This window comes from Haliotis cracherodii, unplaced genomic scaffold (assembly GCF_022045235.1).
Source record: "Haliotis cracherodii isolate W230 unplaced genomic scaffold, xgHalCrac1.p SCAF_12, whole genome shotgun sequence".
NCBI classification, from domain to species: Eukaryota; Metazoa; Mollusca; class Gastropoda; order Lepetellida; family Haliotidae; genus Haliotis; species Haliotis cracherodii.
The window spans coordinates 42,994,549-43,057,582 of NW_027266267.1; the positions used below are offsets into that span (position 1 = coordinate 42,994,549).

The 63,034-nt window shown below is 40.8% G+C and overlaps 2 protein-coding genes and 2 pseudogenes across 2 annotated transcripts in view; 3 read left to right on the plus strand and 1 right to left on the minus strand.

The window, feature by feature from the left end:
- LOC139458431 (uncharacterized) overlaps positions 1 to 782 on the plus strand; it is a 1,299-nt pseudogene extending 517 nt beyond the window's left edge.
- Positions 1 to 7,387, minus strand: part of LOC139458430 (sialic acid-binding Ig-like lectin 12) — a 14,849-nt gene extending 7,462 nt beyond the window's left edge. Inside the window, exons 1-5 of the mRNA XM_071239872.1 lie at positions 7,345 to 7,387; positions 6,855 to 7,208; positions 5,633 to 5,932; positions 2,075 to 2,341; positions 1,326 to 1,439 (exon numbers count right to left, since the gene is read on the minus strand). Of these exons, the coding sequence (XP_071095973.1) occupies positions 1,326 to 1,439; positions 2,075 to 2,341; positions 5,633 to 5,932; positions 6,855 to 7,208; positions 7,345 to 7,387 (1,078 nt within the window). The remainder of the gene's footprint in view (positions 1 to 1,325; positions 1,440 to 2,074; positions 2,342 to 5,632; positions 5,933 to 6,854; positions 7,209 to 7,344) is intronic.
- Positions 7,388 to 21,453: 14,066 nt separating this feature from the next.
- On the plus strand, positions 21,454 to 51,938 carry LOC139458010 (cell adhesion molecule CEACAM8-like; annotated as a pseudogene).
- LOC139458011 (uncharacterized) lies at positions 43,371 to 47,370 on the plus strand. The gene is made up of 4 exons (XM_071239328.1): positions 43,371 to 43,563; positions 43,799 to 43,927; positions 45,342 to 45,520; positions 47,296 to 47,370. Exons 1-4 carry the CDS (start codon positions 43,371 to 43,373, stop codon positions 47,368 to 47,370), a joined length of 576 nt encoding a protein of 191 aa, XP_071095429.1.
- Positions 51,939 to 63,034: the final 11,096 nt, after the last annotated feature.

Below are 63,034 nucleotides of genomic sequence, written 5' to 3' on the forward strand. Positions count from 1 at the left end.
TGGGGCTGCAAAGGTAGTCAAATTGTCGAAACTTTTCATACTAAGTTTTGTAAATTTGTTTTAGGAGTTGGTAAATATGTATCAAGTACGGCAATATTAGCTGAATGTGGAAGAAATGGTATGCATGTGGATTATCATATGAAGTGTGTTAAATACTTGTGTAAACTGATTAGAATGAATGATGAAAGATATCCCCGACAGTGTTATTTGTTAATGAAGAAGCTGGATGAATGTGGTAGAATTATTTGGGCAACTCATGTTAAATATTTACTCGACATATATGGATTTGGTAATGTGTGGTACGAACAGAATATTGGTGATGTTAAGTGTTTCTTGCAGCTGTTTAGACAGATTGCAACAAACAGAGTATACAGATGAAAATTTATGAGTCTCGTAAATTAAGGTATTATTCACACGTCAAGATATTATTGGATATGGAATATTATGTTACAGCTGTCAGAAATAGAGACCATAGACGTATGATGTGCCTGTTGCGATTAAGTGAATTGCCTATACGGAGTAATCTGGGCAGAAGAGAGGATATTGATTCTTCACAACGCTTTTGTCGGCTATGTAACAATGGTTGTATTGAGGACGAAGTCCATTTTGTGTTTGTCTGCCCGTTTTACGCAACATTAAGACAAAAGTATATTCCTGTAAGATTCTATAACAATCCATGTATTAAGACTTTTAGTAATCTCTTAAATAGCAAAAATGACTGTATACTCAGAAATGTAGCTATGTATGTGAAGGAAGCCCTATTATTACGTACCAAGTCGTAATATTATACCCTTAAGATTGTTTGCAATGTAAATTGTCTCAATTGTATATTACTATATATAACTGAAATAAACACACGTATAATGTGAGCAACGGCCAACAATGCCTGGTGCAAACAACCAGTTGATGTATTCATTAAGAAGATAAACCTAGAGTGTTGGATATAGAGCTTTCGAATGTAGATTTGAAACTTGTAACATATATTCGAAACCGAACTCTATAACTCTTTACACTCTCTAAATATTTGTTTTTAACGTGTTTCTCATGAAATATACTGCCACATTTACTAGTCATAATGTAGAAACCGCAACACGTTATTTAGCAACGTTAATGAAGTGAGATCCATATTTAAAATTGTCAAACGGGCGGGTTTTCCCCAAAAGTGCTTCTGACTATTTTGTTCGCGGTAATCTGGTCTTCATTGCCTAAAGTGGATCCAGTACTGCTGGGGGCCAATCAGAATGCAGGATTCTAAAATATTATAGTAGAATATTTAATGTGACTCTCACGTTGTACTTATTCACACTCACACCACACAGTATTACCTTCACGTGTCTGTTTTCTACGAAAAAGAAATATGACGACCACAGCGGTGACGACGATCAGCACAGAACAGACAGCAGCCACAAGGACGGTCGAAGCGACGCCAACTACAGTAGCTGGAACATTCAAAATGCAATACTTGCAGTTTATTATGTTTCTAATCTTATTTTCTTTGGAGAGATAACTTGTAGGATTGTGTTCGTTTGTTTGTTTGTTTGTTTGTTTGTTTGTTGTGTGTGTGTGTGTGTGTGTGTGTGTGTGTGTGTGTGTGTGTGTGTGTGTGTGTGTGTGTGTGTGTGTGTATGTGTGTGTGTGTGTGTGTGTGTATGTGTGTGTGTGTGTGTGTGTGTGTGTGTGTGTTCGGCACTTGATCTATATTGTTAAATGAAAGGGAGTGGGTGGTACAATGACAATGGCTGATCCTCGGAATATATCATACCAGAGCTATTCTGCATCTGCACATGTTTTGACAGGTGTGGTGTTCTTTCTTGTTGTGTTATCGGTATCCTTATACTGAATAAGCTATGTTTCAAACGAAATAAGGTTGAATATTTATGTGTCACATGGTAATTTAAATAATGCATTAATAACATACTCGATTCAATAATTACTCTGAAATTTCGCAACAACAGCGATTACGGCAGCTGAGATGACTGAACATGTTATCAATCATGATTTGTTTATCCAAATGAATGCTTGCATGCCACTGATTCTGTTACTAAAGTCTATCCTAATGTTGTTTGTGTCTTACAGGAAACTTCCAGCGTCAGGTTCCGTGATGTACTTCCATGCGTGTTGTTGACATGACAGATGTACTGTCCAGACACAGATCTGTCTACAGCTGGTATATACAATACAGCCTCCCTCTGTCCCGTGATCACCCTCTGTCTGGATGTGTGCCACCAGGTCACAGTGCAGGCGGGGTTACAGTCAGCAGAACATATCACTGTGAGAGGGTCACCTTCTACTACCTTTAGCCTGTCACTTGCACCGTTAAACTGTATCTGGTCAGGTCCATCTGAAATGTTTGATGTACTATGGTCAGTAGTTCCACACTGTATCACCAGCTAACAACGGAAAATGCTACTAAACGTGATGGCGGTTCATACTGATCCTGAATACTGTGATGTACGCGTACAGTTTGGTTTTGTAACATATGTGTTAATAGCGAATTAAACGTGCGGTTTGTTTCTGACATGTGTGTGACTACTGGAAATACACATGTGACATGGGTCAATGTCGTACAAGAGGGGGGGGGGGGGGGGGGGGGGTAGGCTGGTTGAAGGAGGAATGAATGAGTGAGAGTGAGTGAGTGAGTTGGGTATAACAACGCTTTTAACATTATTCCAGTAATATCACGGTGTGTCGGCTTTATGTGGTAGGAAAGCCCGAAGTGATGTAGGTCTCAGACGTTTGCCACTTCGGTGAAACCCACAACGATGGGAGCGACACTACCTTTAGTAACCTCACGTACTGGAAAATTTAATAAATAACAAAAGCATTGTTTAGGATTCTAATGTTTCCGATATATAACATATGGAATAAGCAGTCACTTTAATTTGTAAATGTGGTGAACTTCAGCAAAATTGTCGCAAATCTTACGAGTTATCGGAACAGTTTCGTATGTTGAATTAGGTAGTAAATAAACAATAGATTTCTGTCTTTAATACAGATCTTTGTTAAGTTGATTTTGAATGAACAGAAACGCTTTGCCATTTGAAAGAATCTCAAGAATCACATTGACGTGATGTCACATCATCAGAATATAGTCAATATTACCTGTTTAAATGATTTATCATCTCTGTTGGATTAGAGAAAGTTGAAATGAATGAAAATGAAATTGGTTATTACAGGAGTTATCCAAATAAATGTTACAAATTCTGTCTATCACCAGCAATGTTGTAGGAGTCTTACACAACAATTCCAGCGTCAGGATCCGTGATGTACTTCCATGCGTGTTGCTGACGTGACACGTGTACTGTCCAGACACAGATCTGTCTACAGCTGGTATATACAACACAGCTTGACCCGTGATCACCCCCTGTCTGGACGTGTCCCACCAGGTCACAGTGCAGGCGGGGTTACAGTCAGCAGAACATCTCACTGTGAGAGGTTTCCCTTCTTCTGCCTTTAGCCTGCCACTAGCGCCGTTAAACTGTATCTGGTCAGGTCCATCTGGAATGATTGATGTACTATGGCCAGTAGTTCCACACTGTATCACCAGCTAACAACGGGAAATGCTACTGCACGCGACAGCGGATCCTTCTGATCCTAAATAATGTGATGTACGCGTACAGTTTGAGTGAGTGAGTGAGTGAGTGAGTTGGGTATAACAACGCCTTTAACAGTATTCCAGTTATATCACGGTGTGTCGGCTTTACGTGGTAGGAAAGCCCGAAGTGATGCAGGTCTCAGACGTTTACCACTTCGGTGAAACCCACGAGCACGGGTATGATGCTGACAAACATAGAGACATAATCGAACCAACAATCAATGGTTTCTGGCGTGCTCAAGGGACGCAACTCTACACAGCAAATGGCGGTGCCTTAGACGACTGGGCTTCTGGGAGGAGCGATGAAAAGGAGAGGTACAGTGAAGGGTTGAGAAAGAGGAAACGCTGTAATTTCCACGATCAATTAAGGTCAGTGTTTCTAGTTAAGGGAATACCCGATCATAAAATATTGAGGTTATACACACTTTGCATGATGATTTCAATAGTGACCTTGACCTTGACAGTCAACTCATCTTATTACAGTGTGATCACTTCTAAATATTTAGGGTTGCTCAAGAGTATGCTGGTGCAGGACGTGGGTGACAGACAAAATTGGATAGTCAACATATTACACATGTTTTCGTTGTAACATGTGCAATGACAAGATCTTACTTCATGTTTAAGACGGGTGGAGTGGTAGCCTAGTGGTTTAAGCGTTCGCTCGTCACGTCGAAGACCCGGGTTCGATTCCCACATGGGTACAATGTGTGAAGCTCATTTCTGGTGTCCACCGCCGTGAAATTGCTGGAATATTGCTAAAAGTGGCGTAAAACCATATTCACTGACTCATGTTTAAGTCGGGTCCTCTGAAGTGTTGTAAAGAATATATCCAACTTTTTCTGAAGAGAGGAGATTGGCACTAAGATTTACCTAAATCGAAAAATGTACTGCTGCGGTGGACATTTGAATTTGTCGAGCCTCCAAGTAGAAAGTAGATGAAGAACCTGGTATGTGAACATGAAATTAATATGTTCAATAAATTTGGAGTAGAATAAGTGTCATTGCTAACAGACGGACCGACCTGTGGACAAGGGACGTCGGACGAGGCCCATTTTATAATTTCACACTGACAAAAATGGGATCGTTCATTGGTGATTAGCAACAGTGCATATGGCGTACATATTTAATGGTACCTGCAAGGAATTCTTCCAGGTAGAATGTACTCTAGCGGAAAGTATTCTTAGACAAGGAATGCAGAAAGCACGTATTGCAGTGTAATGGGAAATATGAACCAGTGCTACCCTTCTATCATATTCATGGTCCATAAATGATACAATCAGGAACCTGAGATATCGTTCTTATCATTATACCACCACGTGTTAAACAGACAGATAAAAGCAATATCGACATATCTGTTTTAGTGCCAAGGTAAACATTTGAAGCCAATGTTGGTCGGTAAATGACCACTACTCAGCAATGTTTGTTCAAAATATATGGTATATGGTATATTTTTAGTTGATAGTGGGTCTCATACGTTCCGGTTTTCGCAAAATTATAAATTTTGAACTTTGTTTTCACCTTTGTGTTTTACCAAGCTCATACATTCTCAAAACATGCACATTTGACTCTGTAACCTTCTCTAAAATTGCCAGACTGGGGAATATGAACTTAAGCATCCATGCGTCTTCTTATGATGTAATCATATGCCGTTCAAACTATATAGTTTAGCATCAGGTGTTGATCCCCTGTATTTATACTGAGTGTTAAGTGTCTGTCTTTGTTCATGATAATAACTCTGGACAACATATCCAGGTGAGCTACAGTGCTGTGACACTATTGTTATAGTGATCATGCATGTTCGGTATGTCCTCTGAAACTAGGCCCATGAAGCTGAAACTTTGGCTATGATGTCTTTTATTCTGATCCGACCCGCCAACATACTTTCATAAATAATAATTCACAGTATGAAGGCTCTTTGTACACAATACATATTACTTCAGCTAATACAGTTCTTACAAAACTGTCACTCACGACCACAGTTGAAAAGATGAGGTATATTTTCGTCTTATACCCTAAATAACGTACGTTCTTACTCACAGTGAACCTCCAGTACATGTCCGTGACTCCAGTCAGACTTTAGCCCCTCCTCCACAGCCTGGCAGGTGTAGATGTCTCTGGGGTTCTCTCTGCTGATGTGGGTTATTGTCATGACATGTCCATCTGTGTGAGACCGGTCACCAGATTCTAGCAGCGCTCTGTTCCTCCTCCAGGTGTAGGTCATGTTCAGTGGGGGGTGGTCCGCGGGCAGACTCATGGAGAAGGAGGAGCATGTCAGGGTGACATTCTCACCTGATACAGCTGAGGCAGGTCCTGTGACGTCAGGTGTGGTCGGCTTCCCTATTAAAATATTATTACCTCAACGTGTTAAACCACAGTACTAGGATCATAACACAAGTGTCAATAAACAAGGCTTTACTGTGTTGTGTTGATATTTTCATTACGGTAGCATTCGATACCCATTGTCATTATTTACCTGTTGAGTATATTATGAATATTTCAAAATTAAACCATGGCCATAATATTGCGTCGTTTCATATATCAAGTACATAGAGTAAATGAGTGAGTATGGTTTTACGTCGTTTTTAGGAATATTCAAGCAATATCACCGCGAGGGACACGAGAAACGGTCTTCACATATTGTAGCCTTGTGGAGAATCGAACCCGGGTCTTCAGCGTGACGAGCGAAAGCTTTAACAACTATGCTACCCCACCTCACCAAGTAAATGGAAATCGAAATTAACAATGTTTTATCATGATGTATTGGACATGATATTACGCCATCTCTATTTATCTTATAACCAACGGCCGTTTGAGTGCATTTCCCCAGATCATGTCAGTATTTCAATCGTTATATCTCAAATTGAAATATCAAGTTCCAATTCACCTTTCTGTTGAGGGAATCAGTATGTTTTTCAGTTCTTATCTTCAATATGTTGTTCCGTAAACTTTATCTTGGAGGCCATGGCAGCTTTTTTTTAAATCTTACAATTCCAAATGGCACAATGATAATGACACAACGGCACAAATGATAAATGTGACGTCCATGATATCGCCATGCAAAACACCTAAACACTCCTGACCTAGTGTGTATGAAACATTAAAAAGTAACATCCCACTCCTATCTTTATACTCCAAACGGTTTTACTTCCTTCACAACTGAAGCGTCTGCTACCTATGATTACTTTCTGACATTGCTTATTCATTACGGTGCACTTTCATCTCTTGAAATATTATTGTGTGAGTCCCATATAATACTTACGTAATACAACGAGGATCTGTCTACATCCAGGTACTATCTTCTTTCTGTTTCCTTGACAGTAGTAAGTACCAGCGTCCTGTACAGTAACATTGTAGATGGTAAACCTCAGCTGTCCGGTCTGTGATGGTGAGTCCTGCCCTATGTATCTGATCCTGGTCGTGTAGCCGGTGTGACTGGTGTTGCGTACTTCTACTCGGTGTGACTTAGGCACGACCACTAACAGTACTTCATTTACCGAACCATTCACCCATACGTTATATAGGTAGCTGACATTAGCTGGGTTCATGGTCATGTCAACATCGTAGCCAGCACGTGTGACAGTGTAGGGGTAGTCAGCTGTCACGGAGGCAAGAGCTGCACACAAAACAAATAAACACCATACACCATTATGTTTGTTAACAGTAGATAGAAATATTAATGTTGCGAATTATTAAAGCAAAATAGGATTTAAGCACAGCTCAATATAATATATACGAAGACAGATACATACCACACTCAAATAGTCCTCCGGCCACAACGTAAAACAGAAGCATAGTCGCCGCTGTGTTGAGTTAATACTGACAGATAGCGATTGTGATTTGTTTGTAAGGGGTAACAAAATTCAGTTTCGCTCGATAATATTTCCGTATGAAAGTGTGTCATTTCCCGTTGTTGTGGAAATATAGACGTACCCGTGTGGACCAGAGTAAGAATGAACAAGTTTCCCCATCTATCTATTGGTTGTTTTGAGAGAGTCATGTGACTAGCTGGCACTGTGCGGATCGTTGCTCGTGCTTTAAGTCATTGCATGGTTTGCCTTGTCCAGAGACGATTATTTAATGGCAGCCCTGAGGTAGCTGGAGAATTGCTGATTGTGGCATTAAAAACACAAACAAAAGCGTGCAGAGCACCATTATCTGATTTGAAATAGGGAACCTTTGGTGTGTGAGCGGTGACCGAAAGTGTTATTAATACCATAGTGTAATTACCTGCTGACAGCATCAATAGAACTTATGGTATAGACCTTCGTCCTTCGTCATACGCCCTTTCGATTGCTGGCACAGGGTGATTCTGTATAACATGTGCTATACAAACGCAATATATGGTACGGATCTCTGCCTACAACGCAACACATTGTAATGGAACATAAAAAAAACCAATTGAATGCCTTCGAAATGGTCAGGAAATGTTAATAACAATATCCGCCGAACAGAATGTTCTGTTCTAGGGGATACTTCTTAAATTCTTCTATTCACGACACAACTCCGTCTATGGGATTTATTGAGGTACTGTCACAACAGAGGTGCAGCTCTGGCTCACAGTTTCAGACTGCCCAGATCGCGCTGGTTCACAATGATATGTTTATCTCTTTAACAGAACTGACATTCCAGACCATGGTCCTATAAAACGTTATATAGCAAGACCGATTATACCTCGTCTGTAGCCCCCATGTGCCAGCATTTATGTTCTAGCCAGTGCAAAAGTGTGCCCAGGGTGTTTGGTTGAGGGGGAGGGTGTATGAATGCCACTGAGTATTGTTTCCTATTAATATACAGCCCGACCTGCAAATCTTGCCCTGATATGCCCCCGTTCATTTTCCAACAACTTCAGAAAGTGACGTTTACAAAGTATAAACTTTTATCATACACTTCAGTGTGAAAGATTGATTTTTCTGAAGTTGCAACTGTGCCGCAACCATTGTCATACAAGAGCTACCTCCTCGCAAAATAGGGGGCACGGGTAGGTCAGACGATTAACGCGCTGCGATTCGCTGTCCAGAGTTGCGTCCCTTGGGCACACCAGAAACCTATGATTGCGGGTTCGAATCCCGGTTCGCCCCGATTATGTTTCTAGGTTTGTCAGCACCATACCCGTGCTCGTGGGTTTCACCGAAGTGGTAAACGTCATAGACCTGTACCACTTCGGGCTTTCCTCCCACATAAGCTGACACGTCGTGTTATAACTGGAATATTGTTAAAAGCGGCGTTAAACCCAACTCACTCACTCACTCACTCCTCGCAAAATGTCTCCTTTTATCTTAAGTATATCTCCTGTACACAAACTGTTGTCTTCTTGTTTACGTTTGTTCCGCATTGACAATGCAAAATAATGTCAGATGGTTATTAATGGAGTTAATATCGCTTCTTGCCGTTTGCTAAGCACTTGATAATTGTTGGTTATAAACTCTGTAATTTTCTCATTTTAATCGTCAATCGAGACTGTTCGTCTTTTTTGTTACTTGATCAACGTGTTTTCTTTCGCTTACAACAGCTTTCAAGAATAACTTTTTAAAGTTGATTTTGTATATAATCATATTCATGTGTATGATAAAGATTTAAAGTGACCTGGTACTTTTTAAGATTTTGCAAACTCAGAACTACTTTTTAGGTCGCAATTACAAGGGGTAGTGAAACATCCCTGCGTGTAAGGTAGGGTTCATTTCCGTTTCAAGGCTTCATATTTGTAATAAAAAACAACAACATTTTCTTGCAGTCAACTACACAAAAAGTATATGATAAATAGGACATTCCACATGTCCTGTGAAATATCATGTTTCTCTCATCTCGTGACGAGGGAAAAGAAATATCTCCTTGTCCCCCGTCACTCAATGAGAGAAACATAATATTTCACGAGACACCTGAGATATCTTCTAGATATATTGGAATGCAGTGACACACTAGCGGATATATGCTTCACACGTCCGCCCGCAAAGTAGTTCCAATTCCATAAATTAAAAAACCCCACCTCATTTTTAATCAACTAGAGTTACTTTTATTAATTTAACATCAGAAATTACTTTTGTTTTCACCCTACCTTCACCTCAAAGAAGTTACCAAACATGGACAACATACGTTGACACATGACATCACAACCGGTGATCAACTTTTACAAAAGGGTCCGTGTGTCAAATGACATCACAATGCGTGATTGTACGTGCGGACTTTCGTTGATTCAGGGATCGTACATACATAGATGTACCATGTAAGTAGTCAGATATATAATGACAATCTGGGTATTGATATTTTTTATGTTTTTCTTCGTAACCAAGAAAAATAGTCACAAAAGCCGATAAAAAGCGCTGTCGTTGTGCGTGATTTCGCGTCAGTCATTTTTTAGACAGAAAATTTGACAACTTCAATTGAATTTACCAAATCAATGTAATGTATCTATTTTCTTAATCCCTAATTCTTGCTACGGTACTCTTCCCATGCATATTCTGAAAATAATGAGTCATTGTATGCAACGACTATATGAATGGATTTCTAAAAATAGAGAATGCTACACAGTGTAACATCTGAATTTTGCACAAATCAAGTACAAGGCGTCAAAATGACCGAAGTTGTTCATGAACCTGTGGCTACATCATTGATCAATTGGCCGATCATTGAAATGTGATCATAAAGATGTGAGAATAGATACTGAGGTAAATTCATAGGTCGCTATCGACTGTCACTGTCAATCTAGACACGGATTGAGTCGATAGTACATTTTTGTCGTTTTGTTCAGTGGGTTGGGTCGTAGCGAAGATTTTCAAAGACAATGTCTCTGGCGTTTTTCAATGTATGCTAAAACGCATTAAGGGTCTAAATGATCAGAAACAATGGTTATGTATGTATTCGTGCGAGGGAATTCCGAGGGGTTTCCCCATGAATGTGGAAGTAGTCCGTTAGTGTTTACGTCATTTCAAGAAAACAGTCTCGTGAAAAACGCATGAACGTCAAATTGTGTTCATATACCTACGAACGTCAATTTCGCGGCCATGTGACCGACCTCTCGTCCAATGAAAAAGCCGTATATCGTGTATACTTCACATTAATAAAATATCCATGGATGAACACGGATACTCCTTGTCAGAGAGGGACAGAACAAGGGGTGGGGCACTTTCAGGCGAACAGTTTAGGTGCCCGACAAACACCAATAGGAGTGTGTTGATTTTATGTGTGTTTAGACTCAACATGAGGACAAAAATGAACATGAGTACCATAATGATTATTTCCAGTTTAACATACTCTTGAATACGAGCAAGTATGGACGGGGTAGAGTTGGCTGTAGTGCCAGGTGTGGAGGGAGTCCAAACTAATATGTCCAGCGTTGTTGATACGGTCACCGCGGCAATACCTCGGGCTAGTAGTTGGACCCGCACGAGGCCCACTCTACGATTAAGGGTAAATAATAAAAATTCAAATAGAATCATTATTCCCAACTTGGCCATGTTTAGATAAGTGCACAGGGTTTTTAGTCCAACCGAATGTATCGGACTCTTCGCTCAGGAATTTATAAACAACGGCTCAGAGGGATCAGTATGTTTAATCTGGTCTTTGCTTGCACCACCATGTGTATAAGACTGACCCTAAGGTTTTTAAAAGTAGCATTTGCCGAACGGAGAGATTCGGTTCTGTATTAAACCGGTGCCTGTGCTAACAATGTAGGGGTGGTGTTTTGGATTTGGCCTGCATCGAAGAAATGACGAAAGAAAACAATATTTACCGGATAATCAATATGAGGGGCATCGTTGTGGATACCGCAATCGTTAAGACGTGGGGGAATGGTTTTATTGCTAGCATGTAGTGAGCATGAACAACACATAGGGACAAGACACAGACAACATGGTTCGTGAACCTTTACCTTCCTTGCACATCCGTAAGTGATATCAGGTACATTTTGTAAAACAACTTTACCTGACCTGAGTTCAAACATATCCGCTTTAGTGCCATTTAGTAGGAAATGAAAGTTACATAAGTCGTGTACCAGGTCGATGTCGTTAAGGAATAAGGGAAATGTACAAGTCCGTAATCCAAAAGTGGAGTTTAGCAAGGACGTCACCTTCCAAAACACAGACTGAGAAACACTGGGTTCGAAGTAAAAACATAACAAATTATTCATTTGATACCCAAAATGGTTAACTATAATGCATTTGGTAATGCAATGGATTCAGTACACATCATGAATCTGCCGTAACTGCAGACTATTTTAAGATAAAGCTCAAATATCAACAACAATATTTTAAAGACAAAAATTCCGATCTTAAGAACATATATCAACCGATCAATCATTTTACAGTGCGGATCAACCGTGGACACGTACTTTGTGGAAAAGGGAAGGTGTACAATTTAACATAAAACATATTAACAGTGGGGTAGCCTAGTGGCTAAAGCCTTCTTTAGTGACGCCGAAGACCCGGGTTCGATTCCCCATTTCTGGTGTCCCCCGCCGTGATATTGCTGGAATATTGCTACTAGCGCAGTAAAATCATTCCCACTCTCTCACTCACTAATTAACATGAAAACTGATCACCAATCATGTTTAGCATGCAAAACACACACACACACACACACACACACACACACACGCATGCACACGACACCACCAACCATCGCACACACACACTCACATACACACATACCATACGCACGCACACTCAGACACACACACTCACGCACACACACAGTAACACACACACACTCACTCACTCATTCTCTCTCTCACACACTCACACACACACACACACACACACACTCCGCCCCCACACATGAGAGTAACGTGTGGACTGACAATGACACGCATTATCCAGGTCACTTTCACATACCTGTCTACATTAGTCAGGTCGACAAGGATTGATTGATACCTAGGTGTTGTTTTGATCCAGAATCCCCATCGTGATCAACCAATAAAGAAGAAATACCGAAATTCGTCAAAAGTTACGGAAACCACACACGTATTTAAAATACAAACATGTCAACAATGGGCGGTTGACGATGGTCCGCTGTACGTTGTGATAATCAGGACCGCCTATAACGCCATTGCGCCATGCTGGATCACCGAGGCTGTGCAGTGTGTATTATGGGCTTTTCGTTTTTGTAAGTATTGTAATAGTTTGTACAATATACAGCTAAATACTGTTTACACCACAAGGTGTTTTACCAACAAGTTGACTGATACAGCTTCTACAAGCAAACCTATGTTAGATCAGATGTACTTAACATGTGGTGTACTGTTTTTGTTTGGGCGTGGTATGTTAAGTGTCAATAGAAAATGGTACGTTTTTTTTCGCAAATTTGGTTTTGAGAACAAAAAGACACTTATGAAGAAAAGTCATCTTACGTAATGAAAAGAAGATTTCCAGGCTGGAGAACATTAAAAACCGACCTGATTGCAGCATTCATTTCCATTTATTTCATAATGCAGACCAAACGCAGAAACGTACTAAGTGCAAAAGGGAAGGGGTGCAATATAACATAGAACACATTAAGCTGAAAAATCACCACCAAGTCATTTTGTTATTTCCATTTACGTGCACATGTTTAGAATGCGTATCACCGTACACACCGCACATCCCCTAATCCACACACATGAGAGTAATCCAGGTCACTTTCACAGCCCTGCACACATTAGTCGGGTTGATACCAAGGTGTTGTTTTGAACCAGAATCCCCAAATGGTTTTAAACCAAAACAGGAGAAATACCTAAATTCCTGTAATCGATTTCTTTTTGCAGATGTACGCTCACTTAAGAATGATCTACAAAATGGATACCGTGGATTATACTGGCGCAAATGTACGGCTAATGAAGGGAAGACAGCATTTGCCAAGTAGGTACTTCAAGTAAATGATAGTAAAATATTTTTAAACATAGTGACAGAGGCAGCACCTTGAAAAAGTATACAATCATGAATTGCAGCATGTGGCACACAGAATAACATTTAACCTGTTTAATTTTCACACAGGTTGGATGCATAATAAATAGAAACTTCGGTTACCTATTAAGCTCACCTACACATATTCATCTCAGTATCCACTTGACAATGAAGCTGAAACTTAAAGTTCCTGCCCCCACTACCGATAACACCTGAATTTGTTCAGGGTGTTGGCCATTACTTAGTCATTCTTTGCTCAAAATGTAATGAAGGTTGGCAGATGTGTAGGCAATAGTGGGTCTCAAAACATTATGTTCCGTTTTTGCGACATTTTCAGTTTTGACCTTGATCAGAACTTTGAACCTCAACCATGCTGAAACGCATGACCCTTACTCGGTCATTGTTGTACAAAATGTAAATTAAACGAAATTTGGCATTTAGTTTGTTGTGTTGTATTGCCACATTCTGAAACTGTCTATCTTTAATATATGCTGTTTACTATATCTACTGAGAAAAAAAAACACTTCAGCAACGAGATGGCTTTAATTGTCACCCCAAATAATTTCTAAGGCCCTTAAAGGATGACACTTGAGGATTAAGAAACGATATGACTCCCAAAGTAGAACTTAAGTACTCTATCATTCATCTACTCAAATGCGTGATCGTATTTACCAATATCTTCATCAACGGTCATATGTGCCTTCAAAGTCAAATCTTAAAATAGCAGTTTTCAATCAACATCTTCGCCATTAATCATTTCGTATATATATTAAACGTTTCGACTGTTTCTCACATTTTCATTTGTATTACATATGTGTTTCCTTGTTAAAGGGGAATAAATTAAATCCTATGAGACATCAATACCAAACAATGTGAAAGTTCTTTACAATATTAGTGATTTCTAATATATTTTGATTTGCAGATTGGAAGCTGATCATACCACTGTTGCTGCTTACCTCATACACAGCGTGCGACATTAGCACTCCTTCGTCAGTTCCAGGTGTGAAACATTTTGTAGCTGCATTTTGGAAACTAATGTATTTTCACTGTTTATCACAAAGACAATATATTTGTGACAGTTTCGACTGTTATTATGGGTTTATGTTCAAATTCCACCCTCCTTCCTAAAAACTAAAAAAACATGAGTCGAAACGGTATAAGACAGACAACTGCGATATTCGTTAATTTAAGCCCAAAAGACATAATAATATTCCTTTCGATACTATACAAAGAGTTGAAACATGTATTAAAGTAATTACCTTATCACCGATTTAATATACTCGAATCCTTATTGAACTCTCATTATATGATATTGTGTTGCGGACAGTTCAGTCCATTTACCATATTTACAAACAGGTCAAGATGGCTAATGCTTAAGTGAAGACAATACAACACATTAGTAATTTTCATACTTTAGATTAATAAAATGGTGTACTGTAATATTACAATTTGTAAAGTGGACGTATAACTGTAGAGGCGGTTGAATTTGCTCAGGTCATTCATACTTTGTGATGGTACACAACATCTATGTCAGCTTAGCTAGATTTAGACACGATTCCAAATGATAGCTTTATTTAAAAGAGAATATCAGGTAGACTGCAGTAGTTGGATCCCCAAACCAGGAGTTTATAGTATTTACGTTTATCGCATTTACGGAAGTTCACGTATCAAAAACGTTCCACGCATGCATTCTTTGTGATTTACAATCGAAGCGAGAGGATTTTACGGGCGCTATTTTGTTGCCAAACGCTGTCGTCATATAATTATATCAGTTTGAAAAACTGGGAGTAAGAATAAGAAAAACGAACAACGAGGGGATTAAGGGGTGTGGAACCCTCCTTTTTCAATACAATTGACCAGTGAACACTGCTGTAATTATTATGGACCATGGACACTGACGTCAAACGCGACAGAAAGCATGCTCGATCTTGCATTTTAACATGGTCATTCTATGTAAATTTAAACCGTTTATATCGCTAAACTCTTCAGGTGGCAAATCGACAAGATTACAGTTGTTCATGTTCCAACTCTTTCGCTTCTGTGAAATGAATCACCGTCCAATGCTATAGTACCGTCATCGGCTGCTGACTGTGACCTTTTAAAACAATCTGAAGCAATACAGTTGGTGCGTTTGGTTCTCACTGCTACGTCTTGACTCCATTGCCACATTTAGTTCGTTGGTTTGTTTGTTGTTAACGCCGCACTCAGCAATATTCCAGCTATATGACGGCGGTCTGTAAAAAATCGAGTCTGGACCAGAAAATCAAGTGATTGACATCATGAGCATCGATCCGCGCAATTGGGATCACTGACATACATCAACCAAGTCAGCGAGCCTGACCACCCGATCCCGTTAGTCGCCTCTTACGACAAGGATAGTCACCTTTTTACAGCAAGCATGGGTTGCTGAAGACCTATTCTACCCCGGATCTTCACGGATCAATTATCACAATGAGACAGGGCTCTATAGTAGTAGATCCTTTATATGGAAAGTCACATGACCTTACGGGACGTCAGTTGTTTTCTAACACCAAAACGACAAACATAAGTATAGGCGAACACGAGCACAGTTTTAATCGTAAAACACTTAGCTGCTGATGGCAGCCTAATCATTACGGAAACCGCCGAAATGGGGACCAAAATACTGCAGTCGTCCCAAGAATATATGTAGATATGACTTTGTAAGACATTGCCCTGGGGTATAAAGATAATGTATACCATAGTCACGACAGCTACCACTGACGTGTCCACTTTTCCATAACTATAGTGCTTTAACAATTATGTTCAACTTTGCTTTATTAACACATTGACGGGTGGGTTTGTGTAAATGGATTATATATATTAAAAATAGGACAGTGTTAAGTAAAACATATTTAACCGGATTTAATTGCTATAATTATTATAAACTGACGTCCAAAAGAAACTTTACCAGAGTTTGAAATCACTCTTGCTCAAAAACAACAAAACATACATGCATGAAGTAAAGTGTATTGAGAAGATCAATATATCAACATAATCAACACTGAAAATGACAATCATACCGCGACCGAGAATGACGTCAGATCTCCCCAAAGTTGGGTGTGGTACAAAACTCGAGCTTTCAGAATCATGGACAATGGGCAGAGTACATAAACAATCGCTCACGTTTAATAACAAGTCATTAGTAGCGTGTGTGACCACCAAATGCCTCAATACACGCAAATCTCTTCGACGCACAGAAAAAGTCAGTCGTCTGATGAGGTCACGTGAGATTTGACGCCATTCTTATTGGAGGGCCAAGATCAGTTCTTGCCGGTTGGCTGGAGAGTGTGGTCGTTGTCGAACACGACGATCCATCAAGGCCCAGAGGTGTTCTATGGGGGACATGTCGGGTGAGCGTGCAGGCCACGGCAGGTCGTTGACGTTGTTGGCTGCGAGGAAGTTAGTGACAATTCTGGCTGTATGGGCTCTAGCGTTGTCATGCTGATAAATGACACCACATGGCTGCTGGGACAACTGGACGAAGAATGTTAACCATGCACCACTGAGCTGTCAAGTTTCCGTCAACGATGACCAGCGGTGTCCTCTCCTGCCCACAGATCCCTCCCCACACCATGACACTCCCTCCACCATATGGTACGACCTCCTGCACGCAACACGCCGCCGTTCGTTCACCCCTTCGGCGGTAAACACGTTGTCTTCCATCAGCCCTAAACATACAGAATCGACTTTCGTCAGTGAAGACAACCCTCTGCCAGTCACGTCGTTGGCAACGTCGTACAGTCCGGGCCCATCTCAATCGCAGAGGACGATATTGCGCTGTCAATAGCTGTCATCTGTATGGTCTAAAAGCCCTGATTCCATGAGCCCTGAGTCTCTTGGCCACTGTCTGTCAACTAACTCTGTGACCTTAGGCATTTGTCGCCAATGACGTCACTGTCAGGAAGCGATTTCGGAAGTGCAAGGTACGCAAGTACGGGTCATCATATAGGGTCACCCTGGACCTGCCTGTTCTTGGCCTGTCAGCGTTCCGACCTGTCTGTCTGTAACGTTCGTGCAATATGGGCGTGGGTGGCTCCCATCTGTATCATACCCAAGGCTCGTTCACGTTGTTCGACTGTGAGTCGTGGCATTTCTTTTGTGTTTTTTTGTCACTGTGGATGTCTGACTTGCCGTTGCAATCGTTTTATACCCTTACCCGCACGTGCATTTGCAGTTGTCCGTGGTGCACGTGTTTTTCACTTTTTTGCGTGTTATCTCGCAAACATGTAACAGACAATTAACATTTTCTGCATACACTATTGTTGTATTAAGGTTATGTGTTTTAGATAGACTCCATCGAAAAACAATTTATACTTTGTCTGAAATTTATATTTTCAGTTGGTAAAGTTTCTTTTGGACGTCAGTTTAATATAATAAAGTACCAGATGCTTGAAAAAAAAAGATTACTCAGAGTATATGATGGATGGTACAGCTTATATGATACACGCAAAGATATATAACATTCAAACGAATTATCTTGAAATTTATATACACAACTTCCAACTCTAAAATTAATTACAATAAAATGATGCTATCGTACAAATGTCACAACTGAATGCTTATAAAAAGTGTGAATAGCAGCTTAATGTAATTAATATAAAGGGGGGTTAAATTACCTAAATGGGTGTCTTACATATATTCTGGCTTATAATACTATGTCATTCGACGCCATTCATCTCGGATGTCCTCTTCTAACTGATATTTGTTATAAGGGCGACCTGGTGGTCGTGCATGCACGTTGCTATATAAGTGCAATAATCTTGGACGCGACGTTAAACCCCATTTAACCTCACCTTTTATATTTCTGTACAGTGAGTCAATTTTAACAATCTTTCCATTGGTTGAACTTGAAAAGCGACCTTACAAAATTTCAGCTCTCTTTTATATTAAAAAAACATGACTGTACAAAAAAAACAGCGGCCATCAAATGGTAGTCCCCTAATGATACTGTCTCTACAGAGAGGAACGAAAGGCTTCTGGTTAAGATGTGATGGAAAAAATGTTCAGAACGAAACATGTTTTTAGGATAATATCCAACAGGGAATGAGGAGATGGTCATCATCTTTGTTCAAACAACTTTTCATAACTTGCAGACTCCAGCGACCCAATTATGACAGTGACCACATGCATAGGCGGAACAGCTTCCTTTACCTGGAACTATGATGTCCAGCCATTCTATGCCATCGAATGGTATTTTTGGGATAAACTTATTGCAGACACAGCTGTTCAATCGTTTTCAAAGGTATGTAAATTAGACTATGTCCAAGATGGAAGAGTGTTGCGAGACACTAAATATGCACGAAACTAAAACATAAAGTTTTTATAATGCGGATGGTACACGTATGACCTCATTTTTCTCATTTCAGACACAATCGGACTTTTTCCATTCATACTCACCTTATGTTACGGCCGCGGACTTAATTTAGGTCCAAGATGATCACGATGAGGATATTTAGGAGAATAAACTCTGACAGCACTGACACTGAATAAATGTATTCAGTGTCAGTGCTGTCAGAGTTTATTTTCCTAATCATCCCGTATAAAGTTCTACTTAAGTCTTCCACTCATCGTGATCATCTTGGACCTACCTCATGTCGACCGATTTGAACGCAAGATAAATGCCCTTGTCGTGAGTATTGTTGGTGATAATGAGTATGCATCTTAAGATAAAAAGAAAAATCATTTTGATATTGATATTATCATGCTTTAATGTTTTATCGAGAAATTAAGTCCGCGGCCGTAATATAAGGTGAGTATGAAGGGAAGAAGATATAAAGCACTTTTTGTCACCATAATAAATTATGTCAAAATAAATATACAGAAATGGCGATCGCTATATATACTACTCAAAATTTGATAAGGATCACTAGGTGATATGTGTGTAAGTTATCACAAACATAACAAAAGACATGACACTGACTCAGAAACGTGTTTAATCATGTTATGAATGAAAATGCATGAACGGCATGAACTTGTATCAATATGGAATGTTTGAAATCTGCAAACACCAAAAGGCATTTCATTAAAAAATGTTAACAGCAAACAAGAGAAAGAATTACACAGTTATGAGGGATAGTCCATCATTACACTTAGTCGATGAAATGCCAATATCGAGTATGGCCTCCCCTTGCATCAGTGACGGCCTGACAACGTCGAGATATGCTGTCAATAAGCACCCGGATGTTCCCAATGGGAAGGTTGTTCCACTCTTCCACGAGGGCATGTCCGAGCTCTGCCAAAGTCGTGGGTTGTGCTCTACGGCGTGAAAGGGCAACCTGTAGCATGTTCCAGACATGCTCAATCGGGTTCAAGTCCGGCGAGCGCGCTGGCCAATCTATGCGGACAATTGTCTCCTGCTCAAGGTACTGCTCAACCACCCTGGCGCGATGAGGACGGGCGTTATCATCCATCAGGATGAACTCAGGGCCAACAGCACCAGCGTAGGGTCTGACGTACTCATCGAGGATCTCATCCCGGTACCTCACCCCCGTCATTGTTCCTCTCTCCAGGACATGAAGATCTGTCCTTCCATCTCTGTTGATTCCACCCCAGACCATGATGGAACCACCACCATAACGGTCATGTTCACTGATGTTGGCATCATGGAAACGTTCACGTTGTCGTCGCCACACCCGCTGCCTCCTGTCTGTAAAAGTTCAAACAATACCTGGTCTCATCGGTGAACAGAACTGGAACCCAATCGTTCCGTGTCCAAGTGACATGATCTTCAGCCCATTCCAATCGCTCCCGCCGGTGTCGAACAGTCAGGGGGATTCGGACACATGCCCTTCTCGAGTAGAGACCTGCATTGTGAAGACGATTCCGTATCGTCTGAGTGGACACATTCACCCCCGAGGCGTTCAGGAGGTCGTTACGTAGGCTGGTTGCTGTCCAGAGGGGATGATGTCGTGCCTGAAGAGCCACAAAATGATCTTGGCGTTGGGTTGTCGACCTCTGACGACCACCCCCATGTCGGTGTGCTGCTGTACCAAAATTTTGCTGTCGGGACCAGGCCCTGCTTACAACGCTCTGGCTGACGTTTAGTGCATTGGCAACGTCACGTTGTGAATAGCCAGCATCAAGCATTCCAATACATCTGCCCAGTTGTTCTGTCGTCAGGCGACGCCTTACACGTTGAGGGGGCATTGCGGAGATAAACGTAGTGTAAACACTCAACTGAGTTTACAGTTTCACAATGAATCAGACACCGTTGCCTGATTGGAAATCGTGCAATGGTAGCAAAAGCATGAACTGTGATGTGAAACGCATTTCCCATGGCATGAAATCCACGTGCAAGTGTGTTGGAGACGTTTTTGATTTCACTTGAACACAATATTGCCAGTTATGCAGTTATTTTGGTTTTTTTATTAAGAAAAATATCTACGATCCTTATCAAATTTTGAGTAGTATATTATGTGTACAATGATAGACGACACTCTACTTCTCCTTCAAACATTACTTACTTAACTGAGTAATATTGCAGCCTGAATACATCGCGAATCATTTTCAACTAGTCTTTAGCACTACGTGTGACGTTCAGTGTACTCAATGTCGATGAGAGAGATTAGCAGTATGTCATTCATGCAAGAGAACATTTATGCGAGTTATTGCGAGAATCAAGCTGATACTTCACCTCAACAATAATTAAAACACAGTATTTGACACACATTTTAACTTCAACGACTCTTTTGGTGAATGTTGTTAAACGTATTTTCTTGATAAGCTATTTTCATCTGTTTGCACTTTGACAAAACAACTGCAAATCACCAACAATACTAAGCTTTATGTTGCGACGAAATATTTTCAAATTGTTGATCTATGTAGACAGTTGCACTTGGTAACAAGCTTCTTGGAAGTGTGATAAGAAACAGCATCTACAACGGTATACAGAGATTCTGATTCTCTAATATTTGACTAATAGTGATTTATCCGGGGAGGCATTTGGCTAGGGGTATATTGTACTCTATGACACCGGAAGGACAAGAGTCGGTCACGAATGAACACAACAGGCTGTTAACCAGATGTAGGTGAGGTTCAATTATCCTCAAAGAAGAATATTTTAACACACCTTCTCACATCATTGTAAACGGACCTATTTGTTAACCACTCCCCTCACCCCACGCCCCGCCACTCCATATTCAATTTACAATATCTTCGCGGCATATGCATAATACATTGATATGGCTATTTGGTTTGGCAAATAATAAACATGATGATGAAGATGGTATGACCGAGGCTTATAAACAGCGCATAGTGAGGTGAAATATGGTTTCATAGAGTTGGCCTACTGAGATACCATGAGCCGTTTAAATTTGATACCCCACGCAGACCCAGACGAGGAATCCTTGTTTATTCCCTTAATGTCCAACGCCAAGTACCATCTTTTAACATCTTTGGTCTGACGCAGTCAGGGATTGAACCACCGACCTTCCAGTTTCCGGGCAGATGCTCAATCCACAAGAGGACGAAGGCGGTCCACAGTGCTTGGACATACACTTGTAAACTCCGGATGCATGCCCTAAACAATCATTTGTTTTCACGGGAATGGATAGAAACAATGTCAGAAATCACATAGAAGGTTTGAGACGCATTGACTGATTCTAATAAACATTACAGTCCAGCTGCCATTTGTAAACATGGGTTTGAGTTCCGATGCGTGTGTGAGTGCGTTTATACATTCTTTACCTTCAGGTTCACTTTTATGTCATATAATAAGCCATATATTAGACAGTTCGTTTGTCACATTGCTCTCAGAGAAACCATCACAATCGAACATTAGCGCATTTGTCGACCCTGTTTCAGGTGCTGATGCAGATGCTGACCTGCTCCTCCACCTCCCAGAGTCTTCCTCTAGACCAATCTCTGCACACATATACCCTGAACATGTCCTCCACATCCTGGAGTCTTCCTCTAGACCAGTCTCTGTACTCGTATACCTTGAACACGTCCTCCACATCCTGGAGTCCTCCTCTAGACCAGTCTCTGTACTCGTATACCCTGAACATGTCCTCCACATCCTGGAGTCTTCCTCTAGACTAGTCTCTGTACCGTATACCCTGAACACGTCCTCCATATCCTGGAGTCTTCCTCTAGACCAGTCTCTGTACCCGTATACCCTGAACACGTCCTCCACATCCTGGAGTCTTCCTCTCGACCGGTCTCTGTACCCGTATACCCTGAACACGTCCTCCACATCCTGGAGTCTTCCTCTCGACCGGTCTCTGTACCCATATACCCTGAACATGTCCTCAACATCCTGGAGTCTTCCTCTAGACCAGTCTCTGTACCTGTATACCCTGAACATGTCCTCCACATCCTGGAGTCTTCTTCTAGACCAGTCTCTGTATCTGTATACCCTGAACATATCCTCCACATCCTGGGGTCTTCTTCCAGACCGGTCTCTGTACCTGTATACCCTGAACATGTGCTCCATATCCTGGAGTCTTCCTCTAGACCAGTCTCTGTACCGTATACCCTGAACACGTCCTCCACATCCTGGAGTCTTCCTCTAGACCAGTCTCTGTACTCGTATACCCTGAACACGTCCTCCACATCCTGGAGTCTTCCTCTAGACCGGTCTCTGTACCCATATACCCTGAACACGTCCTCCACATCCCAGAGTCTTCCTCTCGACCGGTCTCTGTACCGTATACCCTGAACACGTCCTCCATATCCTGGAGTCTTCCTCTAGACCAGTCTCTGTACCCGTATACCCTGAACACGTCCTCCACATCCTGGAGTCTTCCTCTCGACCGGTCTCTGTACCCGTATACCCTGAACACGTCCTCCACATCCTGGAGTCTTCCTCTCGACCGGTCTCTGTACCCATATACCCTGAACATGTCCTCAACATCCTGGAGTCTTTCTCTAGACCAGTCTCTGTACCTGTATACCCTGAACATGTCCTCCACATCCTGGAGTCTTCCTCTAGACCAGTCTCTGTATCTGTATACCCTGAACATATCCTCCACATCCTGGGGTCTTCTTCCAGACCGGTCTCTGTACCTGTATACCCTGAACATGTGCTCCATATCCCAGAGTCTTCCTCTAGACCAGTCTCTGTACCGTATACCCTGAACACGTCCTCCACATCCTGGAGTCTTCCTCTAGACCAGTCTCTGTACCCGTATACCCTGACAACGTCCTCCACATCCTGGAGTCCACCTCTAGACCAGTCTCTGTACCTGTATACCCTGAACACGTCCTCCACATCCCAGAGTCCTCCTCTAGACCAGTCTCTGTACCCATATACCCTGAACATGTCCTCAACATCCTGGAGTCTTCCTCTAGACCAGTCTCTGTACTCGTATACCCTGAACACGTCCTCCACATCCCGGAGTCCTCCTCTAGACCAGTCTCTGTACCGTATACCCTGAACATGTCCTCCACATCCCAGAGTCTTCCTCTAGACCAGTCTCTGTACCCGTATACCCTGAACACGTCCTCCATATCCTGGAGTCTTCCTCTAGACCAGTCTCTGTACCCGTATACCCTGAACACGTCCTCCACATCCTGGAGTCTTCCTCTCGACCGGTCTCTGTACCCGTATACCCTGAACACGTCCTGCACATCCTGGAGTCTTCCTCTCGACCGGTCTCTGTACCCATATACCCTGAACATGTCCTCAACATCCTGGAGTCTTCCTCTAGACCAGTCTCTGTACCTGTATACCCTGAACATGTCCTCCACATCCTGGAGTCTTCTTCTAGACCAGTCTCTGTACCCGTATACCCTGAACATATCCTCCACATCCTGGGGTCTTCTTCCAGACCAGTCTCTGTACCTGTATACCCTGAACATGTGCTCCATATCCCAGAGTCTTCCTCTAGACCAGTCTCTGTACCGTATACCCTGAACACGTCCTCCACATCCTGGAGTCTTCCTCTAGACCAGTCTCTGTACCCGTATACCCTGAACACGTCCTCCACATCCTGGAGTCTTCCTCTAGACCGGTCTCTGTACTGGTATACCCTGAACACGTCCTCCACATCCTGGAGTCTTCCTCTAGACCAGTCTCTGTACCTGTATACCCTGAACATGTCCTCCACATCCCAGAGTCTTCCTCTAGACCAGTCTGTGTACCTGTATACCCTGAACATGTCCTCCATATCCCGGAGTCTTCCTATATAGACCAGTCTCTGTACCCGTATACCCTGAACATGCATTATGTCCTCCATCTCCCAGAGTGATCCACGGTGTACACGTGGAGGGGGCAGTCCTGACTACAGACAACGTCACCATCGTGGACAAGGGTGTCAATGTGAAGAAGAGGGCGTCCTGTCAGACTGGAGTCAGGGATACACTCTGAATGTTCTGTGTGAGTGGAAAGATTGTTTTGTTAATGTCTTGTGTTGTTGTTTTTTAAAACGTAGTATGAGTTGGTTAGGACATAAACGAAACAGTTGTTTTCATAATTTAAACCACACTGAATTAAATTTGGTACTTGAACGTGAAGCATGATGTTTCAAACGTTCATCTTAACTCTAATGGAGGACAAGGATGTCTACACGACCGTCGTGTCAAACTGAAGCTAAAGGGGGAACTGTCAGACTGGAGTCAGGGATACACTCTGAATTTCTGTGTGAGTTGAAGTTAGTTAATGTGGAATTGATTTTAAAAGTATCGTGTACAGAAGGAGAATGTTTGCATATCTCATTTAGTGTGGTAATATTCAATGTTGTTGTTTTCTTGTGGGGGACACGGGTGGCCAAGCGTCGCGATTCGCTGTGCAGTGACATGGGTGATCAGTTATGATAGAAAAATTATTAGATTATTTATATCATTCAGATGGACCAGACACGGTACAGTTTTATGACATCAGAGACAACGTGTCTGCAGTAGAAGGTGACCCTCTCACAGTGAGATGTTCTGCTGACTGTCACCCATCCTTCACTGTGACCTGGTGGGACACATCCAGACAGAGGGTGATCACGGGACAGAGGGAGGCTGTGTTGTATATACCAGCTGTAGACATATCTGTGTCTGGACAGTACATCTGCCACGTCAACAGTACACATGTAAGATTATATTGAAATTAATCTGTTTAGAATCACATATTACCTATTACTTACAAACACCACTTTCAAACAGAATACAAGACCTAGGCGTGCTATTGTAACGGCACGTTGTTTGGTATTCCCAAAGAAGCTCTTTTTCAATTGATTAATGTTCATTTGAGTTTGTTCTTTTTTTTTTCTTTTGTGTGTGTGTGTGTGTGTGTGTGTGTGTGTGTGTGTGTGTGTGTGTGTGTGTGTGTGTGTGTGTGTGTGTGTGTGTGTGGGTGTGTGTGTGTGTGTGTGAGAACATCAGTACAGGTAAGAACATATCTTATCTTATAGAGCACAGGTGATATATGAAGCTTCTAGCATGTGCTGTATCATGGCATCTGTATCTGGAGTACTGAAAGAGATGCTTTCTAAGAAATCGTAACGGGGTAACGGTGTACTAGATGACTGTCCTATGCTAATTTGTTTAATTCATCACTGCAGGGCCACAACCCAATAATAGAATTGCTCTATTGGCAGTACAATTTAACTTCTATTTTACTGGATGTAATTTCAGTTGTGGTTCACAGAGTTTTATAGATTGATATTTCGATTATTTGTACAACACACATATTCTTTTTTATTATAATTTGGCTAACGTAAATCATCACAATCACAAATACATGAACTCCGACATGTTTATATTCTTAAAAGTGATGTGAAACATTGTTGATATATAACATGTTCAACATTATTATAATACAAAGATAGTATCAATTTCTTTTAAAAGATAGGTGTTATTTCCCTGTAATATTTCATCATTATATTATAATTTATATTTGTTTGGGGTTATTTTAACGCCGAACTAAGCAACATTTCAGCTATATGATGGGCGGTGGGGTAGTCTAGTGCTTCAAGCTTTCGCTCGTCACACTGAAGGCCCGGGTTCGATTCCCGACATGGGTTAGATGTGTGAAGCCCATTTCTGGTGTACCCCGCCGTGATGTTACTGGAATACTGCTAAAAGCGGTGGAAAATCCCACTCACACACTCACTCAATCAGCTATATGACGTCGGTCTGTAAATAATCGAGTCTGGACCAGTAAATCCAGTGATTGACATCAACACGCAATTCGGATGCGATGACATGCATCAAACAAGCCAGTATGCAATTGGTACAGTTCAGGATGATAGAGACCGCCTCCGTGGTCTAGTGGTAGAGCGTCCGCCCGGAGAGCGGAAGGTCCGGGGTTCGATCCCCGGCGGCGTCATACCAAAAGACGTTAAAAGATGGTACTTGTTGTTACCCTGTCTGGCGCTCGACATGAAGGGGCTAAAACAAGGAGTGGTCGGCTCAGAGTCAGTACACTGTGTTTGAGTGGGGTATTCATGTTAAACTGCGGCATTGTATCTCAGTGGGCTAGCACTATAAATCGGCATCAGTCAGGACTAGTACAAGCAGCCACACAAACACACACATGTCCATGCACGTTGCTATATAAGTGCAATAATCGTGGACGCGACGTTAAACCCCATTTTACCTCACCATTTCACCTCAGGATGATAGAAATATTACAATACCATATCCTGAACTAGAAATTCTGAATTTCAGTGTGGTGGTTTATGACCGTGACGTGGAACCGAAAAGTTGTGAGGAAATGGATGGTGAGCTGTTATGTAGTAAGAAGGACATGGTAGTCATGCTCTGCAGAAAGTGAATATGGTCATTACCTATCAATAACAAACAAACGTTCTCCTCATACAGTGGTCATAGAACCGCAACCCTGATGACTCGTCTGATGCCACCTCTCATACAACTCACAAACTAGATACTCTCACAATTGAAACAGATATCTTTACATATATAGATTGCCGTTACTAGAAGCCTCATGAACAGAATTGTTTTTGTTTCCAGTTTCAATTCCCAACGTCGATGACATCGTCCCCGTTGTTGCTGTCTACTCCATCAACCTTACGGCTGTATCAGTTGTACTTGCAGCAGCAGCTATTCGTGTATGCAAGGATGTACGACGTATGTACTGGGATGTCATTTAACTTAGTTCATCTGACTTAGATAACCTCACTGTGTTATACAGGATGTTCCTTAAACAGAGGCAAATAATTGACTACGGAAAACAATGTAGCCATGGACTTGTTGGAACAAAACGTTGGCAGTATTGATTTAGTGAACAAATAGTATAGAAAATATTAATCAAATTCTAAATATAATAGGTATGATATGCCAAACATAATAGTGAAATAAGATTGCTTTGCAGTTGTGAGAGTTAACTGGCTGAAACCTTGATCTGTAGATTTAGAGGTAACTCATGAAGCAACAACATTAATTATAGGTCTGAATTACACATTTCAGTTGTAATAGTTTCTTGTTTTACATAGAATAAGTAGATTTACATGTTACCATAGTACATCAAACTAATATACATAATAAAAAGATATCGTCGAAGCTTTATTTCATGGACACTTTTAAAAATCAGATAAAGTATAATCCAACATATATAAGCCATATGTGCCTCATTTGTGTTCAACAAAGTGTGTTTCTGGTGATGTCATATATTAAGTAGATGTCCTTTATCAATTGGATTAACGTTAGTTGCAAAAATGTAACTAGTTACAGTAACCGACTACTGTGTGAGGGAACAGTTCTACATCCACACGTCTCTCCATCCTTCAGCTTCTCCTACAGAGGATAACGGTACCAGGTGAGTGAACAGTTCTACATAAACAAACGCACGTGTGTAGATTTAAATATCTCACCATGCATGACTCTTATATGTCTTTACAACCACAACTCACACAAAACAGTTCTGTTATCTATGTGCATTCTAATATCAAATTGACAATTTATGATTTTAAATTATCAAATTATGCCATAATTGAGTTAAGTACTGGATCATTTTTTATCAAAGCACCTCAGTCTTTACGCGCATTCAGATTGGTTTTCGTATTGTCGTCCATAACATAAATTGATCGTTACAGAAAGGGGCGAGTGTTGACGAATGGACAAATGAGCTGAAATTGTGTCACTTTGGCCTGCAGGAATACAAGTCGCACGGATTATGTGTCCAGGTTTGTCAGCTTTATACCTGTGATCGTGGATTTCAATAAAGTGGTAAGAGTCTTGCAACACTTCAGTCTTTGGTCAGTTATCGATGTTCATGATAACAATAACTGGATTGTCTGGTCGAGACTCCATTATTAACAGACCGCCGTCATATAGCTGGAATGTTGCTGAGTGCGACGTTAAACAACAAACCAACACCAACCAACCAGAATGAAACATGCTACTGACTCCTGGACGACCGCCTCTTGATGTATAGCATTCATATCGAGCGTCAGCCAAGGTAACAAAGACCTTCAGGATAAGCATTCCTGGAAGTAATTTGTGCATAGAAAATACAGGAATACTAAATTCGTTCCACATGATATCACATGACACGTATTTGTCAAACATTGATATGAATAAAACTAAATTGTAGTAAGTTAAACTTTCTAGTTTAATATCAGTTTCATCGATTTACGAATTAGGGGAGTGAGTGAGTATGGTTTTTACGCCGCATGTAGCAATATTCCAGCAATATGACGGCGGGGGACACCAGAAATGGGCTTCACACATTGTACCCATGTCGGGAATCGAACCCGGGTCTTCGGCGTGACGAGCGAACGCTTTAACCACTAGGCTACCCGACCGCCCCTTACGAATTAGGGGAACACACACGAGCAAACATGTTGTGGAGATGACTACATTATACATCACAGTGTTGAAAGGCGCCACATTTAAGACATGTGATGTTCAATCATAAGCTTATTGCATGCTGCTTGTTGGATATCGTGGAGACAGAGAGGTAAGCAAGAGAAAAACGGGATGTAATCATGTGTGTTTGCTTAACGCCGCACTCAGCAAAATTCAAGCTACGTACATGATGGCGGCCTGTATGTGCTCGGGTGTAGTCCAGACAACCCAGTGATTGATATGAGCAACGACTGGTATGGGTACCGTGACACGCAGTCAACCAAGTCACAGAGCATAACTTCTTGATCCACTAAGTGGCTTTTTAGACAAGCATAGGCTGCTCTTCCAATCTGGAAACAATATTTCAATCGAAACACGGTTACCTGTACCCCAACCAGTTAGACCCGTGACAGACGTTTATAGAATATATCATTAAGAGTGTGTGTGGCAGATATCATGAATCCAGCAATATCACGTCGACCTGTAAAGAATGAATTCTGGACCAGACAAACTAGTGGCAGGTAGCGTGAACAATAATCCACGTCCTCGGTGCAATGCACGATTGCTTTTAGCAATATTCCAGCGGGGGACACCAGAAATGGGCTTCACACATTGGAACCCATGTCGGGAATCGAACCCGGGTCTTCGGCTGACGAGCGAACGCTTTGACCAGTAGGCTACCCGACCACCCAAAAGAACCTTTAAACATATCCTCGTGTTTAGAAAATAATCCCCTTTACAATGTTGCTGCTGTTTCTGACAGCTATTATGCAGATCCAATTCCAACATGTACTGACTGACCGTTTATTTGAACTGATATCAAAAAGTCAAAATTTGGATGAATAAATCCGTTTCATATAAACAGTTTAATTTGTTTAAGAAAACCTTGTATATTATGATAAATTCAATATAGTTTTCACAATGAAATAATGAAACTTGGTGCGGTATTACATTTGTGTCATTACTTAAAACAATGGAAGCTGAAGGAAAAGAGATGACAGGAAGATCTTAGGAAAGAGACGACGAGAGATGAAGAGAAAGAGATCCTCGGAAGATGAAGAGAAGGTGTTGTAAAAGGCACCTCAACTTGCTTTGAAGAGTTGCGTCCCTTATGCATGCATAGATCCTGTAATCATGATGTATATCTTACACTGACTCCAGTATAACGCAGACACTCCATGTTATGACTGAAACTCATTAAAGCAGCTCTGACAGCAAAATAAACATGTTTGAAAAGTTTAAAGGAAGGTAACTCGTACATGTATACCACCCATGTTTTATCGATTCACCCGGTGGGCTACACGCTGTCACTTAAATGTTTGAGCACGGCCCCTCTCTCTCACATACGCTGCATATATCGATCTGGGAATACATTACCAGGTGGCGTTTCCCTGTAGCCCCACAATACGTAAGACATTAAAGTGGGTAACATGCTATCCCTATTATGATTCACCTGGAATACTTACAACACTCACTCACTCACTCAAACAACCACCCACCCACACACCAACCCACCCACTCACTCACTCACTCACTCACTCACTCACTCACTCACTCACTCACTCACTCACTCACTCACTCACTCACTCACTCACTCACTGAAACAAGGTTCAAAGAGACTTAATACATCCAACAGACCTGATCATGAACTTACTCACTCGTCGCAATTTCCTATGCATATCATACCATATGTAAACACTTCCTCATACTACATATTTTGTTTCGCATTGATTACATAAAATGATTAACAAAGCAAATTTCCTTTAAACGTACATTTCCACAGCACATATCCCAATTCCGTATACAGTGACGTATGGACGGTTGTAGGCAGATGGGTTGACGCAAGTGGTTTCATTGTGCTGCTGCTGATTGCAACTTTTGTCACAACTAGCATATGTCATTGATGACACCTCTAATAGTTTAGGGGGCACGTGTGGCCCAGTCGTCAAAGGCGCCGCAATTCGCTGTGCAGAGGTGCGTCCCTTGGGAACGCCAGAAATCTATGATTGTGGGTTCGAATCCCGGTTCGCCCAAATTATGCTTCCAGGTTTGTCAGGATCATACCCGTGCTCCTGAGTTTCACCGAAGTGGTAAACATCTGAGACCTGCATCACTTCGGGCTTTCCTCCGAAATCGAACTGACACGCCGTGATATAACTGGAATACTGTTCAAAGCGTCGTTAAACCCAGCTCACACTTAATACATTGTCGTTGTGAAGGACATTTGACTATGCTTTGCTATCATTGTATAACACTACGTACAGTTACTTGATTATCTGTATTTACTAACGGGAAAAAGTAACTGTGCGTCATGTAAAGTGGTGTTAATGTGAAAACAAAATAACAATATAATATTTGATCATGCTGGTTCTGATCCTTTCGTGGGCGTTGATCCATTTCATCCCAGACATGTTCTAAGTGGATTAGGCCTGGAGAAACAGCCGGTTAGGGCAGATCAGCAATCACATGCTGTCTCAACAAATATGTCACAACATGTGCAAAATGTGGGTGGGCATTATCCTGCTGCAACGTGACGTTACGTACCTACATTTGAAAAAGGTAGAACAAGATTTCGTACGTTGTCGTCGTTGTAGCGTAGGCCATTCAAAATATCATTAACGCAAGCGTCGCTAAATTAACATTCCCCTGGACGCCTGTAGACTCGTGCACGACCACCAGAGTTGTCCAGATGAAATCCTGGACTCATTTGTGAACAGTATACTGTCCAAGCCTTGTCTTCCGAACCACAGCTGCTGTCTGCACCAAGCAAGGCGTGCCTGACAGTGACGTGACGAAAATCGGCGTACCGCTGGACGTCGGGACTGGATGTTGTGCTCCCTCAACTGCTTGCGCACATTTCTGCCACGAATTAGTCTCAACCCAGGAATTGTCAAAGCTGTTAATGTGGCAGTTTGGTGTCGATTCCGTAGATGTACCAACCAAATATGGTTATCTTGCTGACCTCCAAAGATATGATAGTCTGTTTCGATGAACATTAAAGTGTCTGGCAACGTCGTGTTGCCCCAATCCTGACGTAGACGTTGATCTATGCGAAAGAAGCGGGTTAAACGCCGTATTTCAGTATTCCCTCTATATCACGGCGTGTCAGCTTACTGTAGGAGGAAAGCCCGAAGTGATGAAGGCCTCAGACGTTTACAACTGGTGAAATCACGAGAACCTGACAAACATAGAATCATAATACGGGCGAACCGAGATTCCAACCCACAATCACAGGTTTCTTGTGTGCCCAAGGGAGGCCACTCTGCACAGCGAATTGCAGCGCCCTTAGAGGCACCTGTGTAGGTTGCGCATATGCAGATAGTGTTGCATATGCAGCAAGTGTTATATAGTTAGCGTACGAAAGGAGTGGTGATTATGTAGACAGTGTTTATACACTTATAGACAAAAATAACTGTGCTTCATATAAAGTTGAATAGAAATAAAGTTATTCTGAGATTAAATAATGCATCATTCAATACATATTTGTGAAGACATCTCCCCTAGTTAAAGGCCGTATTTCATAATTTGCACGTGCATGGTAATGGACGGTGTACAATTTGGATGTTTGCGTGTTTGTTGGGAACGTTAGTTTGATACTCACACACGTGATAAACTACACCATAGTGAAACAATTTCTGCAGGTGCACTTTGTAACCTCTTAATAGAACGGGCGGGCGGGTGGCCTAGTGGTTAAAGCATTTGCTCGTCACGCCGAAGACCCGGGTTCGATTCCCCACATGGGTACTATGTGTGAAGCCCATTTCTGGGTTCCCCAGCCGTGACATTGCTAGAATATTGCTAAAAGCGGTGTAAAACCATACTAATCATCAATCTAAATAGAACTCTAGACGTTACTGCACCGTTAAAGCACTAAGATGTTCAACAAGATATACTGAGCTGTGCTTAAATTCGTATTTCGCATTAATAATTCGCAAAATTTACAATTTCTATCGAATGTTAATAAGCATAAGCTTAATGATTATGATTTGTTTTGTTTGCAGGTCTGGCCTCCGTGACAGCTGACTCCCCCCACACTGTCACACGTGTTGGCTACGATGTTAACATAACCATGAACCAGGCTAATGTCAGCCACCTATATTACGTATGGAGGAATGGTTCAGAACCTGTTAGACTGTTAGAGGTCGTGCCTAAGTCAGTGTAGGGGTACTCAACAGCAGTCACACCGGCTATACCACCAGGATCAGATACACAGGGGAAGTCCCACTATCACAGACCGGACAGTTCTTACTGGCTGTCAAGGAAACAATGAACAGATAATACCAGGATGTAGACAGGTCCTCGTTATATCACGTAAGTATTATGTGTAATTAACAGAAGAAAATTCCAAGAAGTGAAAGTGCATTAAACTGCATTGCTGTAATAAATAAACAATCTCAGAAAGTAATCATTGATTACCCCTTTAGTTGTGAAGAAAGTAAAACCATTTACTCAGCATATAAAACGACGCAATGATCATGACTTGGCCCTGGTAGACCGGTTTAGTATTGAAGTATTAATATTTTCAACAGAGAAGCCGAGTCTGCCCCCGGACAAACCCCCCCATTCACGCCCTGAATTATTATCATCAAATTGTGTTGGCGGGTCGGATCGGAATTACAGACACTAACGCCAAAATCAGTTATGCAAAGCCTCAGTTTCACAGGCACATGCTACCGGTAGGGCAAATCATGCTTACCCATTTCGGGAGCACCTGGTGTCCTTACTGATTTTCGCGGTCCATTCACATAATGTCCACAGCTATTTGCCCTATGCGCCAAGTGGAATCTATTTCTGCAGAACATCTAGGCTGGCTATTCTCTTGCATTAACAATGTATAAGTGCAGTTTCAGAGGCAAAATCGAAAATACACGATCACTATAAAAATAGTGTTACGACACTGTAGCTTACCTGGATATGTTCGAAGGGTTTAAAATGTCAAAGAACACTGACACTTACAAAAGTTTCTTTCATGTTCATTCTGTGCTATCTATTCCCAGTATTCACAGTATTCACACATATGCTACAGAAAAAAACCTCATATGTATATCACAGCATTCATACTGACGTTACAGAAAGAAATTACACGTGTATACCACATATCTTCCAAAAACAAACTACACATGTTTATCATAGTATTCACACATGTATGTTACAAAATATAACTGCACGTGCACATGCCACTGTATTCAAACATGTATGTTACACCATTAAACTGCCCATATATCACCTTATTCAAACATATATATGGGGCGGTCGGGTAGCCTAGTGGTTAAAGAGTTCGCACGTCACGCCGAAGACCCGGCTTCGAAACCCGACATGGGTACAATGTATGAAGCCCATTTCTGGTCTCCCCCGCCGTGATATTGCTGGAATATTGCTAAAAGCGGCGTAAAACAATACTCAGTCACTCACTCAAACATATATGTTACACAATTAAAGTGTACATATAAATTACCTGATTCAATCGTGTACACAATCAAACTGAACATATATATCACCTTATTTAAACATGTTTGTTACAAAATCAAAGAGCACGTGTTTGTCACATCATTAAAACATATGCGACAAAAACAAACTTTACATCTATATGACAGTATTCACACACATGTTACAAAACTACCCAGCAGGCACGCAACGTTGGATCAACGTTGAAAATTGGTTGCTTTTAGGTTGTGACGTTGATCAACCAAAATGCAACGTTGTATCAACGTTAAATCTTAAACGTTGAGCCTTGGTTGTGATACTGACGTCACAACAACGTTGAATTTAAGACGTACGTACATCATTTCAATTTGACGTACGCCTATTGGAAAATCGACAAATTACCCTACTTTTCCACTCCGTTTCACCTGTTTTAACACTGCGTTGAAACCCAAGCATGATTAGTTAGCCTGCCAATTAAAATTTGAATAAGGTAGGTATATCACATATATGTATATATAGATATGTATGTATATTTATATATATATACGTACACAAAAGTAAAGAAACTCACAAAATAATTACACAACACGGATGATTCTCCGACATGTTTCAGTGTAATCTTTAGGGAGATGTTGAAAAAGAGGTGAAAAACATTTTAACCTGAACAATAAATATCTTGACGCGTGGATTTGAACGCGGTACTTGCATCTGATGATAGTTGGATATTTTGCATCAGCGAGGACAGGATATGTGGATTTGCGACTGCGCGGACAATTCAAAACTTGGCGGATACTCGATCAAGAAGGTAAGTTCAAGTAACATTTGACATTCTGTGCATGTTTGTTTCCATTCTTATTTTGAAAATGAGCTGTAGTTCAATGGTCATTTAGTTATGACACGTAGATCTGTAAAGTTGCATTTTCGCACACACCTTTGACGAACAGATTATAAATAACCCATCAAATCGGTCCATTGATAGGCTGTGTAAGTGGGCTACGAAATAGCTCAGTCGGCACGCGCGAAAATATGAACTGACATTTACTGACGTGTAGTTATTTTTTTTTATATCCGAATATGTTTGAGTAAAGTTACTGGTAAACACCCGATCTATGTGGCCCTAGTTGTTGAAATGTGTACCCGATCGATGCACGTAGCGGGTGTAGCCATTATGATAGAGGTTGCAGCGCGCCATTATCGAATTTCTGTATAGGGTATTTCAGAGAAAGTCTTCAATCAGTATGTTGCATGAAGTCAATTGTCTATGTTTATGCCTTGCTTTGAATGCAATATACCGGACACCTACCATTTTTCGGTAAGGTATGTGCACGAGCCACTTGTGCACTATTTCGCGCCATTTGTGCACGAGCTCATTCCTTAGTGACGGTATCTAAGTTCGTTACACGCCATTTATTTTGCCTTGCTAAATTAACAGGGGGCCCCACACACAACGACTTGAATTAACTTCTTTCGTATGTAAATGTTTAATTACCAATGTACATACAAAGTGCAACGTATCTGTTGAATTGTCACTCCGACGGCTGTCACTAATGAGGTCGGTGCACGCCATCATTTAGGCTACCTTCTATTTTTGAGTACTTTTTCGGTGTTGATGTCCAAATATCGACGTCATGGATCGCTTTGATATTCAATTTGAAAGTTAAATCATATTAAACCATAGAAATGGAAGCGGGGTAATTCTTTCTGCATATTTTGACCTTTATCGCCCTATTTTTTTCAAATATTGATGTTGTCACGTGCCGCTTCATTAGACCTAGTAGCACCGAACAAACATGGCGGATAGGTGTCCGGGGTGTAATGCATGTGTAACGTCAAATTAATAACTTGGCGCTACAAGAAGAAATTATGAAACTGTTCCATTCGACGTTATGAATGAGTACAGTGCCAATACATAGGTCTTAATAAATTGGGTGGGTTGTCAGATTAGGTTGATTGGCTGTCAATGTGGAAACTGTATTTGATATTCGGTATTTGTGACTCAAATTATGTTGCAATTAATGTCAATAGATTATATAATTTTTCTATCCTCGGATAGTTTTGAAAATTATTATTCCAGTGTGAATATTTTTAAATATTAGCAATAGTGTTAAAAAAATAATGCATTAGTAGATTTCTATTGTTGGCTTTAGGACAATTAATCGCAAGGTCAATTATAGATCTTTTAGGATGCATGTCTACCACCATCAGCTGTTCATTCCATTGGCATGCAGGAGGCAAGAATCTGCAGTTATCCAATTTCGAAGTTCCTGAACAATGTGTGTTTAAGTCGTAATATAAAATATTCAAAGTTATAAGACATGAAGTAGCGACTGTTGTAAATGGTGTTTCAGTTTGATACCAAAAAAAGATAAATTATTTACATTCCAACAGGAAAAATATCTTGTGGCGACTAAATTCTATTGTTTCACACTTGAATCACAGGAGGGCTCGCGTGTGGAGATGGTCATGAATATGCATAAGGGCGTCTATTTTTATATACGGACTCCTGTGCTTGAATATACAAAAATAAATAACAGTTGATTGTGGAAAACATGTCTGCTGATAATTGTACTCGCGTATAATACCTCCCATAGTCGACAATGTACAGAAAAACATAAATGCAGGGGAAGGAACTAACATTTAGTCCACTAGTCCTTATAATGATAACATATATCAAAATCCTTAAAAATATTAATGTAGTTATTATTTTATTTCAGTTGATAGTGCTTATTGGATAAGCAAATTATACCTAAATAATCAAGTAACATAAAATATCATCATTGTTTGAGTCACAAATAACAAAAATCAAGTAGTTTCCACTGATATACAATTCCAACACTAGTGCTATTATAATAGTTATTTGATTAAAGATAATTTCAGATGCTTTTGGCTATATTCAATATTGGCTTGTCTTCTTGATTTTACCACTGGCTATCTGGAAAAAAATATACTTGTAGCCATACGGCTCAGTGTTCGCGGTAGGTGTTTGTACAGTGCGTGCAGAAATGAAATAATAAATTTTCAATTCAAATATTTCGCGTGTGAAGTTTTTATTTCAATAAAATCAGTACTAGTACAGCTAATAATTATGACCAAGCTTTAACTTACGGTCCAGTTTTGATATAATGAACGTTCAATCATGAATAAAATATATATGACTGTTGTTAGTACATGCCCATGTGTGGAAGTTTTCTTCCGTCGCTCTGTTTATGATCGTTCGTATTACCGACTACAGTATTCCCTCGTTTTTGCGCCCTTCAGTATAGCACTAACTCGGTTATAGCGCGCGGTAAAGCATGGCTCCCAAAATTTACTAACATTTTCAATAAACTCAAGTTTTCCAATGACACGATGTTTTCCCCCCATATCTCAGAAAACATCAGCTGATCACCGCGATCACGTAACACCGGAAATACCAGTCAACTAATCCATCAGAAGTACGCGCAATTTAATCCTGTTATTATAATATCTGGTAATACAAAAAATGTTCATTGTTTATCTGCACTAATGTTTGCATTATATATTTTTTAATTAGATCTATATTCAAAATTTCATACAATAATGTTTTCAATAATTTCGGCGAAATCGTATGCGAAGTGATCGGTAAATCGCACAACTCACCGTTATTAACAGCAACCACGGTCAGACTACCGTTATTGACGTTTTTACGAACTTTAGTTGCAGGAGATAAAGATACACACATCATTTATGCCGTACCATGACCCGTTAAAAGTCATATTTGAGGCAGTTTAACAATTAAATGTCAACATAACGATTTCGCAATCGAAATTCATGTTGCGCGGTAAGTCCGTACGGTGACGGGTCAAAATCGTTACATACGTCAAAAAATATCCTGCATACCATCTGTACCAAAGTGCTATGCTTGTGGTTCCTATAATTTTAAGTATATATGTCGGAAGCTGCAACTAAAATAACACGATATTGGAATATATTATTCCTGATAAAATAATAATTTAGGATTCAATTTATTCCGATCATTGCATCAAATTTCTTTAAAGTGGTACCAGGTCAGCGCACTTAGTGGGTTGGTGAATTTAAGATCAATTGACAAAAGATCGCCCATTATCCCTGACAGGGCTCGAAGTTGCGTGTTATTTGGTCGCATTTGCGAGTGAAGTTGGAGAAATGCAACGAAATATTTTAAAACACTTATGTCGTGGCGAGTGCGGAAAATCATAAATTATGGTACAATTGGTTATATTACGGGGAGTAATTATTCTTTTAAATCTTTTCGAAATACAGTTTGTTGGCAAAACTATCGACAAAAGTCTTAGCGCTGTTTACCGATCATTCTTTCTAAGGGAAGTAACTCTAGTTCGATTCAAATTATCCAGCCATGCAATGTTGTTTCCAGGGTATGGATGAAAGGGTTCCCACAATCCCTTGCGTTAGCAGACGCCCAAACATGGCGACTCGTGTGAATTAAAAAGGTAATTCAAAAGGAAAACGAACAATTACATCGTATTTTCAAGTTAAGGTGACTGAAACATCAAACGAAACTGATAAATCTGTCACGCCGGAAAAGAAACCCAAAGTCGAGAATGTTCAATCATGTGTGTTTGAGGAGTCGTGGTTGCTTGACTGTGACTGGTTGCGATACGACAAATCGTCAGATACAATGTTTTGTGATTTTTGCAGACACTCAGGCGTATCGTTTGCTGGAAATATTGATTTCGTGAATGGTATATAGCGATTCTTTACTGTGATCAGTTATAATAAATAACAAACAACTCAGTTACGACTTCAAATACACATAATCTTTTATTTATCACGATTGTAATAGGTAATGTTGCCTGGCCACTTGCGTTTCATTTTGGTTATGAAATAAAAATATATACTTAGCTGTCAACGAGTAAATCAAAAAGTGAACTTTGAGCCCTGTCATTTTTTATGTTTGTAGGTGAAATTGAGTTTCAATGCATATAAAACTATAGAAAGATTAAAAGATTTTCAATTGCCCTGACTGAATGTTGATGCGATATCTATGACGACTCTGCAGAATCGTGACCTAATTCAATTCCTGAAACATACTCTATGTCGATATGTACTTACTACTATGCTCTGCCATTATCAACTAAAGCTATTTAACCATTGAAATGCCTTGAACTGTACACTCACTATTTTCATAACATTTCTTTTCATTTCAATGTTAATATATATTATATATTGTGTTGCATGCAGTTAACATTGATTGATACACTTCCAGTTTTTTGCATTGTCAAATTGTTGAATACTTTTTCCAAAGAGATGGCATTTATGAGGCGTTGGCGAATGTACCATGCAGAGGTGGATGACCTTGCTTTACCTACTACTAGTAGTGAGGAAGAAGATGAGCAAAATGAGGTTCAAGCTGATCCCATTATGAATGACTTGGAGAATGCTGACAGTGTCAGTTCTGAGGAAGAAAACATGCAACATTTTGTGTCGGGAAGTGACACCGAAAGTGACACATCTGTTGAGTCCAAGAATGAATTGGGAGATGGAGTAGATTATAACTTGGTGGGACAGCTTGCTGGTTCGGCTAATTTTAATAAATGCACACGTTCATCACTAAATGAACTTCTGGATATACTTAGGAAGCAAGGCCTACGTCTCCCTAAAGACGCACGCACTCTTTTGAAAACACCCAGGAATGTTGAAATCACAGATAAATGTAGAGGTGACTACCTCTATTTTGGGATGGATTAAGGTATTTTAAAGGTCATAGTGCAGCATCCACATGTCTTTGAAAGAACCAATGAAATCTTACTCAATTTCAACATTGATGGAGTTCCTTTGTTCAAGTCATCAAATGTGCAGTTGTGGCCAATTTTATGCAGTGTGAACAACTTTGATCCATTTATTGTTGCAGCATTTTGTGGAAAAGCAAAACCAAATCCTGTGAGTGAATATTTGTCGGACTTTTTAGTTGAACTTCGAGGGATAAGAGACAATGGCATTGATGTGGACGGATGTCATTTTTCAGTAAAAGTAAATTCTTTCATATGTGATGCTCCAGCTAGGGCCTTTTTGAAATGTATCAAGGGACATAATGCATACTATAGTTGTGAGAGGTGTGTTGTAAGAGGAACATGGGAACGCCGTGTAGTATTTGATGTTCAAGAAGGCAACATGCTTGAGCTGAGGACAGATGAAGGATTCAGTAATATGCTGTACAGCGATCATCAAGTTGGAAGATCTCCTTTGATTGACCTAGGCATACCATGCATCAGTTCCTTCCCTTTGGACTACATGCATCTTGTGTGTCTTGGAGTTGTGAAGAGGATTTTGATGTTCCTGAAACAAGGTCCCAGAGAGTGCAAGTTGTCCCATCAGCAAATAGATATCATCTCAAATAATCTAATGTCACTAAATGGAAAGATGCCAAGAGAATTTGCAAGACAACCACGACCTCTTGAAATGCTGGACAGATGGAAGGCAACAGAGTTACAACAATTCTTGCTGTATACTGGACCAGTTGTTTTAGGCAACGTGTTGACCAACAAAATGTATCATCATTTCCTAACATTAACTGTTGCCATGTCAATTCTTTTGGATTCGAAAGATGACACCAGGAAAGCCTATTTGCAGTATGCAAGAAAATTGATGGTCCATTTTGTTCAGTCGGGAAAAGAGATCTATGGTGTAACCTTCACATCTTACAATGTTCATGCATTGATTCGTACGCCAGATGATGTCGAGCATTATGGATTATCACTCAATGAACTCAGTGCATTCCAGTTTGAAAATTATTTGCAAAAGCTTAAAAAGATGGTCAAGAAAGCTCAAAACCCGGTCGTTCAAATATCCAAGAGACTCACTGTATTTGAAAAGTCCAACTGCCAGCCCTACAAGAGATCCTTGTCATCATACATTACAACCAAGAAGAAGAATGGTTGTTTGCTCTTGAAAGACCAGTCATACGCATTTGTCAAGGAGAAGAGAGAAAACGGTGTATATGTATGCAAAATATTAAGTAACCGTAGAATAGAAAGCTATTTTGGGAGACCGTGTGATTCCAAACTTCTGAATATTGGTGTCTTAAAGGACCTGTACATTGGAAGATATGGCCATGAAAGACTTGTCACAAGAGAGGACATTGAGAGGAAAGTGGTCTGTCTGCCATTAGACAACAGAAGTCACCTTCTCTTACCACTTTTGCATGGAGTTGAGAGATCATAAATGGTATTTCATAATTTTATATACTAACAGTACTCACCATACTCACCGCCAGCGTTTGCTCAAGTCGCAGCACTCCGATATGAGGAAGAGTTGCGTCAAAGAGATGCATTAATTCAGTCATTATTGGCAGAACGCCAAGGGCGGATGAACAGGTACCGGTAAGCAGCCCAGTCCAAACCCCAGACCAAAATATCCATGGTGGGTTCGACCCAAAGTGCCAGCACAGGCAACAGCATCTCAGATTCAAGACGACCGAACAAGACAGCAAAAATCATTTAATATCTGTCACTGACAAATATCAAGGCCACACATGATGTTTAAACAATTCCCCAGCCAAGAAGGGTCGAAAACCAACCAGGAAGAAATATACATCCTTGGCAATTTCTCAGTGACCGGGAGTATGGGGCAGGGGATGTCAGATTGTTACAGAGCCTTGTCGCCCAAGTACCAGAGAACCGGAGATTTGCATAGAGCCAGCGCTGGATCATGTTGATGATGAGGAATACAGGTTTCCTAACCGAGGAAGGGCCAGACAGCATCAACCAAGGCAGAGCTATGCAAGTCAGGACCGGCACAGCCCAGCCCTGGTCTTTGATGGAAAGAGTCGTTGGTCGGCTTTTTATTTAAAGTTTAGGACTTATGCCAAACGGGAGAACTGGAATTCTGAGGAGCTACGAGACCAGTTATGCTTCTGCATGAAGGACGAAGCAAGTGAATTCTTTGCTTCGTGCATTGAGCGATATCCCGATATCCAATTTGAGGATCTCGTTAAGAAGTTTCAACGGTGGTATGATCGCCAAGAACTTCCAGAAACAGCGCAGGTAAAATTCAACACCATGCGCCAACAACCAGATGAGTCCCTCGAGAAATGGTCTGAACGGCTCATGTCAACAGCAACAATTGCATTTGACAGATTGCCAGACGACTATGTTGAGCGACAAGTCATCATGAGGTTCTGTCTTGAAGGATGTGAGCAGAAGGGGGCAGGTCAGTATGTAGCCAACCTACATCCCTTTTCTCGTTGGTGTGTTCAGGCGATGCGATCGGTATGCATCTGGTGTGTTTTGGAGAACATATTCTTTATTTAAAACTAACACGAGTGCACGTGAAGCGCGATCTATAAGCTCCGGGTGCGTTTTGGAGCACATTTTAATGAACAGACATGTCTTCAGAACACATATTAATTGCATGAACATAATTGTGTATTTGTATGTAGAACATAATGACAATGTTCATAGTATTAATTATGTTAACAGTAAATATGTAGCAGTAACAGATCATAAATCAAAACTGAATACATTTATAAGTCACATATTATTAATCTGTTACATTATTGACAGAATAGATGTGATTTCCCAAATTGGTATTGTATATTTATTGTTTTTGTTTAAATACTCAGGTATTTGCACATGGAATCCTATATGTAGCTGTGTCATTTATAAACTGGATCTTTTCTATTCCTTAGTGGTAGGACATGTACACTGTGTGTGACAATACAGGACTAAGGTAAATATTTTGTTTTTATTACTAGATTATTCAACAACATGAAGGCATGGGCAAGAGCAGTATGGATGGAGGCAGACGAGGAGATGGAGGAGACCATACCGTCTCTGTGGATACAGGAGAAGACTGTGCGCTGGCCCAACACCAGTAATGCTATGCCAGCCATGAAGGAGATGCGATGTCCGACAGAGAAATGGCTTACGTTCAACCTAGTGAAGGTCAAATGTTCATCTGGTAAGCATATATCTGTTTAATTATTCCTTAATCATTAGGGATGCACTATACAGGAAGGCAATGGTATGATACATATCGCTAAGCACTCAAGTGACTGGCCGAAGTATGTCAATACATATAATGTAATAAAACAATATATCTTCCATCTTCATAAATCAATGTATCTCACATCATACATTGCAACTGTTATTGTTGTTTTTGTTTTTGAAGTATTGGATGTGTGCTTTTCACATAGACTCAAAGAGGGAATGCCAAGACTTTGATTTCACAACTACAGTGGAGACCTCTTCAGACGATGAGCAGCTAGGTCATCCATCTGTAAAAAGATTGCCCAAGAAAAAAGTGATGTTGGATTTTGTCACAGGTATGCATATAAAGATCTCAGTGAAGAGACTGATTATTTGTTGATTTGCGTCTTTACACTCATTATAAATTTTAGCATTTTTAGGTGTTTTTTTTTTATATTATTGATCTTCAGTTTAAGTCGACATTAAAGATGTATGAAATGCATAATTTTTTACTATCAATTGAAATTACTTAACATTTTCAGTTTAATAACAATGCTGCTTCTGTACACAAACAGAACTTTTTCTTCTTTTGCCTGCTCATAGTACAAATATTGCTATTAATAACTCTCTAAATTTATAATGCTGCTGCCATATTACGCATATCTTGATTCACATACTTGGTTTATTTAGGGATTACAATGAATTTTTAGTGGAATTCCTTTTATTTATTTGGAAGTAGATCCAGGTGAAGACTCCTGTGTCAACGCTGGAGCAGCAGCTGTGGCTGTCAACAAATCGACGGTGTCAAAACACGCAAGGCCAAGTTGTAATTCGGGTAGGGCTTAGAAATATATATTTTATTGAAGCAGTTTTTTTATCTGTAATCAAACTGAACATATAATTTGTAGACAGGATTTGGTTTGCAGTATTGATTAAATTAGTACTTCAGCATTAGAAATTGGCATTAGTCCTACAGTTCTTGCCAAATTGCCCAATAATTAGAGTATCATAAGGTGTAGAGGACTAAAAATGTTTGTTTCTAACATAGTATTTATTATAGGACGAAGCTGGTATTTGAACATGTGTCTGCAAAAAAAACCTTATTGTGCTTGCATATTTCAAATTAGCATGTCATGTAAGGTATTTAACATAAGTTTACTTTGTGGGTTTTATATACTAAACAGTTGTATTTTGCAAATTTACAAGACTATGTATTTCCACCATTGACATCAGTAATGATCTGATAAAGAAATTTAATTTTGTTTACAGGAAATAAACCACCTTTCCCTGATCAACCATCACCCAGAAGTTCTGATGAAGAAAGGCCACCCAGTACATATCGTTGGGAATGTTTGTCAAGGCTTCCACTTTCCCCATCACCATCACGCCACATCTCGAGGAGACATTCTCCCTTACCACAGCTGAAACCATCCCCGAGAAGAGATGGAGAAAGGAGAAAACCAAAAGCAGTTTTTCCCATGTCCGAAGAAAGTAAGATTTAATTTACCCATAGGTATTATCATTTCCAGTTTGTTCTGTTAGCACCTTAAACATGATGTGTTTTTGTTTTAATTAAGTTGATTGATTGTTTAATTATACATTTTCAGAACTGTTGTCAAGGCAACTTTGATGTTAAAACCATGTGCCTACAGACATTCTCGCTCAGATTAACTTGTAATAATAAGGGTGTTTATGGCTTTGCAATTTGCTTGAAATATTGTGCTACAACAAACAATCTTTTATTGTTATGTATTTATTTATTTTTCACAGGATTCCAGAGAAGGGTTCTCTATCTTTTGACCGAAATTAGGGACCTAACGAAACAGAATAAGGACTCAGCAGGACTTGCAGACACAGTATCAGTAAGCTGTATTGAGCAACTCAATACATTGGATGAGTTGGATACTCTCGAGGGGAGACTGAGAGAGGATGAATATGTAGCAAGCTTGGTAAGTCAATTTGAAGTTATATGGTACTGTTATTACATTGTAAGATTAGAATGTTGTTTTGTTATGAATTGCTTGGAAACAAAAGTAAACAGTAAGATGCCATAAGTTTTGGTTGAATTAATATACTTATATAATGATTTTCAAACCACATATACAGTTCAAATGTTCTTTTTACAGAAAAATTACCTAAGAAGGATTGGCGGGGCAAATGCCAATGACCATGTGAAAAAGGCTATGCTAAGGTAAAATAGAATGAAATTGGTGAAAGGTTACAGTAGCTCAGTTGGTAGAACTCCGGTCCATGGATCCATATAGACTTGTACAAGTAGTGGTAGTGATCAAAGTTTTTTGAGTCCTGAAAATGTATCTGTGATACTATTTCATTCAGTGAGTAAGACGGCCTCAGTGGTCAGTGGTAGAGCGTCCACTCGGAGAGAGAAGGTCTGGGGTTTGATCCCCGACCGCGTCATACCAAAAGACATTAAAAGATGGTACTTCTTGTTACCGTGTCTGGCGCTCTGCATTAAAGGGCTAAAACAATGACTGGTCGGCTCGGAGTCAGTATACTGTGTCTGAGTGGGGTATTCATGTTAAACTGCGGCATGGCACTCAGTGAGCTAGCACCTAAAATCGGCATCAGTCCGGACTAGTAAAAGCAGACACGTACATGCACGTCGCTATTTAAGTGCAATAATCTTGGACGCGACTTGATACCCCATTTCACCTCACCTCACCTCATTCAGTGAGTTAGCTTAGGGGATATTCATAAGTAAGGTTCTTGTATATATAATAACCAATATCTGTCGTTTTAGTTTTAATGTTATACACACAACTTTTGAATAACTTAATAATAGTATTATATTGCATGTTAATATTATTTCAGATGCAGTCCTAGGCAAATTTCCACAGACAACAGAAACCGATATTAATGACATGATAAGTCGGTTTCTGAAATATGCCCCTGGCAGAACAGGGGGAGATGGAAGACCTACTAAGCACTAGGAAAGAGCATGAGAGAGAAAAAGAAGAGCATGTATATGTTGTATATAGTTGTTTTTTTTGTATCTTTGAATACAATTTTGGAAAAAAATGTATCTTTGTTGTTCATTCGTCATCTGCATCAGATATAAGTATTTAACAATGTCATTCAAAGAATAGGAATTACACTATGGGCAGCCGGTGAGTTATTACGGCTGAGGTGAAGTGGCTGGCTTGTTGACGCCTTCTCTGCATACCAATCAGTGAACTTGGCATTGATATTGAGTTGCAGTTCTGGTTAGGGGTCAGCAGTCGTATTAATTTGGAGACGCATCAATTTCCAGATTTACAGTATTAGTTCTTTGAGGTTAGTGAAATTGGTTAACACCCTACTTATTTATTGTTTAACTAAAACAAAATGGTACGATCTTTTGGTGTATTGTGACCGTCTAGAATATTTCACTGATCTCAAATATCAGGGAGGCCACCACTTCTTGAACTGATGCTGTACTGAAAAAACAATTTTTTCAAGGTTTACAAGGGGTCCTCTGATGCATCGACGTTGAAACATCGTTGACACAACGTTGAAACAACGTTGACAACTGACGTTGAAACAACGTTGACAACTGACGTTGAAACAACGTTGAAGTGTCAACGTCAGTTCAATTTTCATATGAAACCAATTTGCAACGTTGTTTCAACGTTGAAGAGTGACGTTGTTTCAACGTTGTTTCAACGTTGTAATGCCTGCTGGGTAACTACACATGTATATCACCATAATATATTATTCATTCCAGATGGACCTGACCAGATACAGTTTAACGGCGCTAGTGATAGACTTAAAGCAGAAGAAGGGAAACCTATCACGGTGAGATGTTCTGCTGACTGTCAACCCGCCTGCACTGTGACCTTGTGGGACACATACAGACAGAGGGAGATCACGGGACAGAGGGAGGCTGTGTTGTATATACCAGCTGTAGACAGATCTATGTCTGGACAGTGCACGTGTCACGCCAACAACACGCACAGGAATACGTCACGGAACCTTACCCTGGAAGTTTTCTGTAAGACTCCTACAACATTAGCGATAGACTGTAGTAACAGAATCAGTGGCATGCAAGCAATTATTTGGAAAAAAGAAACCATGATTGACAACATGTTCCGTCATCTCAGCCGACGTAAACGCTGTTGTTGCGAAATTTGAGAGTAATTATTGAAACGAGTATGTCATTAATGCATTATTTAAATTACCATGTGACACATAAATATTCAACTTTATTTCATGTGAAACATAGCTTATTCAGTATAAGGCTACCAATAAGCACAAGAAAGAACACCCGGCAAAACATGTGCAGATACATAATAGCTCTGGTATGATATATTCCGAGGATTGTACACCCACTCCCATTCATTTAACAATATAGGTCAAACACCGAACACACACACACACGCACGCACGCAAGCAAGCACGCACGCACGCACGCACGCACACACACACACTTACACACACACACACACACACACTCACAAACAAACAAATACAATCCTAGAAGTTATCTCTCCAAGGGAAAATAAGATTAGAAACATAATAAACTGCAAGTATTGCATTTTGAATGTTCCAGCACGAGAGGTTACTGAAGTTGGCGTCGCTTCGACCGTCCCTGTGGCTGCTGTCTGTTCTGTGCTGATCGTCGTCATCGCTGTGGTAGTCATAGTTGTTGTTCGTAGAAAACAGACACGTAAAGGTTATACTGTAGGGAGTGAGTCTGAATGAGCACAACGTTAGAGTCACATTAACTATTCTACCATACTATTTTAGAATCCTGCATTCTGATTGGTCCCCGGCAGTATTGGATCCACTTTAGGCCATGAAGACCAGACTACCGCGAACACAATATTCAGAAGCACTTTTGGGGAAAACCCGCACGTTTGGCAATTTCAAATATGGATCTCACTTCATTAACGTTGCTTAATAACGTGTTGCGGGTTCTACATTATGACGATTTTTCCTGACCATAAATTGTACACAAGATATTCTGGTTTTAAAATTCTTCCTGGAGTTTAATGTAATCACGGTATGTGGTGTGTACAGCTAAGTGTGTGTGTGTCATCATGCGGGAATAGTTCGAGTCTCAATATTAAAATGAAATCTATAAAATGAAAAAAATATCAATACAATATACGCGAATCAGGACGACATTGTTGTTTTCACTATTTAGTGGGATGAATAGGTGTTTGACGTTGTTGTTGTTGTTGTTAACCACAGTGTCATACCATTAGAACAACATGAAAATGACGGTTTTGGTGCGGGTAGTGTGTGTCTGGGATGGGAGGGTGGCTGTAATGATCATCTGTTGTCAAGTCGTGACTTCTGAGAAACGTTAAGCACTGATTGACCTTTTAAAATCATAAACCACACTGGCTCGTTTACCCCAGTGAAGCTTTATTTAAACTTCTTAATCGCGTGAGAGGAAACGAGTCACATATCACAGCATACTTCAACCTATTTACCATTAGTTTAAAGGTATGCAATGACAAGGAGTCATCTGCTTTTCATCTTGCATTTTGTATACATAATTACCTGCCCAACTGTGTAACTTTCAGAACGAAGATCTATTCAAAATCGGTGAGTATCTGCCATTGATCTTCAAGTGAAATGAATAAAAAGTTACTCTCTACGCAATGATATGGCCTTTCGTGGCTATAACGGCGAAACTCTATACAAGCTGTTTAACACAATGTAACTTGAAAATGTATGACAGCATATCTGAAGGCTAACTTGTCTCTTATTTCAATCTCTTTTTAATATTCATTTTCACCAGCGTCATCTCATATGCCTTGGATGAGGACAATGATGGGAGCTACCAGGAGATAGAAGGTTGGTGTCTTTAGGGTGTTTGATGGTGTAATAACCAGGGCCCACTTGCATAAAGCGATCTTAGCGCTAAATGGGCCCTGATCTAACGACTTATTGTAAGTCAACCTTCTAAATCTCCCGTCTAAATCCTAAATGCTAAGACCAGGGCCCACTTGCACAAAGGGATCTTAGCACTAAAAAGATCGTAACTACCATACTTTAACATAGGCTTACAATAGTTGTAGCACTAAGATCGTTTTGTGCAAGGAGTCAAATCATCAAGGATGGCATACTGTAAATAACGAGAGGAAAACAATTACCATTTGCTTAACGGCATTCATGGAATGCCACTGGACATTAGATATTGAGAGAAACACTAACGTGTAAAAAACAGCGTTGCTCCATATAAAGTAAGTTCACTAATAATTAATATATTCTGAATTTAATTAATGCATCTTTCAATACATATCCATGAAGACATATCATCGACTTTAATGTCGTGATTCACAATTACACATGAATTTTCATGCACGGCACACAATTGTGATATTTGTGGGGAGCATGGCACTCACACGCGTGATTTTTAATGTAAACAGTTCACAATGAATGTTTAGCTGTCCGGTGCTCATAAAATTAACATCCACGTGCCTTGGGTAAGCCGCGAACAAGAGAGGCGCAAAACGAAGTTTGAAGACACTTAAATGTTCGCTGAAACACAATATTATTCCTACTGAGACGTTGTCTACAGCAGTGCAACACGTGTGACTTCACGTCAACAAAACAAGACATTCTGTTTGTGTATCGACGGAATCGATACCAAACTACCTCATGAACTGCTCGGACAATTCTTTGGTTGAGACAAATTAGTGACCAGCCGGTTCAGGGAGCACAATCTTTGCTGGACATTTGGAACAACATCCAAAGGATGTATTCAATCATCTGCCGTCTTCAAGCCGTCGTCGCTGCCTCGCATTCATCAACGCAAATGGTGGTCACACCCCATTGTTAATTGAGTGTTTACAGCACCCCTCTTTTAGGGCGTGTTTCTATGTCTCCTTTTCCTAATTATGGGTTTTCTGAATGAATTTGTTATGATAAAAAATAGGTCAGACGAATGTCCAAATCATATTCAATTTTTGATTACGCAACATTTACATCACTTCATATGAAGCACAGTTACGTTTTCCCGCTAGTGTACGTATATGAGAACGTTCTTATCTATTTGTGAAAGGGTTTCATAGATGTTACTGTTCCGCATTTTAGGTAAATATATTTAAACAAATGTTTTATTATACTTTTTAGCGAAATGCTTACCTGATTACCTAAATTGCACACAAATCCCTTGATTATTCATTTGGAAATTTAGATCAAACAATAACAATTATACAATAACTATCATCAAATAGGTTAAATAGTCTTCATATATCAGCAGACATCCCGAAGTCATGTGGTGTTATTTAAAAGCCATTATATGTTCTCTTGATGACACCTGTTAAACATATTAATGAGCCATCGTGAATCATAACCCGGGTTATGTAATACGCCATGTTCGAGAAACGGATAGTTGTATTGGTCATACGCATTGTCATTTCATACGACATTAATCCCTAATCTTTGAGATATGACACCGTATCATATTGACTATACATATGTGTGACTTTTGTCTTACACCAGAAGAGGTGAACGTAGACGACATCGCAGCAGTTGCTATTCTTGTCTGCAAGGACGTAAAAGGTAAGGAAACAAATTACTCTCTTACAATTCAATCAACCTTATGTTCACCTTTTGCCAAGTATCTAAAAACGCTGAAGTCTTGTTTTGTCAGTGTTGTCTTTTTTGGTAAAAATATATGTTTTGCGCAAAGTTACATTCGATAAAGAATTTGACACGTACAACGTTTCTTTATCTTCAGATGGTCACAGCAGAAGGTACATACATTTTGTATTGTTGCAGGTGAAATACTTGAGTTGTATGTTAAAATTAGGTCTCAGGGTAACTTCATATCGTTGGAAAACCCCCACCGATGTATCTCCTGTTTCTATTTAATGTGAAGCAACATAATTTTGAGTTACCTGAGACAATGATAATACAATAGTTAAATAAAACAATAGCTTTATTTTCATTTGTATCTTGTGATGGTAATAACGCAAATGAATGTATGCTATGTATGTTTTGTGCAGAAGGGGGGAAAATGTTGTTAAAGTAGTGTTTGTTTTAAGTCGGAGATGGATAATTTGTTAGGAACAAAAAGGTTTCTCTTCATACAATAGGTTGTATTGCCAGCCGCATTTAAACGATATACATGTATCTTTCATTGTCTGTGCAAGTCATTTTCATCTGTAAGGTACAATTTGTGTGTACGTTTTTCATTGTAATTATAGATTTGGTGAATATCTCACTGTGGTGGGCGAGATACTATCCTGTGACATCAGTGATGCACCTTGTGCTGCCATCAATGACGAGGATGCGTTATCCTTGCATGATTATGAGCGACTACTGAGGGAACAGTTCCACATCTACACGTATCTCAACCCTTCAGCTTCCTCCACAGAGGACCACAGTACCAGGTGCAGCCTTATGTGAGGGAACAGTTCCACATCTGCACGTGTCCCAACCCTTCAGCTTCCCCTACACACGTCCACTGTACCAGGTGCAGCCTAATGTGAGGGAACAGTTCCAAATCTACACGTGTCTCAACCCTTCAGATTCCTCTACAGACGTCCACTGTACCAGGTGCAGGCTAATGTGAGGGAACTTTTCAACATTTACACGCTTCTCTCCATCCTTCAGTTTCCTCTACAGATGTCCGCAGTACCAGGTGCAGCCTAATGTGAGGGAACAGTTCCACATCCACACGTCTGCCCATCCTCCAGCGTCCTCTACAGACGTCCACAGTACCAGGTGCAGCCTAATGTGAGGGAACAGTTCCACATCCACACGTCTGTCCATCCTTCAGCTTCCTCTACAGACGTCCACAGTACCAGCTGCAGCCTGATGTGAGGGAACAGTTCCACATCCACACGTCTGTCCATCCATCAGCTTCCTCTACAGAAGACAACAGTACCAGGCACAGTATCATGTGAGGGAACAGCCAAAGAGAAACGTTTACCCCGATGTGCAATGCAAGGAAAGCTTCGAGGCCCTGACGTTTCATATGCATGGTTTCGATATATCAAGCAGAGGATCACATTGGCATTACTATTTATGCAATATTATCGCTTTTAACATTATCACAGAACACGTAAGACAACGTTCATTTAATGTGGAAATGTGATTAAGTAAAACCTCATTATGTGTGACTCACTGCCCGCAAATCACACCAGAAGCTGTAATCTGTCAGTGTTGACTCAACATCATGGCGACAATGTTTCTTCTTTACATTGTGGCCGGAAGACTATATGTGTGTGGTATATATCTGTCTTCGTGAACAACACTTGGCGTTATATATAGTTGTTCTTTTGTTGTTGATTTCTTGAATAAATTCGCACCTTTCTGTCAACTGTCAATATGCATTAATCAGTAGGTTTGTATGATGAGTATTTGATTTGCGTGCATCTTTGGCCTCCGTAACAGCTGACTACCCACACGCTGTTAAACGTGCTGGCTACTATATTAACATAACCGTGAGCCTGGCTAATGTCAGCCACCTATATTACGTACTGAGGAATGGTTCAGAAGTTGTAAGACTGGTCGTGCCTAAGTCACAGAGTGTAGAGGTACTCAACAGGAGTAACACTGGCTACACCACAAGGATCAGATACACAGGGGAGGTCCCACCATCACAGACCGGACAGCTGACGGTCTCTGTAACCGTATAACCTCAACATGTCCTCTACCTCCCGGAGTCTTCCTGATGACCGGTCTCTGTAACCGTATACCCTGAACACGTCCTCCACCTCCCGGAGTCTTCCTCTAGACTGGTCTCTGTACTCGTATACCCTGAGCACGTCCTCCACCTCCCGGAGTCTTCCTCTAGACCAGTCTATGTACTCGTATACCCTGAACACGTCCTCCACCTTCCGGAGTCTTCCTCTAGACTGGTCTCTGTACATGTATACCCTGAACACGTCCCACACCTGGAGGAGAAACATCAAGAGGATAGAGAATATACACTTAATTCGGCGACTATGCTTGTCGTTAGAGGCGACTAACGGGATCGGGTGTTCAGACTCGATGCTCATATTGTCAATCACTGGATTGTTTTGTCCAGACTCGATTATTTACAGACCGCCGTCATATAGCCTGAATATTGCCGAGTGCGGCGTTAAACAACAAACAAACAAACATTAAATTCGATAGTCGCAAGTCAATACTGACTATCTGTAAAACTAGGACAAATCTTAAGTTTGCAGGAACGATTCTTTCGAGACACACACACAGACACAGACGCCCCCCGTAATATTGCCGGAATATTGCTAAAAGTGGCGTAAAACCATACTCACTCATTTATTCAAGAGACGACGTGTATACAATATATTTCTGTTTTATGATGTTTCACACCTGTTGCCCCAACTAGGCTATACAGAGAGACGACAGCATTGTCTCGTCACACGGAAGACCCAGGTTCGATATAAGCATAGATTAATCACGACTACAAATCATCAGCAGACAGGAGTGTAATTTATTCAGCTTGTATTTGTGTATGTTTTGCCGCTTTTCAAAACTCAGACGTCAGTACCATGTGATGTACTTTAGTAACATTAGGTGCAACATTAGAATGTGTTCAAAATAAATATCAGAGACAATTTATTGCTCATTCATGTCTTATGTCTCTGGCTCAGGGTTTCATACCTGGCCCCCTAGACACAAGTCAGTACGATACTAGAACACACATATTGTTCCACGTGTGTCAGCTTCAACATTCATGATGTTTAATTAAGTTAAAGTTGACTTGCCTGCAATTTAACCTCAGTTTTTCATCTTTCAACTTTTGTTGTATGGGAATAACCCTTTTTCTTCATGCTAGAGCACTGTGAAGGTGATGTAATGTGTTTCAGTTTCTATTTAGTGGGGGGTACAACAGGATGTGCAGAGTTGCGTCCCTTGGGAACGCCAGAAACCTATGATTGTGGGTTCGAGTCCCGGTTCGCCCAAGATTATATTTCTATGTTTGTCGGCACCATACCCATGCTCGTGGGTTTCACCGAAGTGGTAAACGTCTAAGACCTGCATCACTTCAGGCTTTCCTCCCACATGAAGCTGACTCGCCGTGATATAACTTGAATCCTCATAAAAGCGTTCACCCAACTCATTCACTCATTCTATTTAGTGTGCAATTATAGTTAAATGCAGAAATTACATTGAGTGAGTATGTTTTTTCAGCAATATTTCAGCAATATCACGGCGGGGATACCAGATATAGGCTTCTCGAAACATTGTACCCATGTCGGGAATCAATCCCAGGTCTTCGGCGTGACGAGCGAACGCTTTAACTACTAGGCTACCTGACCGCCCCAAAAGCAGAAATGACATTATCTACTGGGGAAATTGTTGATTAAGTGTTTTAATGGCATAGCAATGTAAAAGCTCAGTCATGTGTAATCATGTATTTTACACATAGAATTGACCTTGATACAATGTCAAACGTCCTTGTCACAAACTCAAAAAAATGTACCAGATGAAAAATACGAGGAAGCCTCTCAAGCGTGACTCATTTTATATTCAAAATGGAAACAAAGGTCATACTTCCCTGTATTGATTATGTGAGCTGGTTGGTGGCGAGATGAAATGCAAAGTTTGTTCAATGTTCCTGTTTACCCAAACATATGTATCCCATTATACCTGTTATCCCTGATATGGTTTAGTCAAAGAAAGTGGACATAACGTTTGCTCTGTACAACGAACACAGTACATGACATAAGATTTATCATTACCCACGTGGTGCAGATACAGGTGGTAAGATACTAAATCCGTTCGTCACACGTGTGTCGTACAAGGTTGACCTTGTTTTATTCGTTTTGATTGGATCGTGACCTCTGTCTCACCGGGACTACTTTTTTCATTCAGAAAATATCGCCGGACGTCATTCATTTAGTAACTACAAGGCAGAACTGAAGCAATCTTATGAGAGCGAGATATATTTACAAACATTAAGCCAAACCAGACAGTCACACGCATCAAATTCGATTTGAATTCTTTAAAAAGTTATGCATAGAGCTTCTACAGACATTATATATTGAGATATATCCATTTACATTGTACATGATCAATAGATCGAGGATCCCCTTCAGCGTGACGCACCCGACCACTTTCACAACTTTCAATTTGATTTAACCTAAAAGGATAAGCGCGGTGATATGAAGTCAGTTTAAACTATCTGGACTAACTTGGTATTATCCGGTCGTGCCATGTGTGACCCCTTCAAAGCGTATTTTGTGGCACTGTTTTGGGAGCTGTTTGTTGACAACTGCACAATCAGATCACTCAAAGTGAAATTTCCGATACAAATCATTCGAAAGCTATTTAGAAGTGTGCCTGACTTCTGATTAAGTGTCCTGAAATATCCCAAATGTGAACAATACCGTACATTCCATATCTCTAGCGTAAAACGTTGTGAGTAGGCCTAGATCAAGGTTGTCTTTTTTATATTCAGGCGGTAACCTTGCCCATCGATCGTTCGAAGCCGTGACTGACATGCAAGCAGACTTCAGTTGACTTTCACCTCTTATGTATGGGCTGGTACAGTTAACATGAATGTCTCTGATTTCCCTCTTACAAAATGGTACGGACATGATATAAATTCACCTGATAGATCAAGGAAACCGAACCATTTTGATTGCACAGACGGGACCCCGGCAGTGCGAGTGACCGACTGTTGTTCCGATATTCAAAGCGCGGCGTTAATGTGACTTTTTTCAGTAGAAATATGTTTATATTCAGCTCACCCGACAGAAAAGATTGGACCTGATGACAGTTTGTCCGTCGTCGACGTCGTATAGTCCGTAAACATATTTCCTCAGACGAGACTAAACCAGTAAAGTTGAAACTTGACAGGCGTGTTCCCATCAAGTATGACACCTGTATTTGTTTAAAATGTTCGGATTAAGTTTTAGTTGCATTGTCCACAGAATTATAGATGCAGTGTCATGGTATTGTTGAATGTCTTGAACCAACTTCATTACTCGGGGCTTCAAGAGTATCTCAAGTGAATATAAACATGCAGTGTCCACTTGATGTCTGATTATATTCGATTGTTCAGATGAGGTGTATAGACAGCTACACTAATAAACAGAAAAGTTAAGTTCATTCAAAACGTCAAGTCAGCAGAACAACCAGTCTTGATTTTTCGGCTTAAAAGGCAAAATAGTGACGAAAAATATATGCTGGGATCGGGAGGTCATGCTCGCTGACTTGGTTCACGCATGTCATCGTCAGTAGTTGTGTACACTACCCGAGGACCGCTCCTGGCTTCTGATTGGTCGAGAGGATCACGTGACCTCTGTGACGTCACTTCCGGTCACGTGACCTGCGCATTCGCGCGGGGCATGATGGTACTTGCGCACGCCTCAAAGATGGTGGCACATCCGTTTCCGGTGGCGCACGCCTCCAAGAGGGCGGCGCATCCGTTTCGGGTGGTGCGCGCACCTCCAAGAGGGCGTCGCTTCCGTGTCCGGTGACGCACGCCTCCAAGAGGGCGTCGCCTCCGTTTCCGGGGAGGAGGAGGGGAAAACCCGGAGAAGCGCACGTAAAAGGTGAACGGGATCGACATTGAAAGAAGCGCGTCAAAAATCGTTTGTTGTTGTGGTGGTTGTGGTGGTTCTAAACATAGACAAGGTGGCGGGGGTGGTGAAGGGAGGGAGGGGAGGGAGGGAGGGGAGAGAGGGAGGAAAGGAGGAGGAGACGGGTTCATGGTTTGGGTGGGAGGGTCGTCAAAGCAAAGGATGAGAGTTGTCTTTTGGGTGAGATGGGTGGCCCTGAAAAGGGCCGTTGGAAAACAAACTGGAAACTGGAAACGCCAGGAAACGGTAGGAACACTGGAACACTGGAACACTGGAAAAACTGGAAAAACTGGAAACGATGGGACACTGGTAAAAACAGTGGAGCAGCATGCCCCTCATGCGTTAGTCACTTTGTTCAGATGATCTATCTTCTTCATCCTCTACTTCCATCTCATCCTCGGACTGAAGGTGTCGTCGGCGCTTTGAAGCGTGTTTTCTTGAGAGGCTTCTGACCTGTTTTCTTTTCTCTACACGAGGTGTGATGCCCGCACGGAGTTGTGCAATGCATTCTTTTAGGTCGAGGACATCGGCATGCATGTCTTTTATGAGATGAAGCACTTGTGTCACGGGTGTCACGGGTGTCACGGGTGTCGACGTGGACGGTGTTGCTGGCGTTTTCTTTCGACTGGGTTCTGGGCATCCTGCAGCGAAATGACCCACGATTTGGCAGTTGTAACAGGGACGCTGGGGTGTCTTCTTTCGACTGGGTTCTGGGCAATCTGCAGCGAAATGACCCATGTCTTGACAGTTGTAACAGGGGCACAGGTTCTTGACTGTTCATCTTCGGACAGACATAGTGGCGGTGACCTTTAGTGTGACACTCGAGACATGTCACTTCAGGGCAGTACAGGTAACTGTGACTGTCGGTCTGGCACTTCATACAACTGTATCGAGCTGGCATGATTGGTTTCATAGAATGCAGTGTGTGTGTGTGAGTGGCTTCGCTCTTGTTTTGTTTTTATAGGAGAGCCACTGACACCCTGGTTCCTGATTGGTTCCCCAGGCCGCACCCCCGATTGGTTCGTTTCGGTGCCTGGTCTGCACCTCGGTTTTCCAAAACGGACCGACCCTTGTGTTTCTTTTCCATAGGAAATGGATTTTACCATGGGAGAGAAAGCACAACCCCGGTTCGACCATTCAGAGTCCCGCATGACCCGAGCACGGTCTCTGATTGGTCGACAACCCAAACCTCTGATTGGTCAGATTTCGATCCGTTTTTTTTATCGGGGTGTGCATTTCGATCCTGCTTTGTTTTTCTTCATCCTACAGACCACATAACACAACTATGGGTTCAACTTTTTTTTTTAATCCCCCGCTCACATGAACCAACACAACAAAACAAAAAGTCACAGGATTAGGGGCGTCCCTGTGATTTTTTGTGAACACGAGGTGGGGTGGTGACCACGGGGGTGACCACGAGGGTATGAACGTCTGTACACTTTGAAAAAAGAAACTTTGTCACTTGGGGTGAACAAGACAATCGACTCTTCTCTTCCGTGCTTCTTGGGACACCAAACGTCTGTATTTTTCGTTCACTTCTCCATCAGGACAAAACACACACAAGTATTCGCAAGGGACTTTGGCGTGCTTCAGATGTTCTTTCCAGGGTTGGTCTGTGGCTTCCCATTGGCGGAGTGCCACACCGCAGCAATAACAGGTAACACAGTCACCTCGTCCTGGATAGAAATAGCCAGCCATGGCCATGTCATACGGGGTCTGGGTCATCTGTTTAGACCACGTTTTAAAAGACCTCAGACGTTCTTGAAATGAATCATAGTGAGGATGAGAAGGATGACACAAGGTGTAAGAAGGAAAAGGTCCCTCCAGAATGTCACTGAGTCGCCATGTGTCGTCCATCAAGAGGGTGTCGTCCCTGACGAGGGGACGTTTTCTCGCTTCTTGTTCTCCCACCTTTTCAGACACCCACTCGGAATCAGGGACAACATCTCGGGAGGATGACATGGCATTCATAGACCGTCTTTGCTCCATGATGACTGTGACTTTACTGAACGAAGGTCTGAGGGTTCGCCTGATTTTATGAAACTCTCCTCCCTACTTCCCTTCAACGGAAGGTCATGACCTTCACCTCCTCCTCCTTCACCTCATCACGTGACGTCATGCTGTGTTTTGGTTGACTGACACGTGGCATGATACATGACACATGACATGACACACGGGATGTGGTGATGTGACCTGGCATGATGGACACCAGGCAGCTGATCTTTCAAGCATGACCTTTGTCGTTTATCTATTTTTATTTTTATTTTACACTTTGGTGTGCACTGACATGACAGACGCACAGACAGACAGACAGCGTAGATGACATCTCAACTCAACCTCTACCTTCGGTTCGGCACTCTATTGGAGTTGAGATCAATCAAGACACAAAGAGTCAGTTCAATCAATCACTGTTTAATAATGAAAAAAACCAATCACAACCAGATACATTGGAAATACGAAAAGACAATGGCGGAGGGAGTGCTTTGCATGTCCCTACAACAACGTGGCAACGTTTTCCTCTTTCCTCTTCAAGCTCTTCTATCTTCAATCCCATAAGATGTGGTCCTCCCTCAAACATGTGAGAGGTCCATCCGTTAAACAAGTACATGTCTATGACCTCCCTGAAACAGACATGGCACATCACTTGACTACAGTTGCAGCTTACGTGTTGTAAAGTTCTTCAAGTGAAGATGAGGATCACCATAAGATGTGATTCTCAGATGTGATAGGGATGTCATCATACTTGTCATAGGTCAACATACAAGTACAGTCTATGAGCTCCATACAACAGACATGACACATCACTTGTCCGCTGTTGCAGCTGATGTATCTTAACATGTTGTTGTGTCGGCAAACACTACATTCGCGTTGTAGGGGAGTGAGTTGAGCTTCTCCATAAGGATCCTGGCCAACGTTGTCACCGTCGCAAACCATGGGCATACCTGAGGAGAAGACATCTTCCGGTGGGGCTGGTGACCAAGAAGCATCAAGCAGGGGGAGCGTATCCAGATCCCCACATAGGTACAATGTGTGAAGTCCACTTCGGGTGTTCAAAGCCCTTGATATTACTGGAATATTGCTAAAAGCAGCGTAAAACTATACTCACTCACTCAAAGTCAAATACATGTATTAAATTAGCAGTGCTCAGTCAACACCTTTGTCATCAATTGTATCGTGTTTCAAACGTTTCCACTATTTCTTTGGGTTATATATATCTACATATGTGTTTCCAAGGTCATGGGAAATAAATTAGATCCTGTGAGACATGATTAAGACAATGTGAAAGTTCTTGCTTGTAAATTACAGTATTAGTGAGTTTCCTGATTTATAATATATTTTGATTTGCAGATTGGCAGCTGATCATACCACTGTTGCTGCTTACCTCATACACAGCATGCGACATTAGCACTTCCATATTTCCATCCCTTTTTCTGAAAACTAACCACAGATATAGCTAATCACGAAATAAAGCACAATAGTGTCAGTCGTGCTCTGTCTTTTTCGCCACGATTTACAATTTCCTAATTAAAAAACAGTTTTCGAGAGATACAAAATTAATTACATAGTTTGTGTGTTCATTTGCGTTAAATTGAATATATTCTGATGCTTACATCAGTAGGACCGACGTACGAGATTTCCAAAGTGTCATTTGTTCATGCAAATCTAAATGAAATATCACACTACGGCTTTAATGGTCACTTCATGTCACCATACAACAGCATTCGTCACCACTCGCATCATTCGGTAACCTTGAAGAAGACTCGCCCCCCTCTCGATGGCCGTCGAAACGGCGCAAGTCAATCAGAATGCGCGTCAGGATATGTGTACATCGATCAATATAATCCCGAGTGATTTAATTAATTTAGGCAATTTACGTTTGTTTTGAAATTATGGAAAAATGTAGATTGTCAGTCCCACAACGCAGTGTATAGGGACAACAGAGTTGTGTTCTATAAACTGATGTTGTTTCTTGTAGGCCTATGTTGGATGATGGATTCAAATGAACATGTGTGTTAAAATACATTTGAGGAACCGCTCACTTAACTGAAACATCCCTTAATTTGAGCTATAACTAGACCTGATTTTCCAAAACGACAGGTATAATTTTACTTTTGTAGCATATTAACGGGTGGATTTGTAAAATAGTTTAAAGGGATTTAATTGTTATAATATAGAGAAACAAAAGAAAAGAAAGAAATTGCTTCCTCTATAAACATTCGCAGCTATATGATGGTTGGTATTCCACAAATCATACACGCAAAGATATATGAGATTCAAACGAATTATTTCGAAATTTGTAAAACAAAACTTTCGCTCTAACATTTATGACAATAAAACGAAGCTATCGTATAAAGTGTCATTCCCACACAATTTGTTCAGTTAAATACAAGCTATACTTAAGCTGAAGTATTTTATAACCAGCAGATAGTTTGTACTCGGCTACATTAGTTGATATAATCGAAATTGTTAACAACTTAAATATAACGAGCTTTGAATATTAAATGTTTGTTTGTTGCTTGGGGCCGCACAAAGCAATGTTTCACCAATATGATGTCTGTTCGTACATAATCGAGACTTGACTAGACAAACCAGTAGTTGACAATATAAGCAACGATCCAGGCGGTCGAGGTACGATAGCATGCAATCATCAAAGTTACTGAGTCTGGCCAGCCATCCATTAAGCGTGTGCTACTTCGGAATCCCAACGTGCTTTGATTATTAAAATGGTCACACTATGTTGTTGGTATATATTTAGAAAAAAAACTTCAATGCATCTCAAGACATGATGGATATGGCATCCTTCATTATGTTATCATACTGATATTTATCAATTATTAACCATTCATGAGGGCAACATAATTTGTTATTGACCCAAGAAACTGAAATTGATCAAGGTCGGCGGCTGAGGTTAATATCAGTTTCTTGGGTCCATAAAACATTATATTGCCCGAATTGTGGTCAATAATTGTTTTATTACATATTATAAGAAACAAGAGTCTTTCAATTTGTGTTTTTAAGAACTGATTCTGCTTCACAACCAGGTTTGCGTTACGCTCCCGCTAATTGGCTAAAATATTTCTCTCCTTTTAGTCCAATGGCTTAATCACTCAGAGAAAAACCACTTTTGATCACTGCACGGCAGGTTTGGTCTCAGAGCAATACCATTTTCTAATGACGGCCATGTGACCCTTTCTCATACAGACATAATTTGTAAATGTAATATATATTCTATACAAAATGTGTCTACTATTTGTTATCGATGTCCACATACATCTTTTCAGAACTTGCAGACTCCAACAAACAATCAGCGAACCTGGTCACATGCACAGGCCGCACAGCTACTTTTACCTGGGCATATGAAATCCAGCCATTCATTGTAGTTGAATGGTATTTTGAGAATACCCTTATTGCACAGACTGTTGAAGAATCATTTTCACAGGTATGTAAACTTGAGTCTGACCAACATGGAAGAGTGTTGCGAGACACTAAACATGTACGAAACTAAAACATAATTGTTTTATGATACTGAGAGGTACACGTTTAATGTTTCTCTTCTCATGTCAGACACCATCGGATTTTATCCATTCATACTCGCCTTATTTTACGGTCGCGCCCTTCATTATTCATTGAAAACATTCAAACATTAATACAAATTAGAAACTTATGGTGGAAAACAAATAACTATCACCTCTTTTACAAAATTAGAGATCAGACACAGACTCTCAATCGAGTAGACCCGTGAAGATTCCGGAGTAGAATAAGTCTTCAGCAACCCATGCTTGCCGTAAAAGGTGACTATGCTTGTCGTAAAAGGCGACTAACAGGATCGGGTGGTCAGGATCGCTGACTTGGTTGATTCATGTCATCGATCCCAATTGCGTGGATCGATGCTCATGATATTAATCAGTGGATTGTCTGGTCCAGACTCGATTATTTACAGACAACCGTCAAAAAGCTGGA

Excerpts from the sequence above, each read along its gene's own strand:
- LOC139458011 (XM_071239328.1), top strand. The coding sequence starts at position 43,371 with ATGAAGGCATGGGCAAGAGCAGTATGGATGGAGGCAGACGAGGAGATG. Across the intron at positions 43,564-43,798 it reads GAAGGTCAAATGTTCATCTG|ACTCAAAGAGGGAATGCCAA; the intron begins GTAAGCATATAT and ends CTTTTCACATAG. Across the intron at positions 45,521-47,295 it reads ATGAATATGTAGCAAGCTTG|ATGGACCTGACCAGATACAG; the intron begins GTAAGTCAATTT and ends TATTCATTCCAG.